Below are 70,361 nucleotides of genomic sequence, written 5' to 3'. Positions count from 1 at the left end.
CGGACAATTCTAGTGGCGTCGGCCACCGCCGTCGGCTAGTAGAAACCTTGTCGGAAAGCCTTCCCGACAAGGGCTCGAGGCGCTACGTGATGGCCGCAAGCCCCCGAGTGTATCTCTCGCAGGAGTTCCTGACCTTCGGCGATGGAGATGCATCGCTGGAGGATGCTTGAGGGGCTGCGGTGGTGGAGCTCCTTCTCATCTCCCAGCAAGACGAACGACTTGGCGCGCCGCGCCACCCGCCGAGCTTCGGCTCGGTCGGAGGGAAGCTCTCCTCGGTGGAGATATTGCAGGTACGGGGTCTGCCAGTTTTGATCAGGCGTGACCCCACTTCGCTCCCCCCCGACGTGCAACGTCTCGCCCTCGGGGGCCGAGGGTACCTCGGGCCGAACCAAGGGTGCCTCGGACTGTGCCGAGGGTACCTCGGGCTGAACCGAGGGTGCCTCGGGCCGAGCCGAGGGCGCCTCGGACTGTGCCGAAGGTACCTCGGGCTGGGCCGAGGGTGCCTCAGGCTCGGGCGTGTCGTCGATCTTGACGGAGGGCTGATGCAGATCTCGGGAGAAGACGTCCGGGGGAACCGTTGTTCGCCCCGAGGCTATTTTAGGCAGCTCGTCCGCAGTCTCGTTGTAGCGCCGAGCGATGTGGTTGAGCTCGAGCCCGTAGAACTTGTCTTCCAGGCGCCGAACCTCATCGCAGTAGGCCTCCATCTTCGGGTCGCGGCAGTGGGAGTTCTTCATGACCTGGTCGATGACGAGCTGCGAGTCACCGCGAGCGTCGAGGCGTCGGACCCCTAGCTCGATGGCGATCTGCAATCCGTTGACCAGAGCCTCATACTCAGCCACATTGTTGGATGCCGGGAAATGGAGGCGTAGCACGTAGCGTAGGTGCTTCCCGAGGGGCGAGACGAAGAGTAGGCTTGCGCCGGCTCCTGTCTTCATCAGCGACCCGTCGAAGAACATGGTCCAGAGCTCCGGTTGGATCGGAGCTGTCGGTAGCTGGGTGTCGACCCATTCGGCCACAAAGTCTGCCAGGACCTGGGACTTGATGGCCTTCCGAGGGGCGAACGAGATCGTCTCACCCATGATTTCCACCGCCCACTTTGCAATCCTACCCGAGGCTTCCCGGCACTGGATGATCTCCCCCAGGGGGAAGGATGACACCATAGTTACCGGATGAGACTCGAAGTAGTGTCGCAACTTCCGCCGTGTCAGGATCACCGCGTACAGCAGCTTCTGAACTTGTGGGTAGCGGATCTTGGTTTCGGACAGTACCTCGCTGACGAAGTAGACTGGCCTCTGAACGGGCTATGCATGCCCCTCTTCTTGCCTCTCGACCACAATCGCGGCGCTAACCACCTGAGTGGTCGCGGCGACGTAGACCAAGAGGGCTTCTCCGGCAGCTGGGGGCACCAAGATAGGCGCCTTCGTGAGGAGCGCCTTCAGGTTCTCGGGGGCTTCCTCGGCCTCAGGGGTCCAAGTGAAGCACTCGGCCTTCCTTAAGAGGCGGTACAAAGGTAGACCTCTTTTGCCGAGGCGTGAGATGAAGCGGCTCAGAGCCGTGAGACATCCCATGACCCTCTGTACGCCTTTCAAGTCCTTGATGGGCCCCATGCTGGTGATGGCTGCGATCTTCTCCGGGTTGGCTTCGATGCCCCGCTCGGAGACGATGAAACCCAAGAGCATGCCTCGGGGCACCCCGAAGACACACTTTTCGGGATTGAGCTTGACGCCTTTCGCCTTGAGGCATCGGAATGTCACTTCAAGGTCGGAAAGGAGGTCGGAGGCTTTCCTCGTCTTGACTACGATGTCATCGACGTAGGCCTCGACCGTCCGGCCAATGTGTTCGCCGAACACATGATTCATGCACCGCTGGTACGTCACGCCCGCATTCCTCAAGCCGAACGACATTGTGACATAGCAGTACATGCCGAAGGGTGTGATGAAAGAAGTCACGAGCTGGTCGGACTCTTTCATCCTGATTTGGTGATACCCTGAGTAGGCATCGAGGAAAGACAGGGTTTCGCACCTAGCAGTGGAATCCATGACTTGATCGATGCGAGGCAGAGGGTAGGGAACCTTCGGACATGCTTTGTTGAGACCAGTGTAGTCTACACACATCCGCCATTTCCCCCCTTTCTTTCTCACAAGCACAGGGTTGGCAAGCCATTCGGGATGGAATATCTCTTTGATGAACCCTGCCGCCATTAGCTTGTGGATCTCCTCGCCTATGGCTCTGCGCTTCTCCTCGTCGAATCGGCGCAGAGGCTGCTTGACGGGTCGGGCTCCGGCTCGGATGTCCAGCGAGTGCTTGGTGACATCCTGTCACACCCGGTTTTAAGGAACAAGCCGGGTGCATCTCATACATGCGCCAAAGAAGAAAACATATATAATAACAGAGTGTATAGAGATAAATGTCATAAAACATCAGAGTATTTATTACATAGCAGAAGACTTAATACAAAATAAAAGAATAAACATAAAACGAACTAAGGATCATCGGCGCAAATGTCAACTGAGAAACGCCACCTAGATCAGATCATACTCCTCGCCTTGTGGCTCCTCCTGAACCACCTGTTCTTCTCATGCGGGGGGGGGGGGGTGTGAGACAGCAAGAGTGAGCTCACATACGTTCATCGCTCAACAAGTTGTGGGGAATAATGTGGCATGAACTCACCAAAGGTGGGAGTTCATGAAGTGTAAGGCTGATCAATGATATAAGGCTGAAGCTGAGCATTGCTTTTAAGTTGGTCAAAATTTTATTAGCAATTACTAAGTGTAAGTAAATACCAAACCATAGTAAATATAAATAAAAGTAATAATAAAATAATCCCAAATGCAATGAAATGACAGATTAAGTTTAAGTTCCATAAATTAATCATGTGAGTGTCCGAGTCGCTCATGACCGTGAGCACAGCTAGTATACCAGTTTTACACTCTGCAGAGGTTGCACATCTTTACCCACAAGTCGTGTTACCCACTAAAGCTATTACCTTATGGTGGTACATGCTAAGATGCCCAACTATAATGTTTCAATCAATCAAAGAAGCAAATCAAGCATTTATCATCCGAACAATCAACCAACATTTTTTAATAGACAAAATAGTTTTATTTTTTGTCTTAGGTCTCTTATCTCTTAAGAAATCATAAGTGTAGGATTCCGAGGTTGAAATCCATCTTGTCTTAGAATAGAGAAGATAAGAATGATCAGAGTAGAACAGTAGAAGGTGAGATAGGATCAAGATAAGTGTAGAAAGAATCAGAGTAAGGTAAGTAGGTAAGGGTATTGTCCATTTCTATCTAGGTTTCGTCCTACAGTCAACATTTCCTCTGATACCACTTCTGTAACATCCGGCTTTAAGGAACAAAGCCAGGTGCATCTCATACATGTGCCAAAAAGACAACATATATAATAACAGAGTGTATAGAGATAAATGTCATAAAACATCAGAGTATTTATTACATAGCGGAAGACTTATTACAAAATAAAATAATAAATATAAAACGAACTAAGGTTCGTCGGCGCCAATGTCAACTGAGAAACGCCACCTAGATCAGATCATACTCCTCGCCTTGTGGCTCCTCCTGAACCACTTGTTCTTCTCCTGTGGGGGGTGTGAGACAGCAAGAGTGAGCTCACATACGTTCATTGCTCAACAAGTTGTGGAGAATAATGTGGCATGAACTCACCAAAGGTGGGAGTTCATGAAGTGTAAGGCTGATCAATGAAATAGAGGCCGAAGCTGAGCATTGCTTTTATAAGTTGGTCAAAATTTTATTAGCAATTACTAAGTGTAAGTAAATACCAAACCATAGTAAATATAAATAAAAGTAATAATAAACCCTAAACCCTAAACCCGGGTTGCCAGGTACTCTTCGCGCCGGCGAGGTCCGGTCGCTGGGATTCGTAGCGCCGCCGTGTGTGGTCAGCGGTGGAGGTGATGAACCCATGGCCGTTGATTTATGGCCGAACGGTTCTGATTAGAACATGACTTACCCCTTCGCTGCGTTGATCTGTGCCGTCGATCCCGTATCGTGTGCGTCGGATTAGATCAGGGTTATTTAAAATCGTGACCGTAGATCCGGGCAGTTGCGGCTCAGATCGGATACCGGTTTAAAATGATATGGATCTAATCTAGGACATAGATTTCCGATCGGACGGCTCTGGCCTGCCGATACCCCTTCGGCTTGCACGTTTTGCAAAAGAGCCCTTCCAGTATTGATAAATCAACCCTCCGTCCACACCAGGGACTTTCTGAGTCTTAGGAATATTTGCACCGTAGCCCCTGCTATTTTCTGTTATTGAGGCCCAGTCCATAGGGTTATTAAATCAGAGAAATGAATTAGAAAATGAGTTTTTAAAATAAAAACAATACCTAGAATTTGTATAATTCACAGAAAATGCATATGAACTCCAAATTAGTTCATTCTAGTTTCTAAATTTTCATAATATTATTGTCTAACCATTAGTGCCTCTGTTTTGGCATGAAATACCCATTTAAATTTATCTAATACTTAATCTTGTATTAAGTACATAAAAGCTTCAGAAATTCATATCTTAAAATCTGTAACTCCAAAATTAATATTTCCAGTTCCTATGATCTCATTTTAATGTGTAGATTTTTACTGTATATTTTATTTACGTGTTTGGTGTGATGTTAATTTATGCTATACTATGTATGTATTGTGTTGATGCGAGTAGACGAGCAAGCCACTGTGGAATCTGAGGTTCAACAAGTAGAAGTAGCTGAGCAGGAGCTTATTGAAGGCAAGTTGTGCCCTTGATCACTTCTTTTACCCATTCATGTTCTTATTAATCATAATGATCTACATAGGTTAATTTTGATGGGACCTAATAGGATACCCTAGATTTTGACTATCTTTATACCTTGTTACACCACTGGTTTTACTACTAAATTTTTGGGTAGTACATGCTATTGCTTTATGTGGATTTGGGTATAAAGATATTCATCACTCATTGTTATACTTTTTATTATCTATTTATTATTATTATTCATGATAAGATCATTATGTTAATGGGAACATGGAGAACCACCCGGGAAAACAGTGCTACCACAAGGGTTTATGGGACGCCCTTGGCTGATTAACTAGGAAAGCTAGTGGAGGGCTACCTTACCCGAAAGGGGCAAGGGCAGTAGGGGAGTGGTCAGTGTAGGGAGGTCCTTGGTTGATTTTGCTGCGATGGCGGTCAGGCAAGAACCCTGCACTGGAGCTTCCTATAAACTGTAGCGGGTAGTCTGAAGCTAGTGGAACTTTGTAAAGGCCTCGTAGTGGTACCCTGCCTCGCTTCCTTGGTAGAGGTGTATGGAGTCTGATCAACTCCGTGGCAAATGGGTAACACGACTTGTGGGTAAAGATGTGCAACCTCTGCAGAGTGTAAAACTGGTATACTAGCCGTGCTCACGGTCATGAGCGGCTCAGACACTCACATGATTAATTTATGGAACTTAAACTTAATCTGTCATTTCATTGCATGTGGGATTATTTTATTATTACTTTTATTTATATTTACTATGGTTTGGTATTTACTTACACTTAGTAATTGCTAATAAAATTTTGACCAACTTATAAAAGCAATGCTCAGCTTCAGCCTCTATTTCATTGATCAGCCTTACACTTCATGAACTCCCACCTTTGGTGAGTTCATGCCACATTATTCCCCACAACTTGTTGAGCGATGAACGTATGTGAGCTCACTCTTGCTGTCTCACACCCCCCCCGCATGAGAAGAACAGGTGGTTCAGGAGGAGCCACAAGGCGAGGAGTATGATCTGATCTAGGTGGCGTTTCTCAGTTGACATTGGCGCCGACGATCCTTAGTTCGTTTTATATTTATTATTTTATTTTGTAATAAGTCTTCCGCTATGTAATAAATACTCTGATGTTTTATGACATTTATCTCTATACACTCTGTTATTATATATGTTGTCTTCTTGGCGCATGTATGAGATGCACCTGGCTTTGTTCCTTAAAGTCGGGTGTTACACATCCCTCGGTATGCCGGGCATGTCCGAGGGACTCCACGCGAAGACGTCGGCGTTCGCGCGGAGAAAGTTGACGAGCACTGCTTCCTATTTGGGATCGAGCTCGGAGCTGATCCGGATCTACTTGGAGGCGTCGCCGCTGAGGTCGAGGGGGGCGGACTTAACCGTCTCCGCTGGCTCAATATTGCCGGCATGACGCTTCACGTCTGGCACCTCCTTAGAGAGGCTCTCCAGGTCGGCGATGAGGGCCTCGGACTCGGCGAGGGCCTCGGCGTACTCCACGCACTCCACGTCGCATTCGAACGCGTGTTTGTACGTGGGGCCGACGGTGATGACCCCGTTGGGGCCCGACATCTTGAGCTTCAGGTAGGTGTAGTTGGGGACGGCCATGAACTTCGCGTAGCATGGCCTCCCCAGCACCGTGTGGTAGGTTCCTCGGAACTCGACCACCTCGAACGTCAGGGTCTCCATTCGGAAGTTGGAGGGTGTTCCGAAGCAGACGAAAAGGTCGAGTTGTCCGAGGGGCTGGGCGCGCTTCCCGGGGATGATCCCATGGAAAGGCGCAGCGCCTGCCCGGACCGAGGACAGATCGACACGCAGGAGCCCGAGGGTCTCGGCGTAGATGATGTTGAGGCTGCTGCCTCCGTCCATGAGGACCTTGGTGAGCCTGACGTCGCCGATGACGGGGTCGACGACGAGTGGGTATTTCCCCGGGCTCGGCATGTGGTCGGGGTGGTCGGCTTGGCCGAAGGTGATGGGCTTGTCGGACCAGTCTAGGTAGACTGGTGCCGCCACCTTCACCGAACAGACCTCCCGACGCTCTTGCTTGCGGTGCCGAGCCGAGGCGTTCGCCGCTTGCCCACCGTAGATCATGAAGCAGTCGCGGACCTCGGGGAACTCTCCTGCCTGGTGATCTTCCTTCTTGTCGTCGTCGTGGGCCCTGCCACCCTCCGCGGGTGGCCCGGCCCTGTGGAAGTGGCGCCGAAGCATGACGCACTCCTCAAGGGTGTGCTTGACGGGCCCCTGGTGGTAGGGGCACGGCTCCTTGAGCATCTTGTCGAAGAGGTTGGCACCTCCGGGGGGTTTCCGAGGGTTCTTGTACTCGGCGGCGGCGACAAGGTCCGCGTCGGCGACGTCGCGTTTCGCTTGCGACTTCTTCTTGCCCTTCTTCTTGGCGCCGCGCTGAGTTGACGCCTCGGGGGCATCTTCCGAAGGGCGGCCCTGGGGCTGCTTGTCCTTCTGGAAGATAGCCTCGACCGCCTCCTGGCCGGAGGCGAACTTGGTGGCGATGTCCATCAGCTCGCTCGCCCTGGTGGGGGTCTTGCGACCCAGCTTGCTCACCAGGTCGCAGCAAGTGGTGCCGGCGAGGAACGCGCCGATGACATCCGAGTCGGTGATGTTGGGCAGCTCAGTGCGCTGCTTTGAGAATCGCCGGATGTAGTCTCGGAGAGACTCTCCCGGCTGCTGTCGGCAGCTTCGAAGGTCCTAGGAATTCCCAGAGCGCACGTACGTGCCCTGGAAATTTCCGGCGAAAGCTTGGACCAGGTCGTCCCAGTTGGAGATCTGCCCCGGAGGTAGGTGCTCCAACCAGGCGCGAGCGGTGTCGGAGAGGAACAGGGGGAGGTTGCGGATGATGAGGTTGTCATCGTCCGTTCCACCTAGTTGGCAGGCCAGACGGTAGTCCGCGAGCCACAGTTCCGGTCTCGTCTCCCCCGAGTACTTCGTGATAGTAGTCGGGGGTCGGAACCGGGTCGGGAACGGCGCCCGTCGTATGGCCCGGGTGAAGGCCTGCGGACCGGGTGGTTCGGGCGAGGGACTCCGATCCTCCCCGCTGTCGTAGCGTCCCCCACGCCTGGGGTGGTAGCCTCGGCGCACCCTCTCGTCGAGGTGGGCTCGACGGTCGCGGTGATGGTGCTCGTTGCCGAGGCGACCCGGGGCCGCAGGCGCTGTGTTGCGCGTGCGCCCGGTGTAGACCGAGGCTTCCCGCATGAATCGAGAAGTCGCGGCATGATGTTCCGAGGGGTACCCCTGCCTTCGGGAGGCGGAGCTCTCGGCCCGCCGGACCGCGGCGCCTTCCAGGAGATTCTTGAGCTCTCCCTGGATTCGCCGCCCCTTGGTGGTTGATGGCTCCGGCATCGCACGGAGGAGCATTGCTGCTGCAGCCAGGTTCTGGCCGACCCCACTGGATGCGGGTGGCGGCCTGACCCTGACATCGTCGGCGATGCGGTGCTGGAAGCCCTGGGGTAGATGACGTATTTCTCCGGCCGGAGGTTGGCCCGCCCATGCCTGCCCGACGTCCCGGCGGATCGGCTCAAGCGCTCCTGCTCCCTCATCGAGCCTGGCCTGCACCCCGCGGATTTGCTCGAGCTGTGGGTCATGGCCCCCCGCCTAAACGGGGACCACAACTAGCTCTCGTGGGATGTCAACGCGAGGCACCGGCCTAGGGAGATCACCGTCCTCCGGCATGCCGAGGTGGTTGCCTTCGGAGGGACCCCCTAGATCGACGTGGAAACATTCGCGGCTTGGGCCGCAGTCCTCGTCGCCGAGGCTACGGCTACCGTCGGAACAGTCGGAAAGGCAGTAGTCGCATGCGGTCATGAAGTCCCGCATGGCACTGGGGTTGCCAAGTCCAGAGAAATCCCAACAGAAGCTGGGCTCGTCGTCTTCCTCGAACCCAGAGGGCCCGTAGGTCGAGACGTCCGTCAGCCGGTCCCAAGGTGACCGCATACGAAACCCCAGAGGGTTTGGACTTGCCTCTACGAGAGCGCCCGCCAAAGCGAAGCCGCTAGGCGGGTCGAGGACGTGGAAACATTCGCGGCTTGGGCCGCAATCCTCGTCGCCGAGGCTACGACTACCGTCGGCACAGTCGGAAAGGCAGTAGTCGCATGCGGTCATGAAGTCCCGCATGACACTGGGGTTGCCAAGTCCAGAGAAATCCCAACAGAAGCTGGGCTCGTCGTCTTCCTCGGACCCAGAGGGCCCGTAGGTCGAGACGTCCGTCAGCCGGTCCCAAGGTGACCGCATACGAAACCCCAGAGGGTTTGGACTTGCCTCTACGAGAGCGCCTGCTAAAGCGAAGCCGCTAGGCGGGTCGAGGCTGAATCCGAAACCTTCCCCAAATAACTTACACTAACTGGTCATCTTCTTACAATGACCGAAGGGTGCAACATGAGCCTCATGCAATCTAAGCGAACTGAACTTATCATTGTACTTTTTAACATGGTATTAAAGTCAGATTTATATTCAATTTACTATGTAGAGTAATCAGTACAAGTGAGTTGAGCAAAGTGTTGGAGAACACTATGGAAACCTTATAATTTACCTATATAATCTAGGATAAATCCGGACACATACAAATCGGGTTTGCTCATCAATACTTAATGAACTTAGTCTTCACAAGAACAACACGATGTCTAATAAAATCATCATTCTCATATGTATGCAAACGTTGAGCTATTACAATAAGCTATTGAATCATACGAGTATGTAGGATGATAAACATTAGAACTAACCATAGTAGCGTTGTCGCCGTGATATGATATTAGGGGACGTAAAAAATTGGAAAAAAAGAGAGTTACTAGAGAGAGCGAAGGCATAGACCGGCAATATATATGAACCTTGGCAAGACCTAAAATTAGCACATGAGGACTTTAGAGAGGTTCAGCTCATAGTGTAAGCAATACTTTCGTGTCCCCTTGTCACTCATTGAGCCATGGATATAAATATGAAGAAGATTACAATATTTACAACATCTCCTAGAGTAACCAATATTTAACCTCCTAGTATGTTTAGATTGGGATCTCCTCAAAAGTTTTTGGACATAGCAAACACTGTATTCTCCAACAGTTCCCAATTATTTCGCTAAGATAACATGTGGATTGTTAGAGTTCAGCTTATCCGGCATGTTCCCTCTCCATGATCAGCGACGATGGCATGAACAGGTGGCCGAAACCGAAGACATTGATCACCGAATCCACACGCAGCATGGTCGAGTATGACTGGTCCATGCCCCTCGGGCGTGGCTCGACGTCTGCTGATGGCTGACGCTGGCATGCTCGAGCAGCGCTCTAGATCGCGGAACACCATGCGTTCGGACGCGCTCACACACGGGCTCTCCGCTGCCACTGCGGGCCGGGGTGAACGAGAGGGCCCGCAAGGACCCACGCCCACACGAGGGTTCATGCTGGAGTCCGAGGAGGACGAAGAAGACAAGGGGCCAGGAGTAGGTGCGCGCCCGTCGGCTTCTGGCTAGGGCTGGAAAAAAAGCTCGAGGCTCCCTAGCCGACTCACGCTCGATCAGGCTCGGCTCAACTCGCGAGCCTAAACGAGCTCGGGCTCGAGCCGAGCCTAATTCCGCGGCTCGCTACACTAACGAGCTGAGCCAAGCCGACTCAGTGAGGCTCGCGAGCCGACTCGAGGCTCGGCCCAAACTACTGCTGCTAGAGGCCCGATAAGAGCCCAAGAGCAAACCATATGAAATATCGTGTATGGGAGACTCTGTGATATTTTATCTATGATTGGATCTGCAAATATGAAACTGAAACAAACCCTCAATGTCTGAAGATGAAAACAAATCTGAATCTGCGAATATGAAACTGCACAATCTGAAATTATGAAACAAGACCTCAATGTCTTTTAAGTGACACCATTTGTATTTTGCACAATACTTTTTCGCGTCAATGGCAGTATGGCACTGATGTTCTTTGTGGTGTGGACGTGTGGTCTTTTACTCTTTTGAATGTGAGACAATGACACATTGGCATCGGCTGGTGGCTCCATGCATGCATACATCTGTTATGCTTATTATTTTGTTCCCTCTTATCATTTTGTTATTTTGTTCCCCCTTATCATTTTGTATGCTGAAGTGAAGTTATCGTTTGTTACTTTTGTTATGTGCAGCTATCACTTGTCAGTTGTCACTTTGTGGGTTTGTTTACTAGTGTCCAGTCATCTAGATATCTAGATTCAGTGACCAGTGTGTTGTTTTAGTCACAACTAAATGAACTATCACTTGTCACTTTTTGAGTTTGTTTACTAGTGTCCAGTCATCTAGATATCTAGATGACCGGTGTGTTGTTTTGGTCACAACAAAATGAACTATCACTTGTCAGTTGTCACTTTGTGAGTTTGTTTACCAGTGTCCAGTCATCTAGATATCTAGATCCAGTGACCAGTGTTTTGTTTGGTCACAACTAAATGAACTAGAGTGCGGGGACATACTTTTTTATTACATGGAACATATTGCGCTTCAAATTTATGACTGTAATTAGTACTCACGAGCCACGAGCCTATATCGAGGCTAGAGATGTCAATGGGGACCCGATACCCGCTAACACATGGGGAATTCCCCTATTAGGGTACGGGTATGGACGAAAATTGTCCCCATGGGTATGGATATGGGACAAAATCTCCACCCATTGGGTAAACGGGTATGGGTTTGGTAAGCAATAATCCATACCCGATTACCCATGGGTATTTCATATGTGTACACTTGTCGTGTTTGTATAAATTAGTTGAGGTCGAGCCGGCCACTAAGCCTAGCACGACAACGCACCAAGCTCCAGGTCCTAGCCAACAAGGCAACACGGCAACTAGTAGACTAGCAAAAAGACAAAACCCTAAAATAACCAGTCATATGCTACGCCCTGCCTAGACGACGGTGACAACCATGGATTCTCAGGCACCAACGAACTCATGGTTCATGGATGAGTGCTTGTTGATGTAGTGATGTCTGAAATCTAGATTGTTTGTGTCGGCGTTTCGAGACCGGGGGTCCCTAAGCCGATGAGTGAATGTCGTCGTGTGCCCCAGCCCAGATGGGTCGACGCGAGGCCGAGCGCGAAGGGGGAAGTGAGGTGGCCGGAGACAGGCGTGAGAGAGGTGGAAATCCCGCGGCCTTCGTGTTCGTCCCGCGCCCAGGTCGGGTGCGCTTGCAGTAGGGGGTTACAAGCGTCCACGCGGGAGTGGGAGCAAGCGGCTTCAAGCGAGCGCCTGTCTCGTCCTCGTCCCCGCGCAGCCAACCCCCTCTAAGAGGGCCCTGGTCCTTCCTTTTATAGGCGTAAGGAGAGGATCCAGGTGTACAATGGGGGGTATAGCAGAGTGCTACGTGTCTAGCGGAGGAGAGCTAGCGCCCTAAGTACATGCCGTCGTGGCAGCCGGAGAGATTTTGGCACCCAGCTGGTGTGATGTCGTGGCCGTCGGAGGAGTGCTGGAGCCTGGCGGAGGGACAACTGTCGGAGCTGTTGAGTCCTTGCTGACGTCCTCTTGCTTCCGTAAGGGGGCTGAGAGCAGCCGTCGTCACAGAGTATGTGGGGCGCCATCATTGCCTATCTGGCGGAGCGAGCCAGATGGGACACCGGTCTTGTTCCCCATGGCCCGAGTCAGTTCGGGGTAGGGTGATGATGGCGCCTCCTGTCGACGTGGCTGGTCTGCGCCCTAGGTTGGGCGATGTGGAAGCTCCTCCGAAGTCGAGGTCGAGTCTGTCTTCCGTGGCCGAGGTCGAGTCCGAGCCCCTGGTTCGGGCGAGGCGGAGACCGTCGGCTGAGGCCAGGGTGGAGTCCAAGCCCTAGGGTCGGGCGAAGCGGAGTTCGTCGTCTTCTAGGGCTGAGCCCGAGTCCGAGCCCTGGGTCGGGCGGAGCGGAGTTCGTCGTCTTCCGGGGCTTAGCCCGAGTCCGAGCCCTGGGTCGGGCGGAGCGGAGTTCGTCGTCTTCTGGGACTTAGCCCGAGTCCGAGCCCTGGGTCGGGCGGAGCGGAGTTCGCCGTCTTCCGGGGCTTAGCCCGAGTCCGAGCCCTGGGTCGGGCGGAGCGGAGTTCGCCGTCTTCCGGGGCTTAGCCCGAGTCCGAGCCCTGGGTCGGGCGGAGCGGAGTTCATCGTCTTCCGGGGCTTAGCCCGAGTCCGAGCCCTGGGTCGGGTGGAGTGGAGTTCGTCGTCTTCCGGGACTTAGCCCGAGTCCGAGCCCTGGGTCGGGTGGAGCGGAGTTCGCCGTCTTCCGGGGCTTAGCCCGAGTCCGAGCCCTGGGTCGGGCGAAGCGGAGCTTCCTATGGTGCCTGCGGCCGGGCCTGACTGTCTGTCAGCCTCACTCTGTCAAGTGGCACCGCAGTCGGAGCGGCGCAGGTGGCGCTGTCTTTCTGTCAGGCCGGTCAGTGGAGCGGCGAAGTGACGGCGGTCACTTCGGCTCTGTCGGCTGGGGAGCACGCGTCAGGATAAAGGTGTCAGGCCGCCTTTGCATTAAATGCTCCTGCGATTTGGTCGGTCGGTGCGGTGATTTGGTCAGGGTTGCTTCTTGGCGAAGACAGGGCCTCGGGCGAGCCGAAAATATGTTCGCCGCTAGAGGGGGGCCTCGGGCGAGACGGAAATCCTCCGGGGTCGGCTGCCCTTGTCCGAGGCTAGGCTCGGGGCGAGGCGTGATCGAGTCCCTCGAATGGACTTATCCCTGACCTAATCGCACCCATTAGGCCTTTGCAGCTTTATGCTGATGGGGGTTACCAGCTGAGAATTAGGAGCCTTGAGGGTACCCCTAATTATGGTCCCCGACAGTAGCCCCCGAGCCTCGAAGGGAGTGTTAGCACTCGCTTGGAGGCTTTCGTCGCACTTTTTTGCAAGGGGACCAGCCTTTCTCGGTTGCGTTTTGTTCCGGTGGATGCGCGCGAGCGCACCCGCCGGGTGTAGCCCCCGAGGCCTCGGAGGAGTGGTTTGGCTCCTCCGAGGTTTTAATGCCTCGCGTAATGATTTGGCTGGTCTGGTCGTTCCCTCATGCGAGCTAGTCGTAGCCCGGGTGTACGGTCGGGTCCCAAGTTCTCGGGCTGGTATGTTGACGCTGTCAACGGTTCGGCCAGAGCCGGGTTTGCGAGAGCAGCCCCCGAGCCTCTGCACAGGGCGAGAGGGCGATCAGGGACAGACTCGACTTTTTTACATACGCCCCTTGCGTCGCCTTTCCGCAAGGAGGAGGGGGGAGAGCGCCATGTTGCCCTCGATGGGCGTCAAACATGGTGTCTCCGGTGAGCTGCAGGCGGGTAATCCGAGTGGACGTCTGTGCCCCGTTCGTTAGGGGTCAGCTAGGGGCCCAGAGGCGCGCCCAAAAGTACCTGCGGGTGATCTGCCGGACCCGGTCCCCCTGGCGACGGGGTCCGAGGGCTCGATGCCTCCCTCTGATGGGATTCCGTTACAAGATCGTTCCCGCTAGTCTCGGAAATGTCCTAGGGTACCTTGGGAGCGCAGCCCGAGCCTTGGTTATGTATCGAACGTACCCATGGTCATCCCTCGCTCTGTGTGTGAGGCGGCTGTGAACCCTTCGGGGGCCAGCCTTCGAACCCCTGATCAGTAGTGGGCGCGGAGCCCGAGTAGCCTGAGGCGGCCGTTGAACCCTTTCGAGGGGCCGACCTTCGAACCTCTGACCAGTAGTGGGTGTAGAGCCCACACGATCTGAGGCGGCTGTCGAACCCTTCCGAGGGGCCAGCCTTCGAACCTCTGATCAGTAGGGAGGCTCGGAGCCTAGTTCCTTCACGGGGAAGGATCCTTTTCGGGGTATCCCCCTTTCCCGGTCCCTGTTGCAAGAGAGAGAAAGAGGAAAAAAGGAAAAGGATACGAAATCGAACGACGCGGCGTAGCTTTTTGGACGTGGTCATTATGGCGAAGGCGAAGCGTCGCCCGCTTCTCCTGCCAGAGGCGCCGCCTGTCCCGCCGTGGAGTTAATGCGACGAGGCGAGTGGTTCACGAGGCGGCCGTTGCGCGTGCGCGAGCCGTTCGAGGAACAAAACACGGGTGCGTTGTCTTCACGCCGTGAGAGAGGGTTCTCTCGTCGCCCCTGGATGGGACGTAGGCTGGGCTGACGACGTGACCGCTGCTCCTGCCCGCCTGCCACCGCCATTACTGTCGGCCCATTTTTGGCCGTATTGACCGTCGCGCCAGGCTGGCGCTGCTGGGTCGTGCGCTGGGTCACCTCGAGTCGCGGTATTGGTTCCGCAGTCGAGGAGGCGCGGTGGTGGCGCAAGTGGCGGTGCAGCTGCAGGCACGAAGCATTCGGCGCGCTGGTCGCATGACGCGTGGGCCTGGGTCTACATGCCGGGCGTGTTGGGAGTCGGAGAAGTGCGCCCATTTGGCGCGGTTGCATGCCGCCTGCATGGCTGCTCGCCCTCCCGCCCGTTGGTCTGGGCAAAAGTGGAGAGCCGCTTGCAACCGCTGGGCGGTTGCACGCACCGGGCGCGGCGGTTTGGCTTCTTCTGCTCTGAGCCGGCTTGCATGACGTGTGGGGCCCAGCCCCGCGCCGTAGGGGAGGACCTTGGAGTGTGTTGGAGAAGACTCAGCCCACGACGGCTGGGGACGCAAGTAGGGAGAGTCGCCTTTAAAAGGAGGGTGACCCCCTTGGAAGGCGACCATGTCTTCGCGCTCCCTTATGTATCGTGTCTTTCCACCTTCCAAGCCCCCGGATGGGGGATACCCACCGTCTTTCCGCCTCGTCGTTGGAGGAACGCAACTCCGCGGGAGTTGGTACCTTTCAGCCATCGTTCGACTTCAAGGATTTTCATCATGCAGCCCGGTTGCACCCCTCCACCGGCGGTCACCCAAGAGGCCAAGATGGTGACCTCCAGTTCGGCGGCGGGGGAAAGCAAACTGGGCCGCGGCCTCTGCCCCTCCCTCAGCCTCAAGGATTTTCATCACCAGGGCTGGGGAGGGGAGTGTGCCGAGTTGGGGTCGGCCCCTGCGTGGGCGGCGGCCCGCTCCTTCCCTCAGTGATCGGGGGGAAGGGCGGTTGTTGTCCGTGGCGCTGGCAGCTGCCGCGTGCCTGGCTCTCGGACGCGAGTGGCTTCGGAGCCGCTCTCGGTGTCGGTTTCTGCCACGGCAGCTGGAAGAGGTTCTTCCGCCGATGAGATAGCCAGGGCCGCCCACGGACCGACCTCCAACTCTACGACCTTCTGTCCGTCCTTGCCTCACGAGTTTGGGCATGGGCGGGGGCCTCCTGGCAGCAGCATCTGCCCTGAGGTCATCGCTGCCGCTGTTTGCCCCCCCGGAGCAGAAGTCGTCGTCGTCGCCGCTGCCGGAGCGGGTGACGGCGCGCCGTTCGTCGGTCTTCTGTTGCTCCGCAGGCCCCCCCATCGAGTGGGGTTGTTCGTACCTGCGGAGGTGGAACCGGAGTTTCGTTTGTAATGGCACTTTGAATGCTAGTGTTTTTGTTCATTGTGGTTGTCGAGGCCTGAACGTGTATGTAATTTCGGCACTGAGCCGTGTTTTTTCCTCATTTTCGAGCACTAAGACTCGCCTGTTGGTTGTCTGAACCGCTTCACCAAGCGTGAGTCGCCCCGTGTAAGGGTGACGAGTGAGGTATCCGTATCCCGGAGGCGTAGGAGTCCCTCGGCTCGGTCAGCCTTGTTGTCCGAGGCTTCTCTTGCTCAGTTAAAGGAATCCCTCGGCCGCTCTTTGATGAGCCGAGGCCAGGGGTAGCGGTGTCAGCGCGAACAGAGGCAGAGTTGGCTCGAGAGGAAGACCTGGTCGGCCGGAGCCTGGCCGGGTCGTCCGTTAGCGGGACCGACGCCGGAATTGACCAGCCGAGGCCTCGGGTCGGGCTGACGTCCTCGGAGGACAGCTGGCCGAGGCCCTGGGGTGACCGGCCGAGCCGCCTGCTCGGGCCGGATTCCCGGAGAAGACCCTGGCAGCGACGGCCCGGGCTTGGTGATGACGCCGTCCTTCAGAGTGGAGGTCTTCGGACCGCGTCGCCGTCCGAGGCTGGGTCAGACTTCGCCGAAGGTGTTGTCGACGCCGAGGGTGCTGCTGCTCCCTTCAAGCGTCAAGATCCGAGCCTGCAAGATCGGATCGTCTTGTAGCGTGTGTTTCCTACGGCCGCCGAGGCCAGAACACACCCTCGCCGTGTTGTGAAGCTGCGTCTCTTTTCCTCTTGCTTCGAGTACCCGGACTTTTTTTGTCTGTAACAGTATTGTTTGTGCGAGCGAGAGCTGCTTCTCACGGAAGGTGATGAGTGAGGTATCCGTATCCCGGAGGCGTAGGAATCCCTCGGCTCGGTCAGCCTTGCCGCTTACGCGCACTCTTACCCGTCCATGGGGTTCGGTCACTGACGCAGTCAAGAAGGCTCGAAGAATCGCTCCGGCAGAAGAGCTTCCGAACGTGAAGACTTGTTCGGTCCGCGGAATCACTTATCCGAACGTGAGTTACTTATCACAGAAGGTGATGAGTGAGGTATCCATATCCCAGAGGCGTAGGAGTCCCTCGGCTCGGTCAGCCTTGGCTGCTTACGTGTACTCCGTCGTTTTCAGGATCCACTTTCGAAGTAGTCAAAAAGCACGAAAGACATTCTGGCAGAAGGGATCTTTCGAGGAAAAAATTCGACGCAGAGGGGGTTCCCCCCTTTTAGCCCCCGAGGGAGGGTCGGGCTTTGCCGAGGCGAGGCCGACCCTTCCTTGATGACTAAACTTTGCGTGGGAGCGAGGTATATGAACAACTTGAAAACATCTTAAGGGTAGAAGCGACGTAGCTGTTGGATGTTCCAAGCGTTGCTGTAGACCTCGCCTTGACTGTTGGCCAGCTTGTACGTTCCGGGCTTCAGAACTTTGGCGATGACGAACGGCCCCTCCCAGGGGGGTGCGAGCTTGTGCCGCCCTTGGGCGTCTTGTCGCAGCCGAAGCACCAGGTCGCCCACCTGGAGGTCTCGGGACCGGACCCCTCGGGCGTGGTAGCGTCGCAGGGACTGCTGGTACCGCGCCGAGTGTAGTAAGGCCTTGTCCTGGGCCTCCTCCAGCTGGTCCAACGAGTCCTCTCGGCTAGCTTGGTTGCTTTGGTCTGTGTAGGCCCTCGTCCTCGGGGAACCGTATTCTAAGTCTGTGGGCAAGATGGCCTCGACCCCATAGACTAGAAAGAACGGCGTGAAGCCCGTGGCTCGGCTCGACGTTGTCCTCAGGCTCCAAACCACCGAGGGGAGTTCCTTCATCCATCGCTTGCCGAACTTGTTGAGGTCGTTGTATATCCGAGGCTTGAGCCCTTGTAGAATCATGTCGTTGGCACGCTCTACTTGCCCATTTGACATGGGGTGAGCTACGGCGGCCCAGTCCACCCGGATGTGGTGATCCTCGCAGAAGTCCAGGAACTTTCTGCCGGTGAACTGGGTGCCGTTGTCGGTGATGATGGAGTTCGGGACCCCGAATCGATGGATGATGTTGGTGAAGAATGCCACCGCCTGCTCGGACCTGATGCTGTTTAGGGGTCGGACCTCGATCCACTTGGAGAATTTGTCGATGGCGACCAACAGGTGCGTGTAGCCCCCGAGTGCCTTCTGCAAGGGGCCGACGAGGTCCAGACCCCACAAAGCAAAGGGCCAGGTGATGGGTATTGTCTGTAGAGCCTGAGCGGACAGGTGGGTCTGCCTTGCGTAGAACTGACACCCTTCGCAGGCGCGAACAATTCTAGTGGCGTCGGCCACCGCCGTGGGCCAGTAGAAGCCTTGTCGGAAGGCATTCCCGACAAGGGCTCGAGGCGCTGCGTGATGGCCGCAAGCCCCCGAGTGTATCTCTCGCAGGAGTTCCTGACCTTCGGCGATGGAGATGCATCGCTGGAGGATGCCGGAGGGGCTGCGGTGGTAGAGCTCCTTCTCATCTCCCAGCAGGACGAACGACTTGGCGCGCCGCGCCACCCGTCGAGCTTCGGCTCGATCGGAGGGTAGCTCTCCTCGGTGGAGATATTGCAGGTACGGGGTCCGCCAGTTTTGATCAGGCGTGACCCCGCTTTGCTCCCCCTCGACGCGCAGCGCCTCGCCATCGGGGGCCGAGGGTACCTCGGGCCGAACCGAGGGTGCCTCGGGCCGAGCCGAGGGTGCCTCGGATTGTGCCGAGGGTGCCTCAGGCTCGGGCGTGTCGTCGATCTTGACGGAGGGTTGATGCAGATCTCGGGAGAAGACGTCCGGGGGAACCGTTGTTCGCCCCGAGGCTATTTTATCTAGCTCGTCCGCAGTCTCGTTGTAGCGTCGAGCGATGTGGTTGAGCTCGAGCCCGTAGAACTTGACTTCCAGGCGCCGAACCTCATCGCAGTAGGCCTCCATCTTTGGGTCGCGGCAGTGGGAGTTCTTCATGACTTGGTCGATGACGAGCTGCGAGTCACCACGAGCGTCGAGACGTCGGACCCCTAGCTCGATGGCGATTCGCAACCCGTTGACCAGAGCCTCATACTCGGCCACATTGTTGGACGCTGGGAAATGGAGGCGTAGCACATAGCGTATGTGCCTGACGAGGGGCGAGATGAAGAGTAGGCCTGCTGAAAGGGAATTAGGCTTACACCTAGTTCCTATATAATTTTGGTGGTTGAATTGCCCAACACAAATCTTTGGACTAACTAGTTTGCCCAAGTATATAGATTTTACAGGTGTTAAAGGTTCACTTTCAGTCAATAAAAAGACCAAGTATTGGATTCAACAAAGGAGCAATGAGGCAACCGAAGGCACCTCTGGCTGAAGGCACCGGACTGTCCGGTGTGCACCGGACAGTGTCCGGTGCACCCAGAGGACATCAACTCAAACTCTTCGCCCTCGGGAATTCTTGGAAGCCGGCGCACTATAATTCACCGGACTGTCCGGTGTGCACCGGACATGTCCGGTGCTCCAAGGAAGCGCGGTCTTCGGAACTCGTCAGCCTCGGGTTCGCGCGGCAGCCGCTCCGCTAAAATTCACCGGACTGTCCGGTGTGCACCGGACTGTCCGGTGTGCCAACGGAGCAACGGCTCCCTGCGGCGCCAACGGCTCCCTGCGGTGTATTTAATGCGCGCGCAGCGCGCGCAGACGTCAGGCACGCCCATACCGGTGCACCGGACATCAAACAGTACATGTCCGGTGTGCACCGGACACCCAGGAGGGCCCACAAGTCAGAAGCTCCAACGGCTAGAATCCAACGGCAGTGATGACGTGGCAGAAGGCACCAGACTGTCCGGTGTGCACCGGACTGTCCGGTGCGCCATCGAACAGACAGGTTCCCAACGGCCACATTTGGTGGTTGGGGCTATAAATACCCCAACCACCCCACCATTCATTGCATCCAAGTTTTCCCACTTCTCAACCACTTACAAGAGCTAGGCATTCAATTCTAGACACATTCAAAGAGATCAAATCCTCTCCAATTCCACACAAAACCCTAGTGACTAGTGAGAGTGATTTGCCGTGTTCATTTGAGCTCTTGCGCTTGGATTGCTTCTTTTCTTTCTCACTTGTGATCAAAACTCCATTGTAATCAAGGCAAGAGGCACCAATTGTGTGGTGGCCCTTGCGGGGAAGTTTTATTCCCGGCTTTGATTTGAGAAGAGAAGCTCACTCGGTCCGAGGGACCGTTTGAGAGAGGGAAGGGTTGAAAGAGACCCGGCCTTTGTGGCCTCCTCAACGGGGAGTAGGTTTGAGAGAACCGAACCTCGGTAAAACAAATCCGTGTGTCACACTTCATTATTTGCTCGCGATTTGTTTTGCGCCCTCTCTTGCGGACTCGTTTATATTTCTAACGCTAACCCAGCTTGTAGTTGTGTTTATATTTGTAAGTTTCAGTTTCGCCCTATTCACCCCCCCTCTAGGCGACTATCAATTGGTATCAAAGCCCGGTGCTTCATTAGAGCCTAACCGCTCGAAGTGATGTCGGGAGATCACGCCAAGAAGGAGATGGAGATCGGCGAAAAGCCCACTACAAGCCACGGGAGCACTTCATCGGAAGAGTCCCGCACCAAAAGGAGGGAGAAGAAGAAGAGCTCCTCCAACAAAGGGAAGGAGAAGAAATCTTCTTCTCACCACAAAGAGAAGAAGGAAAAATCTTCTTCCCACAAGCCGCATCGGAAAGGCGACAAGCACAAGAGGATGTGGAAGGTGGTCTACTACGAGACCGACACTTCATCAACTTCTACCTCCGACTCCGATGCGTCCTCCGTCACTTCTAAGCGCCAAGAGCGCAAGAAGTATAGTAAGATCCCCCTACGCTACCCTCGCATTTCCAAACATACACCTTTACTTTCCGTCCCATTAGGCAAACCACCAACTTTTGATGGTGAAGATTACGCTAGGTGGAGCGATTTAATGCGATTTCATCTAACCTCGCTCCACAAAAGCATATGGGATGTTGTTGAGTTTGGCGCGCAGGTACCATCCGTAGGGGATGAGGACTATGATGAGGATGAGGTGGCCCAAATCGAGCACTTCAACTCTCAAGCAACAACAATACTCCTCGCCTCTCTAAGTAAAGAGGAGTATAACAAAGTACAAGGGTTGAAGAGCGCCAAGGAGATTTGGGATGTACTCAAAACCGCGCACGAGGGAGACGAGCTCACCAAGATCACCAAGCGGGAAACGATCGAGGGGGAGCTCGGTCGGTTCCGACTTCACAAAGGAGAGGAGCCACAACACATGTACAACCGGCTCAAGACTTTGGTGAACCAAGTGCGCAACCTCGGGAGCAAGAAGTGGAACGATCACGAAGTGGTAAATGTTATTTTAAGATCTCTCATTTTTCTTAATCCCACTCAAGTTCAATTGATTCGTGGTAATCCTAGATATACTAAAATGACCCCCGAGGAAGTTATCGGGCATTTTGTAAGTTTTGAGTGCATGATAGAAGGCTCGAGGAAAATCAACGAGCTTGGCGACTCATCCGAAGCCCAACCCGTTGCATTCAAGGCAACGGAGGAGAAGAAGGAGGAGGCTACACCAAGTCGACAACCAATCGACGCCTCCAAGCTCGACAATGAGGAAATGGCGCTCGTCATCAAGAGCTTCCGCCAAATCCTCAAACAAAGGAGGGGGAAAGACTACAAGTCCCGCTCCAAGAAGGTTTGCTACAAGTGTGGTAAGCCCGGTCATTTTATTGCTAAATGTCCTATATCTAGTGACAGTGACCGAGGCGACGACAAGAAGGGGAGAAGAAAGGAAAAGAAGAGGTACTACAAGAAGAAGGGCGGCGATGCCCATGTTTGTCGCGAGTGGGACTCCGACGAGAGCTCAAGCGACTCCTCCGACGACGAGGACGCCGCCAACATCGCCGTCACCAAGGGACTTCTCTTCCCCAACGTCGGCCACAAGTGCCTCATGGCAAAGGACGGCAAAAAGAAGGTTAAATCTAAATCCTCCACTAAATATGAATCCTCTAGTGATGACAATGCTAGTGATGAGGAAGATAATTTGCGTTCCCTTTTTGCCAACCTTAACATAGCTCAAAAAGAAAAATTGAATGAATTGGTTAGTGCTATTCATGAAAAGGATGACCTTTTGGATTCCCAAGAGGATTGTCTAATTAAAGAAAACAAAAAACATGTTAAGGTTAAAAAGGCTTATGCTCTTGAAATTGAAAAATGTGAAAAGTTATCTAGTGAGCTAAGCACTTGCCGTGAAATGATTGACAACCTTAGACATGAAAATGCTAGTTTAAATGCTAAGGTTGATTCTCATGTTTGTGATGTTTCAATTTCCACTCCTAGAGATAATAATGATGATTTGCTTGCTAGGATTGAAGAATTGAACATTTCTCTTGCTAGCCTTAGAGTAGAAAATGAAAAGTTGATTACTAAGGCTAAAGAACTAGAGGTTTGCAATGTTACAATTTCTGACCTTAGAACTAAAAATGATATGTTGCATGCTAAGGTTGTAGAATTAAAATCTTGCAAACCCTCTACATCTATTGTTGAGCATGTATCTATTTGTACTAGATGTAGAAATATTGATATTGATGCTATTCATGATCACATGATTTTAATTAAGCAACAAAATGATCATATAGCTAAACTAAATGCTAAAATTGCCGAGCACAACTTAGAAAATGAGAAATTTAAATTTGCTCGTAGCATGCTTTATAATGGGAGACGTCCTGGCATCAAGGATGGCATTGGCTTCCAAAGGGGAGACAATGTCAAACTTAATGCCCCTGCTAAGAACTTGTCTAACTTTGTTAAGGGCAAAGCTCACATGCCTCAGGATAACGAGGGTTACATTTTATACCCTGTCGGCTATCCTGAGAGCAAAATTAGGAAGATTCATTCTAGGAAGTCTCACTCTGGCCCTAATCATGCTTTTATGTATAAGGGTGAGACATCTAGTTCTAGGCAACCAACCCATGCTAAGTTGCCTAAGAAGAAAATTCCTAATGCATCAAATGATCATGCCATTTCATTTAAAACTTTTGATGCATCTTATGTGCTTACTAGCAAATCCGGCAAGGTAGTCGCCAAGTTTGTTGGGGGCAAACACAAGGGCTCCAAGACTTGTGTTTGGGTACCCAAAGTTCTTGTTTCTAATGCCAAAGGACCCAAAACCGTTTGGGTACCTAAAGTCAAGAACTAAAATTGTTTTGTAGGTTTATGCATCCGGGGGCTCAAGTTGGATACTCGACAGCGGGTGCACAAACCACATGACCGGGGAGAAAAGGATGTTCTCCTCATATGAGAAAAACCAAGATCCCCAACGAGCTATCACATTCGGGGATGGAAATCAAGGTTTGGTCAAAGGACTTGGTAAAATTGCTATATCTCCTGACCATTCTATTTCCAATGTTTTTCTTGTTGATTCTTTAGATTACAACTTGCTTTCTGTTTCCCAATTATGTCAAATGGGCTACAACTGTCTTTTTACTGATGTAGGTGTCACTGTCTTTAGAAGAAGTGATGATTCAATAGCATTTAAGGGTGTGTTAGAGGGTCAGCTATACTTAGTAGATTTTGATAGAGCTGAACTTGACACATGCTTAATTGCTAAGACTAACATGGGTTGGCTCTGGCACCGCCGACTAGCCCATGTCGGGATGAAGAATCTTCATAAGCTTCTAAAGGGAGAGCACATTTTAGGATTAACAAATGTTCATTTTGAGAAAGACAGGATTTGTAGCGCATGCCAGGCAGGGAAGCAAGTTGGAGTCCAACATCCACACAAGAACATCATGACGACCGACAGACCGCTTGAGCTACTCCACATGGATCTATTCGGCCCGATTGCTTACATAAGCATCGGCGGGAGTAAGTATTGTCTTGTTATTGTGGATGATTATTCTCGCTTCACTTGGGTATTCTTTTTACAGGAAAAATCTCAAACCCAAGAGACCTTAAAGGGATTCTTGAGACGGGCTCAAAATGAGTTCGGCTTAAGGATCAAGAAGATAAGAAGCGACAACGGGACGGAGTTCAAGAACTCACAAATTGAAGGCTTCCTTGAGGAGGAGGGCATCAAGCATGAGTTCTCCTCTCCCTACACGCCACAACAAAATGGTGTAGTGGAGAGAAAGAATCGAACTCTATTGGACATGGCAAGAACCATGCTTGATGAGTACAAGACACCGGACCGGTTTTGGGCCGAAGCGGTCAACACCGCTTGCTACGCCATCAACTGGTTATATCTACACCGAATCCTCAAGAAGACATCATATGAACTCCTAACCGGTAAAAAGCCCAACATTTCATATTTTAGAGTTTTTGGTAGCAAATGCTTTATTCTTGTCAAAAGAGGTAGAAAATCTAAATTTGCTCCTAAAACTGTAGAAGGCTTTTTACTTGGTTATGACTCAAACACAAGGGCATATAGGGTCTTTAACAAGTCCACTGGACTAGTTGAAGTCTCATGTGACGTTGTGTTTGATGAAACTAACGGCTCTCAAGTAGAGCAAGTTGATCTTGATGAAATAGGTGAAGAACAGGCTCCATGCATCGCGCTAAGGAACATGTCCATTGGGGATGTGTGTCCTAAGGAATCCAAAGAGCCTACAAATGCACAAGATCAACCATCCTCCTCCATACAAGCATCTCCACCAACACAAAATGAGGATGAAGCTCAAGTTGATGAAGAAGAAGATCAATCAAATGAGCCACCTCAAGATGACGGCAATAATCAAGGGGGAGATACAAATGAGGAAGACAAGGAGGATGAAGAGCAAAGACCGCCACACCCAAGAGTCCACCAAGCAATCCAACGAGATCACCCCGTCGACACCATCCTCGGCGACATTTATAAGGGGGTAACTACTCGATCTCGGATTGCACATTTTTGTGAGCATTACTCTTTTGTTTCCTCTATTGAGCCACACAGGGTGGAGGAAGCACTTCAAGATTCGGATTGGGTGATGGCGATGCAAGAGGAGCTCAACAACTTCACTAGAAATGAGGTATGGCATTTAGTTCCACGTCCTAACCAAAATGTTGTAGGAACCAAATGGGTCTTCCGCAACAAGCAAGATGAGCATGGTGTGGTGACAAGGAACAAAGCTCGACTCGTGGCCAAAGGGTATTCACAAGTCGAAGGTTTGGATTTCGGTGAAACCTATGCACCCGTAGCTAGGCTTGAGTCAATTCGCATATTATTGGCCTATGCTACTTACCATGGCTTTAAGCTCTATCAAATGGACGTGAAAAGTGCCTTCCTCAACGGACCGATCAAGGAAGAGGTCTATGTTGAGCAACCTCCCGGCTTTGAAGACAGTGAGTACCCTAACCATGTCTATAGGCTCTCTAAGGCGCTTTATGGGCTCAAGCAAGCCCCAAGAGCATGGTATGAATGCCTTAGAGATTTCCTTATTGCTAATGGCTTCAAAGTCGGCAAGGCCGATCCTACACTCTTTACTAAAACTCTTGAAAGTGACTTGTTTGTATGCCAAATTTATGTTGATGATATTATATTTGGGTCTACTAACGAGTCTACATGTGAAGAGTTTAGTAGGATCATGACACAGAAATTCGAGATGTCTATGATGGGGGAGTTGAAGTATTTTCTAGGATTTCAAGTGAAGCAACTCCAAGAGGGCACCTTCATCAGCCAAACAAAGTACACTCAAGACATCCTAAGCAAGTTTGGAATGAAGGATGCCAAGCCCATCAAAACACCCATGGGAACAAATGGGCATCTCGACCTCGACACGGGAGGTAAGTCCGTGGATCAAAAGGTATACCGGTCGATGATTGGTTCATTGCTTTATTTATGTGCATCTCGACCGGACATTATGCTTTCCGTTTGCATGTGTGCAAGATTCCAATCCGACCCTAAGGAATCCCACCTTACGGCCGTAAAACGAATCTTGAGATATTTGGCTTATACACCTAAGTTTGGGCTTTGGTACCCTCGGGGATCCACGTTTGATTTGATTGGTTATTCGGATGCCGATTGGGCGGGGTGTAAAATTAATAGGAAGAGCACATCAGGGACTTGCCAGTTTTTGGGAAGATCCTTGGTGTCATGGGCTTCAAAGAAGCAAAATTCAGTCGCTCTTTCCACCGCCGAAACCGAGTACATTGCCGCAGGACATTGTTGCGCGCAATTGCTCTGGATGAGGCAAACCCTGCGGGACTATGGTTACAAATTAACCAAAGTCCCTTTGCTATGTGATAATGAGAGTGCAATCAAAATGGCCGACAATCCCGTCGAGCATAGCCGCACTAAGCACATAGCCATTCGGTATCATTTTCTTAGGGATCACCAACAAAAGGGGGATATCGAGATCTCTTACATCAATACTAAAGATCAATTAGCCGATATCTTTACCAAGCCACTTGATGAACAATCTTTTACCCGACTTAGGCATGAGCTCAATATTCTTGATTCTAGAAATTTCTTTTGCTAGCTTGCACACATAGCTCACAAATGTACCTTTGATCGTGTCTCTTTTATATGCTATGACTAATGTGTTTTCAAGTCCATTTCAAAACAAGTCATAGGTATATTGAAAGGGAATTGGAGTCTTCGGCGAAGACAAAGGCTTCCACTCCGTAACTCATCCTTCGCCATCACTCCAACCATCTCTCTATTCTTTGGGGGAGAAATGAGCATCAAAGAAAAGGACTTCGTCTTTGGTATAATCTTAACTCATTTACTTATGACCAAAGGGGAAGAAATTACTTCGAGGGCTCTAATGATTCCGTTTTTGGCGATTCATGCCAAAAAGGGGGAGAAATGACCCCAAAGCAAAAGGACCGCACCACCACCAAATTCAAAAACTTAGTGCTTTCCAAAAGTATTTATCAATGGGTATCCTATTGTGTTCAAAAGGGGGAGAAAGTAGTATTTCAAAAATAGTATATAAAAACCCTCTTGAACACTAAGAGGTGGATCTCTTTTAGGGGGAGTTTTGTTTAGTCAAAGGAAAAGCATTTGAAACAGGGGGAGAAAATTTCAAATCTTGAAAATGCTTTTGCAAACTCTTATTCATTTACCTTTGACTATTTGCAAAAGATCTTTGAAATGGATTTACAAAAGGATTTGCAAAAACAAAACATGTGGTGCAAACGTGGTCCAAAATGTTAAATAAGAAAGAAACATTCCATGCATATCTTGTAAGAAATTTTATTGGCTCAATTCCAAGCAACCTTTACACTTACATTATGCAAACTAGTTCAATTATGCATCTCTATATTTGCTTTGGTTTGTGTTGGCATCAATCACCAAAAAGGGGGAGATTGAAAGGGAATTAGGCTTACACCTAGTTCCTATATAATTTTGGTGGTTGAATTGCCCAACACAAATCTTTGGACTAACTAGTTTGCCCAAGTATATAGATTTTACAGGTGTTAAAGGTTCACTTTCAGTCAATAAAAAGACCAAGTATTGGATTCAACAAAGGAGCGATGAGGCAACCGAAGGCACCTCTGGCTGAAGGCACCGGACTGTCCGGTGTGCACCGGACAGTGTCCGGTGCACCCAGAGGACATCAACTCAAACTCTTCGCCCTCGGGAATTCTTGGAAGCCGGCGCACTATAATTCACCGGACTGTCCGGTGTGCACCGGACATGTCCGGTGCTCCAAGGAAGCGCGGTCTTCGGAACTCGTCAGCCTCGGGTTCGCGCGGCAGCCGCTCCGCTAAAATTCACCGGACTGTCCGGTGTGCACCGAACTGTCCGGTGTGCCAACGGAGCAACGGCTCCCTGCGGCGCCAACGGCTCCCTGCGGTGTATTTAATGCGCGCGCAGCGCGCGCAGACGTCAGGCACGCCCATACCAGTGCACCGGACATCAAACAGTACATGTCCGGTGTGCACCGGACACCCAGGAGGGCCCACAAGTCAGAAGCTCCAACGGCTAGAATCCAACGGCAGTGATGACGTGGCAGGAGGCACCGGACTGTCCGGTGTGCACCGGACTGTCCGGTGCGCCATCGAACAGACAGGTTCCCAACGGCCACATTTGGTGGTTGGGGCTATAAATACCCCAACCACCCCACCATTCATTGCATCCAAGTTTTCCCACTTCTCAACCACTTACAAGAGCTAGGCATTCAATTCTAGACACATTCAAAGAGATCAAATCCTCTCCAATTCCACACAAAACCCTAGTGACTAGTGAGAGTGATTTGCCGTGTTCATTTGAGCTCTTGCGCTTGGATTGCTTCTTTTCTTTCTCACTTGTGATCAAAACTCCATTGTAATCAAGGCAAGAGGCACCAATTGTGTGGTGGCCCTTGCGGGGAAGTTTTATTCCCGGCTTTGATTTGAGAAGAGAAGCTCACTCGGTCCGAGGGACCGTTTGAGAGAGGGAAGGGTTGAAAGAGACCCGGCCTTTGTGGCCTCCTCAACGGGGAGTAGGTTTGAGAGAACCGAACCTCGGTAAAACAAATCCGTGTGTCACACTTCATTATTTGCTCGCGATTTGTTTTGCGCCCTCTCTTGCGGACTCGTTTATATTTCTAACGCTAACCCAGCTTGTAGTTGTGTTTATATTTGTAAGTTTCAGTTTCGCCCTATTCACCCCCCCTCTAGGCGACTATCACCTGCGCCGGCCCATGTCTTCATCAACGACCCGTCGAAGAACATGGTCTAGAGCTCCAGTTGGATCGGCGCCGTTGGTAGCTGGGTGTCGACCCATTCGGCCACGAAGTCTGCCAGGACCTGGGACTTGATGGCCTTCACAGGGGCGAACGAGATTGCTTCGCCCATGATTTCCACTGCCCACTTTGCGATCCTACCCGAGGCCTCTCGGCACTGGATGATCTCCCCCAGGGGGAAGGACGACACCACAGTTACCGGATGAGACTCGAAGTAGTGTCGCAGCTTCCGTCGTGTCAGGATCACCGCATACAGCAGCTTCTGGACTTGTGGATAGCGGATCTTGGTTTCGGACAGTACCTCGCTGACGAAGTAGACTGGCCTCTGAACGGGCAATGCATGCCCCTCTTCTTGCCTCTCGACCACAATCGCGGCGCTAACCACCTGAGTGGTCGCGGCGACGTAGACCAAGAGGGCTTCTCCAGCAGCTGGGGGCACCAAGATAGGCGCCTTCGTGAGGAGCGCCTTCAGGTTCCCGAGGGCTTCCTCGGCCTCAGGGGGTCCAAGTGAAGCACTCGACCTTCCTTAAGAGGCGGTACAGAGGTAGACCTCTTTCGCCGAGGCGTGAGATGAAGCGGCTCAGAGCCGCGAGACATCCCATGACCCTCTGTATGCCTTTCAAGTCCTTGATGGGCCCCATGTTGGTGATGGCTGCGATCTTCTCCGGGTTGGCTTCGATGCCCCGCTCGGAGACGATGAACCCCAAGAGCATGCCTCGGGGCACCCCGAAGACACACTTCTCGGGATTGAGCTTGACGCCTTTCGCCTTGAGACATTGGAATGTCACTTCAAGGTCGGAAAGGAGGTCGGAGGCTTTCCTCGTCTTGACTACGATGTCATCGACGTAGGCCTCAACCGTGTGGCCAATGTGTTCGCCGAACACATGGTTCATGCACCGCTAGTACGTCGCACCCGCATTCCTCAAACCGAACGGCATGGTGACATAGCAGTACATGCCGAAGGGTGTGATGAAAGAAGTCGCGAGCTGGTCGGACTCTTTTATCCTGATTTGGTGATACCCTGAGTAGGCATCGAGGAAAGACAGGGTTTCGCACCCAGCAGTGGAATCCACGATTTGATCGATGCGAGGCAGAGGGTAAGGAACCTTCGGACATGCTTTGTTCAGACCAGTGTAGTCTACACACATCCGCCATTTCCCCCCTTTCTTTCTCACAAGCACAGGGTTGGCAAGCCATTCGGGATGGAATAACTCTTTGATGAACCCTGCCGCCAATAGCTTGTGGATCTCCTCGCCTATGGCTCTGCGCTTCTCCTCGTCGAACCGGCGCAGAGGCTGCTTGACGGGTCGGGCTCTGGCTCGGATGTCCAGCGAGTGCTCGGCGACATCCCTCGGTATGCCGGGCATGTCCGAGGGACTCCACGCGAAGACGTCGGCGTTCGCGCGGAGAAAGTCGACGAGCACTGCTTCCTATTTGGGATCGAGCCCGGAGCCGATCCGGATCTGCTTGGAGGCGTCGCCGCTGAGGTCGAGGGGGACGGCCTTAGCCGTCTCCGCTGGCTCAAAGTTGCCGGCATGAAGCTTCACGTCTGGCACCTCCTTAGAGAGGCTCTCCAGGTCGGCGATGAGGGCCTCGGACTCGGCGAGGGCCTCGGCGTACTCCATGCACTCCACGTCGCATTCGAACGCGTGTTTGTACGTGGGGCCGACGGCGATGACCCCGTTGGGGCCCGGCATCTTGAGCTTCAGGTAGGTGTAGTTGGGGACGACCATGAACTTCGCGTAGCATGGTCTTCCCAGTACCGTGTGGTAGGTTCCTCGGAACCCGACCACCTCAAACGTCAGGGTCTCCCTTCGGAAGTTGGAGGGTGTTCCGAAGCAGACGGGAAGGTCGAGTTGTCCGAGGGGCTGGACGCGCTTCCCGGGAATGATCCCATGGAAGGGCGCAGCGCCTGCCCGGACAGAGGACAGATCGACACGCAGGAGCCCGAGGGTCTCGGCGTAGATGATGTTGAGGCTGCTGCCTCCGTCCATGAGGACCTTGGTGAGCCTGACGTCGCCGATGACGGGGTCGACGACGAGCGGGTATTTCCCCGGGCTCGGCACATGGTCGGGGTGGTCGGCTTGGTCGAAAGTGATGGGCTTGTCGGACCAGTCTAGGTAGACTGGCGCCGCCACCTTCACCGAACAGACCTCCCGGCGCTCTTGCTTGCGGTGCCGAGCCGAGGCATCCGCCGCTTGCCCACCGTAGATCATGAAGCAGTCGCGGACCTCGGGGAACTCTCCTGCTTGGTGATCTTCCTTCTTGTCGTCGTCGCGGGCCTTGCCACCCTCCGCGGGTGGTCCGGCCCTGTGGAAGTGGCGCCGAAGCATGACGCACTCCTCAAGGGTGTGCTTGACGGGCCCCTGGTGATAGGGGCACGGCTCCTTGAGCATCTTGTCGAAGAGGTTGGCACCTCCGGGGGGTTTCCGAGGGTTCTTGTACTCGGCGGCGGCGACAAGGTCCGCGTCGGCGACGTCGCGTTTCGCTTGCGACTTCTTCTTGCCCTTCTTCTTGGCGCCGCGCTGAGTTGACGCCTCGGGGGCATCTTCCGATGGGCGACCCTAGGGCTGCTTGTCCTTCCGGAAGATAGCCTCGACCGCCTCCTGGCCGGAGGCGAACTTGGTGGCGATGTCCATCGGCTCGCTCGCCCTGGTGGGGGTCTTGTGACCCAGCTTGCTCACTAGGTCGCGGCAGGTGGTGCCAGCGAGGAACGCGCCGATGACATCCGAGTCGGTGATGTTGGGCAGCTCGGTGCGCTGCTTCGAAAATCGCCGGATGTAGTCCCGGAGAGACTCTCCCGGCTACTGTCGGAAGCTTCGGAGGTCCCAGGAATTCCCGGGGCGCACGTACGTGCCCTGGAAATTGCCGGCGAAAGCTTGGACTAGGTCATCCCAGTTGGAGATCTGCCCCGGAGGCAGGTGCTCCAACCAGGCGCGGGCGGTGTCGGAGAGAAACAGGGGGAGGTTACGGATGATGAGGTTGTCATCGTCCGTTCCACCTAGTTGGCAGGCCAAACGGTAGTCCGCGAGCCACAGTTCCGGTCTCGTCTCCCCCGAGTACGTTGTGATAGTAGTCGGGGGTCGGAACCGGGTCGGGAACAGCGCTCGTCGTATGGCCCGATTGAAGGCCTGCGAACCGGGTGGTTCGGGCGAAGGACTCCGATCCTCCCCGCTGTCGTAGCGTCCCCCACGCCTGGGGTGGTAGCCTCGGCGCACTCTCTCGTCGAGGCGGGCTCGACGGTCGCGGTGATGGTGCTCGTTGCCGAGGCGACCCGGGGCCGCAGGCGCTGTGTTGCGCGTGCGCCCGGTGTAGACCGAGGCTTCCCGCATGAATCGGGAAGTCGCGGCATGAGGTTCCGAGGGGTACCCCTGCCTTCGGGAGGCGGAGCTCTTGGCCCGTCGGACCGCGACGCCTTCCAGGAGATTCTTGAGCTCTCCCTGGATTCGTCGCCCCTCGGTGGTTGATGGCTCCGGCATCGCGCGGAGGAGCATTGCTGCTGCAGCCAGGTTCTGGCCGACCCCACTGGATGCGGGTGGCAGCCTGAACCTGACGTCGTCGGCGATGCGGTGCTGGAAGCCCTGGGGTAGATGACGTATTTCTCCGGCCGGAGGTTGGCCCGCCCATGCCTGCCCGACGTCCCGGCGGACCGGCTCAAGCGCTCCTGCTCCCTCGTCGAGCCTGGCCTGCACCCCGCGAATTTGCTCGAGCTGTGGGTCATGACCCCCCGCCTGAACGGGGACCACAACTAGCTCACGTGGGATGTCAACGCGAGGCACCGGCCTAGGGAGATCACCGTCCTCCGGCATGCCGAGATGGTTGCCTTCGGAGGGACCCCCTAGATCGACGTGGAAACATTCGCGGCTTGGGCCGCAACCCTCGTCGCCGAGGCTACGGCTACCATCGGAACAGTCGGAAAGGCAGTAGTCGCATGCGGTCATGAAGTCCCGCATGGCACTGGGGTTGTCAAGTCCGGAGAAATCCCAACAGAAGTTGGGCTCGTCGTCTTCCTCGGACCCAGAGGGCCCGTAGGTCGAGACGTCCGTCAGCCGGTCCCAAGGTGACCGCATACGAAACCCAGAGGGTTTGGGCTCGCCTCTACGAGAGCGCCCGCCAAAGCGAAACCGCTAGGCGGGTTGAGGCTGAATCCAAATGATGTGGGATGGGAATTGGTCGGTACCTCTTGGTCGACGGGTGGTGATGAAGTCACGTCGGGGACTGACTGCACCGTCGTCTCAGGTACGAGGGTGACGTCCAGCAAGCTTTTCACGAGCGTGCTGGCGTCGTCCGCTTGCTCGGGATTGGCGTGTCGTGGGGAGACGGCACCCGTCTTCGTCTCAAGCGCGAGGTCGATGCACGGTGCGCCCCCTGTTAGGGTGCCGGCGCTGTCGACTCGCTCGACAGCCGACGAGGCGCTGCCTCCTGCTTGGCCTTGGTTGCCTCGCCTTCCCCTCCATCGGCGGGGAAGAGGGCGGGATGAGCTCGAAGGTTGTTCTTCCACCATGCGGGGAAGACGTCGTCGATTCCGTCGCCGGCGGGCGGGCTGTCGGCTGCCATTGCCGCTGTCGCCCGGCGGTGGAATGAGTATCATGTTGTAGCTGCCGTCGAGGGACATGAACTCAAGACTCCCGAAACGGAGCACCGTCCCGGGTTGGAGAGGTTGCTGGAGACTGCCCATCTGGAGCTTGACGGGAAGCTATTCGTCAACACGCAGCAGGCCCCTACCTGGCGCGCCAACTGTCGGCGTTTCGAGACCGGGGGGTCCCTAACCGACGAGTGAATGTCTCCGTGTGCCCCAGCCCAGATGGGTCGACGCGAGGCCGAGTGTGAAGGGGGAAAGTGAGGTGGCCGGAGACAGGCGTGAGAGAGGTGGAAATCCCACGGCCTTCGTGTTCGTCCCGCGCCCAGGTCGGGTGCGCTTGCAGTAGGGGGTTACAAGCGTCCACGCGGGAGTGGGAGCGAGCGGCTTCAAGCGAGCGCCTGTCTCGTCCTCGTCCCCGCGCGGCCAACCCCCTCTAAGAGGGCCCTGGTCCTTCCTTTTATAGGCGTAAGGAGAGGATCCAGGTGTACAATGGGGGGTATAGCAGAGTGCTACGTGTCTAGCGGAGGAGAGCTAGCGCCCTAAGTACATGTCGTCGTGGCAGCCGGAGAGATTTTGGCACCCAGCTGGTGTGATGTCGTGGCCGTCAGAGGAGTGCTGGAGCCTGGCGGAGGGACAGCTGTCGGAGCTGTTGAGTCCTTGCTGACGTCCTCTTGCTTCCGTAAGGGGGCTGAGAGCAGCCGTCGTCACAGAGTATGCGGGGCACCATCATTGCCTATCTGGCGGAGCGAGCCAGATGGGACGCCGGTCTTGTTCCCCATGACCCGAGTCAGTTCGGGGTAGGGTGATGATGGCGCCTCCTGTCGACGTGGTTGGTCTGCGCCCTAGGTTGGGCGATGTGGAAGCTCCTCCGAAGCCGAGGTCGAGTCTGTCTTCCGTGGCCGAGGTCGAGTTCGAGCCCCTGGTTCGGGCGAGGCGGAGACCGTCGGCTGAGGCCAGGGCGGAGTCCGAGCCCTGGGGTCGGGCGAAGTGGAGTTCGTCGTCTTCTGGGGCTGAGCCCGAGTCCGAGCCCTGGGTCGGGCGGAGCGGAGTTCGTCGTCTTCCGGGGCTTAGCCCGAGTCCGAGCCCTGGGTCGGGCGGAGCGGAGTTCGCCGTCTTCCGGGGCTTAGCCCGAGTCCGAGCCCTGGGTCGGGCGGAGCGGAGTTTGTCGTCTTCCGGGGCTTAGCCCGAGTCCGAGCCCTGGGTCGGGCGGAGCGGAGTTCGTCGTCTTCCGGGACTTAGCCCGAGTCTGAGCCCTGGGTCGGGTGGAGCGGAGTTCGCCGTCTTCCGGGGCTTAGCCCGAGTCCGAGCCCTGGGTCGGGCGAAGCGGAGCTTCCTATGGTGCCTGCGGCCGGGCCTGACTGCCTGTCAGCCTCACTCTGTCAAGTGGCACCGCAGTCGGAGCTGCGCAAGTGGCGCTGTCTTTCTGTCAGGCCAGTCAGTGGAGCGGCGAAGTGACGACGGTCACTTCGGCTCTGTCGGCTGGGGGGCGCGCGTCAGGATAAAGGTGTCAGGCCGCCTTTGCATTAAATGCTCCTGCGATTTGGTCGGTCGGTGCGGCGATTTGGTCAGGGTTGCTTTTTGGCGAAGATATGGCCTCGGGCGAGCCGGAAATATGTTCGCCGCTGGAGGGGGGCCTCGGGCGAGACGGAAATCCTCCGGGGTCGGCTGCCCTTGTCCGAGGCTAGGCTCGGGCGAGGCGTGATCGAGTCCCTCGAATGGACTGATCACTGACCTAATCGCACCCATCAGGCCTTTGCAGCTTTATGCTGATGGGGTTACCAGCTGAGAATTAGGAGCCTTGAAGGTACCCCTAATTATGGTCTCCGACAGTTTGTGCTACATGTTAGTATCTAATTATCCCTTAGGGCTTATTCGTTTCACCATTAATCAATGTGGATTGAGTGGTATTGAGTCGGTTTAAATCCATAGCAAGTTAAAATTCATACCAACATTCCAATACACTCCAATCCATATGGAATTGGAATAACCGAACGAGGCCTTAATTGGGGATCGGGACCCATTGAGGACCCGAAACCCGAATGGGGATGTGTATGAGATGAATTTTATACCCATGATAGGTATGGAGATAGGTACGAGGATGAATTAAACATGATGATGATAAGTATGAGTATGGAGATAGGTACGAGGATGAATTAAACATGATGATGATAAGTATGAGATGCTATAATCCGGTGAGAAATTCCTCGTTGACATTTCTAATCGAGGCGAGCCTCATTACCTTTGAGGCATCGTTTCCAGCCCACTCCTGGCCTCCTGTCACTGTCAGGGAGCTCTTGTAGCGGAGTAGCTCCCGTCGAACTCGTCCTCGCCGCCGGAGTACGCCATCCCCGCCACTGTCAGGGAGCTCTTGTAGCGGAGCAGTCTGGCCAGCCTCCGATGCGCGTCGCCCTCTTCTGCGGCGCAAGAGCCGGTACCATCGAGTCATCGACTCCATTGCTTTCATCTCCCTCTGCTTGCCATGGGCCATGGCCTTCGCGCCCAACTTCAGCTCGTCATCGTCGTAGCAGGGCACCGTGGCGATGGCTCGGGGCCACAAAGACGCGAATAGCGGATGAACAAGGACCCTCCAGGTTTACCGGCTCCTGGAGTGAAACGCTATTTTACCGGATGTCATACAGTTTGTCGAACCATTGCGGATGCGGACGATAAAAAAGTCTATATATAGGGTACCGGACGTTTTACAAGCCTCCTAGCAGCGAACTGAAACACCCAACTACGACCTGAACGCTGTACAATGGCATCTGGTGCGCGGATCAGTCGTTCTAGTCCCAGCTCCCGCTCAGCAGCGGCTTCACGTCGGCCACCTCGCCGAACATCTTCACCAGGTCGGAGCACCCCAGCGCGCCCTGCGGAGTCTCCACACCCTCACCTTCGCCGTCCTCCACTTCCCCCTCCAGCTGCAGCCCGAGCTCGTCCTCCACATCGTCCGACGCCGCGATCAGCAGCAGCTCGCACCCCTCGTAGTTGAGCAGGTCCGGCGGGTCGGCCGGCGCGTACCGCCGACCCCCGAACGCGTCCTGCAGGTGCGCGGGGAACGCGGCCCGGCGCTTGCTCTGCAGCCCGCGGAACCCGCCGTCGCGGCCGCCGGAGGGCGGGTCGGGGTTCTTGACCTGCACGAGGAACGACGCCTCCGGCTCCACGTTCATCGCCTCCTGCGGCTCCATGGCGCCGCGGGTGGATGGGAGCTCCAGCTTGTACACGAGGTGGGTGTGCGGGCGCGGGCTCCGCCGCCGCCCGCCGGAGCCGGACTCGGACTCGTGCTTCACGATGCGGTACACGCCCTCGCCCAGCGCCCGCGCCGCCGCCCTGTGCCGCTTACCCCGCGTCGCCGTGCTGTACTCCTCTGCAACGGATGAAAACGAGCGAAGCCAAACAATCAGATCTTGCTTCCCAGCTCCGCACTGTCGGCACTCGGCAGTCACTACACCGTATACTGATGTACCTTCCTTGAGCGCGTCCTTGATGTCGTCGACCTTGGTGGTGACGAGCTCGACGTAACCCCAGTACGGGCGGCTGTGCTTCGCTGGGTCCGGCAGGCTCTTCCTCCCCATCACGACCAGCCGGAGCAACGGCTGGTCCTCGATGTTCACCTCCTGCGCAGTCACGTAACGCAAATATGAGTTTTCCACATATGAATACGACGAAGTAAAAAAAAACAATGCAGCTTCGCATATATACGCATGCGCACCTCCTTGCCGTGGCCGCCATCCGCGCCTTTCTCCTCGCTTTCTTCCTGGGCGCCGTCTCCCTGCCGGCGGCGCTTGCGGCCTTCCTTGCCGGAGTCCGGCGCCTGCTTCTCCTCGACGGTGCGGCCGCCGCCGCCGGCGGACTCAGGGCGCAGGACGATGTACATGCGCTGCACGTCGTCGGGACCGTGCGCCTCGTCCTTGCCCACCTTGGGTCGGTAGAAGAAGAAGATCTCGCCCTTCTCCTGGATCTCCACCTCGGGGTCCGGTCGCGTCTTCACCTCCTTGCCCTGCCCCATGGCGGCGCGCGGTCAGCGGATGGATCGGAGTTTTGAGAACGATCGAACAAGTTGCTTGCTTTGCTCGTGCAAGCGAGGACGTATTCGGACGAGCGATGGCGACGGAAGCGAAGGTGAGACTGAGAATGGCGAGAGGCGAGTGGGCGGTGGCGGCGCTGTGTGTGAATCGGCGCCGGTAAAAAGCAGGCGAGCGGGCGGACGGGGTGTGCTCCACGAGCTTAGGCTATCCGCAACCGTTACCCCTAAATATTTCCCTCTATATCACTTTTCCCTCCTATTTCCCCCCCTATTTTTTCATCCCCGCAGCTGTTCCCCCTAAATACTCCCATATACCCCATTACCACTATAAAATATCATTTTCTATACCAACTATCAATTTTTTATCTACTAACAATTACTCGTGGACCCACAGCACAGTGTTTAGGGTGATGAACAGTGACACGCTAGATCTGGGGAGAGAGAAGGGGACCGACACGTAGGGGCGCTATAGGGGACACCGCTGCGGTCATAGGGTGCCCCTACACGCCGCATGCAAGGGGAGGGGAGGTGCAGCGTGCACCGCTGCGCTGCGGCTAGTCTTACACGTGCACACGTACGTGGCCCCCGGCGCCGGCTAGAAGCGTCCCTATGTTCCACCTCGTATCTGACGGTCGGTACGACGATGGGAGGCGGGACACGTGGTGCCGGCCGTCTACAGACTGCAGTGCTCGGCATATGTGGACGTGACTACGCGAGCACGTGCCAAGGCGGGAGGTCATGTCCATTCGAGACGCGCGCGTGTTGTGGCTGCCATCGCCGCTGCCGCGGACGGTGGCGCGACGGCGCAGACGATCGAGCCAGCGGCGTGCTTTGGCCGCACCGCTCGCTGCGCGCTTCCATGCACACCGAGGAGATCGAGGTGCTGCTGTGCTGACTCGCCAGCTGCGTGGCCCGTTACTGTCATGGCGTTCTCGAACATAGGAAAGCAGCAATTCAGCATAAATGCTTGATTGAGCGCTGGAACAGATGAACAAGAGTGGGCTGATTACTTTGGTTGGAGAATGTCAGCAGGAAGAAACTTGCTAAATCTTCGTGCCCATGCTACCGCTGAAGTCATGATCTCTGCTCGTAGTTTGGTCGTCATCACAAGCACTTCTCTCGTTTCAGTCTTTGACAGGTGTTTCTTTCCCTTGTGCTGATGTGCAGTACTTATATATCATTACTTTATTTATGTAAGAGGATAACGCGGGTGCCACCATCCTCTCTACCTGGACCTAGCCTACACACACCCCGTCACATCTCACCCCACAGGCAGTATCTCCGATACGGTCTGCACACAAACACCAAGTCCATGCAAGAATCCACCATATCCACAAGCCCATGGAGGAGCTCCCAGTACCAGTAGACCACCCAATTGGGGAAACCGCCGGCCGGCCTCTTCACGACGCTGGTCGCTGCAAGCGCAACACGCCCATGCACGTCCCCGCACCCCACCTCCTCCCCGCGCCGCCCAAGCCCCACTACCATGCCGCGCTCCGCTTCACCGTGGCCGCTTCCGCGGCGCCGGCGAGCCCCCGCAAAGCCGTCATTGTAGGCGGCGGGCTCGCGGGCCTTGCCGCGGCGACTCACCTGACGTCGCTCTCCGTGCCGTTCACGCTCGTCGAGGCCTCCGACCGCCTCGGCGGCCGCGTCGCCACCGACGTGGTGGACGGGTACCGCCTGGACAGGGGTTTCCAGATCTTCCTCACCGCGTACCCGGAGTGCCGTCGCCTCCTCGACTTCCCGGAGCTCAGGCTCCGGCCATTCTACCCCGGCGCGCTCGTCTTCGTCGGCGCCGGGGAGCCGTTCTACCTGCTCTCCGACCCGTTCCGCCTCCCGCTGCGTTCCCTCTCCGCGGTGTTCTCCCCCGTGGGCACCCTCACCGACAAGGTCCTCGTCGGGCTCACGCGCCTCCGGGCGGCCGCCACCCCGGACGACGTCATCCTCTCGGCGCCGGAGACGACCACGGGGGAGCACTTGGCGCGGCTCGGCTTCTCGCCCTCCATCGTGGAGCGGTTCCTGCGGCCGTTCCTCGCAGGAATATTCTTCGACCCTGCGCTCGACACGTCGTCCCGCCTCTTCGAGCTCGTGTTCAAGCGCCTCGCCCTGGGCGACAACGCCCTGCCGGAGGACGGCATCGGCGCCATCGCGGCGCAGCTCGCGGCTCGCCTGCCAGCGGGCTCCGTCCGCCTCAACACCCGCGCCGTCGGCATCGACCAGTCCGGTGTGACGCTGGATACCGGCGAAACCGTCGCCGGCGGACTCGGCGTCATCGTCGCTGTCGAGCAGCCTCAGGCCGAGAAGCTTCTGCCGCAGCTACCAGCTCAAGGAAAGGCCAAGAAATCGGAGAGGAGCACCGTGTGCCTCTACTTCTCCACCGACCGGGCGCCGGTCCAGGACCCCATCCTGCTGCTCAACGGGTCGGGCAAGGGGATAGTGAACAACATGTTCTTCGTCACCAACGTGGCGCCGTCGTACGCACCGGCGGGTAAGGTGCTGGTGTCCGTGTCCCTCGTTGGCTCGTTCGCCGACAGGGAGGACGCCGATCTGGCCGACGAAGTGGTCCGGGAGCTTGGCGGGTGGTTCGGCGACGGAGAGGTCGCGTCGTGGACACACTTGTCGACGTATCGCATCGGGTTCGCGCAGCCGGACCAGACGCCGCCCACGACACCGGCGGGGAGGGACCCGAGAGTGGGTGACGGATTGTACGTCTGCGGTGACCACTGGTGCTCTGCCACGTTCGACGGCGCGCTGGTGTCGGGAAGGAGGGCGGCCGAAGCTCTGGCCAAGGACAGGGGACTATGAGCTTCCTAGCATGGGGCTGTGTTTGAGTTGGGTCCGTGCTGCACTGCAGAGTGCAGACTGCAAAGAAAATCCATCTCGCATGACGAACGAGTTTTTTTTTTGAGAGAGACAAGTACATGTACATCTCCATCAACGACTAAAATTCAGCTTGTAATTTCCTCTGTAAATCTGATTTATATTTACTCATTGAATTCCTATGTTATGTGCAGCATGGTACCATTTTAGTGGTCTGCCGATATTTGTTTGATTGCAATACGTTACCGACTTGAACTATAAATAAATTTGTTTTGAACAATGCCATGCCCATTACCTGAGCAGCGACCTGTTAGGGTTTGTTTGAGAGTAAGGGTAATGGAGGAGATTGAAGGGGGCTATAATTCTCCACTATTTAATTTTAAATAGTGAATGATTCTAGCCCCATCAATGCCTTTCATTACGCTTGTTCCCAAACAAGCCCTAAGATCCCGTTTGTTTCCTTTTATTTCGAGGAATTGGAATCTTACTAATGGAATATATTATTTTTTTAGAATACGACATTTCACCGCTTTCCAAAGTTATCATACAAGCTTACCTCAAATTTATAGGGTGAGAGATGGAAATTGATTCTATAGATTTACATGCTATTTTTCCGATGTACAACTTATAACATATTATTCTACTTGCGCCTGTATAACATAAATATAATATATAACTATCTCTCCCATATGATTTAGAATAATATACAAATATATTACATATATAAATATATAAACTTAATTAATTTTATCTAAATTATAATTATTAAAATAGAATTCAATTCCAACGGACCCTAAGAAAAAAAGAGGAAATGTCATCGCTATAGCTGATCAACCAATTAAACTGGGCGCGGACGTGGCGCAAGTTAGCCCACACAACCTATCGCAACTTCTTACACGCAGGTCCCACAAAGTCATAACGAGTTCCGGACCGGAACTTCTAAAGAACAGATACGAAAGCCTAAAGGCCCCATACAGCCCAGAAGGCCCAACCCCGAATCGCTCACAGTCACATCTGATCCGCTCCGGCTCCGACGACGAATGGGCTCTATGGAAGCGTCGACCGCGCCGGAGAACGGCTCCGCCGCCGGTGGCGGAGCCGGCAACGGGGCGGGCGCCGCGTCGAACGGAGGAGGTGTTGAGAGGAGGCTGAGGTCCTCGGCTGCGCCCGCGTCGTGGGCAGCCCAGCTTCCCCTGGAGGTGGGCACACGCGTGATGTGCCGGTGGCGCGACCAGAAGCTCCACCCTGTCAAGGTCATCGAGCGCCGCAAGGGCTCCGCTTCCTCTTCCCCCGCTGACTACGAGTACTACGTCCATTACACCGAGTGTAAGAGCCTCTCTGCCTCGCGTCTTGTTGTCAGGATGCTTGCTGTCAGTCTAGGGTTAGGTTTCGTGCTCTTCGGCTTTGGGGAATTTTGGCCTTGTCATGCAACTGGCTGATTGGGTGTAGAATACATGTAATTGGAAAGGTTTTTGTGATGATTTGAGCTTTCTGTTTCATACCTCTGCAAATTTCAGCAATGATCGTTCTGCTGGTTGATAATTTAGTATAGTCACAAACTCTTCCGACAATTTTAGTCGGAGCTAAGGCCGGCCTCTGTATTAACTGCAGCCTGTTCTGATAATTGTGGACTGACATATCTTAAATGATATGGGCTCGCAGTCAATAGAAGACTTGACGAGTGGGTTAAGCTTGAGCAGCTTGATCTTGCTACTGTCGAGACCGATGTTGATGAGAAAGTCGAAGATAAGGTAAAGGGAATTGCACTTATGTTGCCATACGTACTAATAATAGCCATACCATTTCTTCACATTTGGTCAGTGGTAGCACCATTTGATTGCCAACATTTTTGTGAAGCAATGTCTAACTTTTGTTGACAACACCGCTTTTGCAAAATGAATGCTTAATGTGATTATCTTTTGATATTTATCCAGGCAACAAGCTTAAAGATGACACGGCACCAGAAGCGTAAAATTGATGAAACACATGTGGAGGTATGCTGCATATTGTTATTGCTCATCGCACATTTACTATTTTCACATAAATGTTATGTGAAGGTTTATTATGTCAGTGCTAGTTGAAGCATTAGCTCCTTGTGCGTTCACTGCACAAAATATTTCTAGCTCATTTGACCTCAATTGTTTTGGTAGCAAGGACACGAGGAGCTTGATGCAGCCAGCTTGCGGGAACATGAAGAATTCACAAAAGTGAAAAATATTGCAAAGATTGAACTTGGGAGATATGAGATAGATACATGGTATTTCTCTCCTTTTCCACCAGAGTACAATGACTGCCCGAAGCTGTTTTTCTGTGAATTTTGCCTCAACTTCATGAAGCGCAAAGAACAGCTTCAGAGGCACATGGTGAGCTATACTTGTTTGTGCTTTATACCTTGCCTATTTGTTAGATACATGCTGCTACTATGATATTAAAAAATGTATTAGTTAGATCCCTTGTTTGTCTAAACGCATCCATCATCAATTTCTGTTTAGTTTTAACCTAGGTGCTGGACTGGCTACCTAGGAAGCAGGAACTAGACTATCAAGACAGCAACTAGAAGTTCTAGATGGTATTGTACTGTATCAGCAAGCATCCCTATACTGAAGCAAACAAATAACCATAAGAAATTAGTCATACAGCATGCAGTTTGGCATGTCTTGTTATCAATCATAGTCCATAAGTAATCATACAGTACTTACTTTTAGCCAACTACACACAACAAGGCCGCACACTCACAGACACCCTAAAAATAGTGGATGGTTTCTTTGAAGTGGTTCTTAATGTCATTTTCGTTGTTTTTACAGAAGAAGTGCGATCTTAAGCACCCTCCAGGTGATGAAATCTATAGAAGTGGAACTCTTTCGATGTTCGAGGTAAGTTTTGTATCCATCTTAGGAGTTTCTAGCAAAATGTGAAATAAGTTCATGCATTCATTTTGTTAGCAAGTGCTTTACTGATTCTGGAAAATTATGGTACCATAATGTTTTGTTCAGTTGTAATTGGTCAATTAAAGGATCTTTTCAAATCCATGGCTGCAATGTTTAGTAATGTGATCATATACACATTGTTCAAGAACATCTAGAAGTTAAGAGCGACAGTTGCTGGCATTCAGCAGTTTTCTTATGAATGATGAAATTCTGTTGTCAAGCTGCTTGATTTTACTCTGGAGGATAGTAATTGGAATAACGCCTGTACAATGACAGGTTGATGGGAAGAAGAACAAGGTTTATGGACAGAATCTTTGTTATCTGGCCAAGCTATTTCTTGATCACAAGACATTGTACTATGATGTTGATTTATTCTTGTTTTATGTTCTCTGCGAATGTGATGACCGGGGATGTCATATGGTGGGATATTTCTCTAAGGTAAAGCTCACGACCATATCAATCTATGATATATTTTGTTAAGCTGCTTCAAGATATGTTTTGCGACTGTGGAGTGGATCATTTAATGCTAGAGAACATATACCTGCATTCTGTTGAATGCCTTTTCTCTTTGCAGGAAAAACACTCTGAAGAATCTTATAATTTGGCTTGCATTCTCACTCTTCCCCCATACCAAAGAAAAGGATATGGGAAGTTCCTGATTGCTTTCTGTAAGCGTGGCCTCTGATGTTGAATATTTCATTATATGGTCACAAATTATTACTCTAGGCATTTTGTTCACTGAAGAACTGTTTTTGTTGTTGTAGCATATGAACTTTCCAAGAAGGAAGGTAAAGTTGGGACACCGGAGCGCCCTCTTTCTGATCTTGGCCTGCTCAGCTATAGAGGTTATTGGACTAGAGTGCTTCTGGAAATTCTAAAGAAACATAAGGGTAACATATCTATAAAGGTAACACCCTTCTATCTAGATATACTTTTTTTTTAAAAAGGACAGATCCAGTGCTAGAGGCTACCACATGAGTGGGGTCCAACTTCCAAGGTTATTAAAACGATAAAACATTGAAACACTCATGGGTGAAGTTTTGGCTTTTAAACGTTTAAACGAAGTTTAAACATAGTTTTAAACAACATAGGAAAAATACCAATATATCATAATTTCAGACAATATCGTGAAGTTAAATACCAAAACTTCACCCATGAGCCAGATTGGACCCAAAAGTAACTAACAGACTGGGCCCAAAAGTAGCTAATGGTCTAAAACTTGTTAAACACTGTGTTTTATAGTTTAGAACACAAAAATGGTTTCAACCTCTAATTAGAGTTTTGACGTTTAAACATAGTTTTATTAACACTGGTGAGGTCTAGGGAAGGGATAAACCGAGATAAGCCTTCTTCCCGCAAATGCGGAGAGGCTACTTCGAACCTGTGACATTGTGACTAAGAGATTACACTCACCACTGCACTAGGCCTGCCTTTCTACACACCTTTTTTTGGTGTACAAATTTCAAAAGCTGATTAAGGTATGATACAACAGTTCTAGAAAGAAAGTTTCTCTTGGCCATAATTCCTTGATCTACCCTACCTAACCTTTGGTCTATGACAAAAAGACTTACCTCTGTGTTTCATAGATAACACTTTCAACAAGGGCATAAGGCCCTGTTTGTTTCCGCATGGGCTTATATTTTTGAGCGAGATAAGCGAAACAAACCAGCCAAACGGGTTGTGCAAGACTCGCTTATTGGGAACACCAGTTGTCTGCTTATCTCTGTTACACTGCTTATCAAAACGCGCTGCCCACCCGCGATTCCAAATAATTGAGCTTGCTCTTTTCCTGCCCTCCCCCCTACTTCTGCAGTACCGCTCTGGGGCCTCAGATCGGGGCAGTTCCCCATCGTCGCCTTGCGTCCACCGCTATCATGCAGCCCCTCCTAGATGCCTCGGCACGGCTCTGTGCCCACTGCTTGTGACTGCACCCGTCGACCTTGGTGGCCCACTGGTTGGAGTCCACGCCGCGCCGCCACCTACCTCCGTCCAGGACGCATGCCTCTGTTGATCCCGTGCTGGTGACCGCGCCGTCTCCCTCTGATCATGACATGCTGGATTAGCGAGGAAACTGCAGGAGAGAATGTGGATGGCTTGTGGTGCTTGTAGGGGTGGTAATGGATCACGATCCCAATGTTTCTTCACAATAACTTAAGGCCCTTAAATAATTTTAGTTCAAAAATGAATATAAATAGAGTCCGATCTTAATCCGATTCGATCCTTAAATTTTATAGTGTAAAATCTAGAGCCCATTACCACCCCTAGGTGCTTGTGGCTGTTGTTGGCTACACGAATTTGGTGACAAAGGAAGAGCTGGGGTAGCTGCTCCTCCGATTTGTTCGAGGTATACAGGTCATTTTACATCTAGTATAGATAATCTACCAGAAATAACCAGGATTGCCAAACGCCCAGCTTATTCAGACAAGGATTCTCTAGATCACGGCTTATCAGATAATCCTGCTCAGCTTATAAGCGAGTCCCAGAAGCTCAAACAAGCAGGGCCTAAGCTGGTCGATTTTTCTCTGCTGCAATTATGTGTTAGTCAAGCATCCCCTAAATAAGGACGTTTAGTAGTATTCTAGAACTTAGTGTATGCTATAAGGGTCTTTTTGGATGAGAAAGATCACGTCAGGAATGTTTGGGTTTTTTACAGTTCCAAGATTCTCTTTCCAAACATATCTTAAAATGCCAGGTTGCCAATGGAGTCATCTGTGCGTTCCTCCATATGGTTATCTTGTATAAAAACTGGCTTTTCACCTTATCCATCCTGCACGTCTTGCCTGGGCCCTGAAACTTTTGGGTGCATGTGAAGCGACTAACTTGGTAGTACATATCATCATCTGGATTTTTCTGGATACTTATGGGTTTGTAGTTGTCAGCACAGTGTACTGTGTCGCTGCCATAGCGCAATTCAGGGAGGCAGTACATACGGGCGGTAGATTACCTGGCTTTAGCTCTTCAATCAGTAGATTTTTTACAAAAAAAAGCTAGATGGAGCAGTTAGTCAATGTTTTTTGTTCGACTCCTAGGAGAATCATGTTTGTTACTAAAACCATTATAACATCATTGGAGAGTCGAAACTTGTGAATAGTATCATGTATCATAGGCAGCTGTAACTTTTTTAACATCAGATGTGCAAGGTTTGCAGCGAACAATATGCTAGATTCAGATTCTTCAAGCCGAGTAAAAAGAAGTGTGCTAAATAGCTTTAATTCTATAACTGTAATACCCAGTGTATGTTGGCAGAGCCACGTGCACCCAGTGAAATATGCAGAAACGTCCGCCATGTAAGGACATTTGATCCATGTGCTCTCTGGGTCTTCTGGCTGTGCCTTTCTGTCCTTGTTGCTGCAGCTCTTGAAAGCATTTGGACATATGCAAAGCAGATCATCTGATGAGAGTACATGGAACACTTGTATTCTGAACGTCAATTGTTGTTGCCTTCTTGTCCCTGACCTGTACCACAGTGTTTGTTGGAGGAGTGCACATGGTCGTAGCAGACCCCCTACCCTAGGAGTTCACTTTTCTTTTTCATGAAGGCGTATACATAATTATAGCGTGCTTCTCGAACAAGGATAAGTGTGTCTGTATCAAGGAGTAATCATCAGTTTGAACCAGATGGTTTGTACATGCATTGCCAACTGTTTGTAACAAGCTTCTTGTACTTGCACGCAGGAACTCAGCGACATGACGGCAATAAAAGCCGATGACATCTTGAGCACGCTGCAGAGCCTGGACCTAATCCAGTATCGCAAAGGGCAGCACGTCATCTGCGCGGACCCGAAGGTCCTCGACCGCCACCTGAAGGCGGCGGGTCGGGGAGGCCTGGACGTGGACGTTAGCAAGCTGATCTGGACTCCCTACAAGGAGCAAGGCTAAAAGCGCAGCTGCTCCCAGCCCCAGATTAGAGTCCCTGTACATAACGTTTGGTACTAGGATCTCCCCTCAGCTCTCACTTCACTCGTGTACCGTGAAAACTGTACACTGTAACAACCACATTGCTGTGTTTGTGCTGTCTGCCGCGATAGTCTCCGAAATCGAAAGAAACATCACCCAACTCTTTACTCTTGGCTCGCAACTCCCCCTTTCACATCCTACCTTTGATAGCCAAATCAGGGCTTGGAGTGGAACCAGCAGCGAAGCGAGACTGGTCTCCGTCCCCATAATTGAAAGGGAAACAGCTGTGCGGCTGATCTGCTGACTGTGACGCCTGAGTGTCCATTGCCAGATACGGATGGTTGCAAATTCTAATTGCTCCGTCCCTAACCTTCGAAAATAAATGTGCATCTCAATTATCGAAAAATAAATTTTTTGTATATAACTAAATATGTATTAAAAACTACTAATGTCTATGATGTGTATAAATAATATTATATTAGGTACAATATAAATTATTTAGAAATAAAATATTAATATTCTTTTTATATTTTGGGGGCAAATTATGATACAACAGTTGACGAAAGGGTCTCTAGCCTAGTGGTTAAGGACTTCCGAGTAGCACCTTCAAGTCCTGGGTTCGATTCCCCTCGGGAGCGAATTTTCAGGCTTGGTTAAAAAAATCTCCTCGCTGTGCTCCATCCGTTCTCGGGTTACGCAGAGCGGACAGTTGACGTCGACCCGTTAGTAATGGAGCCAGGGTTTGAGCATTTTCTCGATCGGGACCATTGTTTCGATCTTTTCTTAATATAATACCGGGAGAGCGGTCTTTTTTTTTCCAATGGTACAACAGTTGAAGACACCGTATGTGCTAGAGAAAACCCATCGGGCCAGCACCGAGGCATTGACGCGACAGATGGAGAAAGCGACGCGGGGCCGGACGGAGCCCCGACCTGGCGCGCGCAGTGCAGTGCAGTGCAATGAAGCTGCATGCATGTCGCGGCGAGCGCGAGCGAGGGGACCAAAAGAAAGCGGCGGAGATGCGTCGCGCTCGCGCGTGGCGGTGGCGCGGCTGTATAACTGTGTAACCCGCGGGGATTAAGGCTCCGTTTGGATCCGATTAGGATTCTGAATCGGCTCTCGCTGCGTGCCTGGCTTTCTGGAAAAGCAAATTTCCTGCCATAGCCGGAGGCAGGCGGCCGGCGGCGTGAGGACTGAGTCTACTACTACTCTCCCCAGAACCGAACCGAACCGGGCCTCACTTTATCCTTCTGGCATGCCTGGCCCCCACCTTTTCCTTCATCAGCCCATTCTTCTTCCCTTGTGGACAGACACAGGCACAACGGACTGTCAGACCCTGGGCCCGCCCTAAAGAAAGAAAGAAAAAGGGAAGCGTTGCCTGGTCATCGGTGTTCCTGCCGATCGAGTAAAGAGAAGATCAAACAAACCTGCAGGTATGAATATGATGCGCACGCTTTGCCTGGTTCATCACAGGTTTAAGTTTAGCTGCGACACGTACGACGAATTACCTTTTTATCAGATGATTCGGACCGAAGCAAAGCTCACTCCGACCGGACCGCCCCTCGGTGTGGCGGCAGCAGCTTTTGCTGATTGCCCCGCCGCTTAATCCGCGCCCTCTGGGTCTGGTGGAGTAGTACTAGACACAATGATCACCATTCTCTGGGCTTTAATTCAATCCAATTCCCTAACCCTAACTCACCGACCACCTTGCCCAGGATATTTATTTGCCGGTCGTTTTGAGTTTGGTTGGGGGCTACGTACTACATCGCACACTGGATTTCGGCACCGCGTGAAAACGTCACGCGATTGCCGACTCCCCCGTTCCCGGCCAAATCGGCTGAACGCCAATCAAGCGTTCCAGAAACTTCCTCGGCAGTTCGTGCGCGTGACGTGGGGATTGGTTTGAGTGGGCTCTCTGTGCTAACTGCTAAACAAAGCACCACCACTACTACTACTAGAATTAAACCAGGGCGGCAGGCCCTGCCCTGCCCTGCCCTGCGTCGGTCGTCCAGCTCAGGTCTCTCTTATCTCTCGTTCTTCTCAATCCTAGTACTTACTACTATTCTACAACCGCGGAATCAAGGGAGGAAAATTAGGAGGAGTGTTTGACCTCCAACCGATCGTCCTGCTGATTAGGCTCCATGTTCCTTTTCCGCGTCGTCCCTCCCTGCTAATGATTTCTTTCTCGCCGTCCCCGTTCGCAGTGCTGCTGCCTGCGCACCGCTCGGCACCCGCTCACTCGTGTCCTTGTCACGACAGCTCCCCCCGGGCGTCGATGGATACGGGGACACGCGGTCATGGTTCATCGCCTGATCTCGCTATTTCTTCCGCTCATCGATCGTCCTTGCCTTAAATACACCCCCTAGAAAAAAAACACGCTTTTAGGAAATGCCAAATTAAAGCGGAGGATCCAGTTTGCGTTGACTACCTTTTTAGTATTTATTGGTTGATTTATGTGGTGTTTGATTTCTAGAGACTAATTATTAGTATGTGTGGCGGCTGCGTTAGACCTTGATCGGTTGCACATGGATTTAAGGAGTTTAAATCCATTACCATTGAAAATTGAATAGAACGCGATTTAATCCTCTCCAGTCTCTCTCAAATCCACTTGTAACCGAACAATCATCTCAACGGGAAAAGGAGGAGATTGAATGAGTTAAAATTCATTTACTGTTTAAAATTGAATAGCTAGAATATTTTAGTCCAATTATCTCAATTCACCTTGCTCCTAAACAACTAAAAACTCTTTTTTTTCTATTCAAAATTTAATAATATGAGGATTTTAGGCTCTCCGGTCTCCTTTATTTATCTTGCTCCCTGTGTGTTTCCCAGAGAAATAAAAATGTCTCCCTTGATCTACATATATCTGGCTCGTACAGAAGTCTTCGGTGGCTCGACTCGGACATACGGACAGTCCCCTTAATCTAGGGTGCGTTTAGTTGGAGAGTAAAATATAATAAGGTAGTTCCATTTTCGTCCTGAATCTAGAGTGTGTTTAGTTCAAGTGTAAAATATAATAGAGTAGTTCCATTTCCGTATTTGAGAATGAAGCCGTTCTATTCTATATTTGGCAAGAAGAACAGAGCCACTCTATTTTTTGTTTGGTTGAAAAGCATTTTTTGTTTGGTTAAAGAGCCGTATGAGTGTAGAGGGGGGAGAGCGCTCACATCCGGTCGTTTTTTTGAGCGATAGCGTTCTAACTATTTATAGTAAATTTTTCATATGGACATTTAGAAGCCACCCCGCTCTTATTTTATTGCAAACCAAACATCCAAAACAATGAAATAGGGCTACTATATTCTCTCCCACTCCTTAACTAAACACACTCTAAGGCCCCAAATGTCTCTCTGAAACAAGCCTCCGCGGGCTGCTGACTAAGGAACCAAACACGCTAATAGGCTATGCTCCAATTTTTATCACGTCAACACGTCCTCATCACCAAATATGTGAATTTCATAAGCGTTGATCCTCCAGTTCGGCTATGGATTTCCTTGTGAACAGCTGGCCTGTTGAGTGGTCTGAACTCTGAAGAAAGCATATGAGAGAGAGAGAGAGAGAGAGAGAGGTGTGACGAAAAGGAAAGCAAGGGACCGGGCAGGGGCAGAGAGGCACAGGCAGCTCACCTGAGCTGGAGGAGGAGAGGGGTCAAAAACTGAAAACAGCATGTGGGGGCTCCTGCTTTCCTACCGGTACCCAGTGCATACACACATCATTTTGGCAGATTCTTTTGCCTCCCCTTTCTTTCACTAAGATGGATGCTAGGATGTGTGAGAGTAATCCGCCAGGGAACAAATCAATCCAGATATAGTACTAACAATATAAGAGCATGCTTAAACGCAAAGTATTTCAAAATCATGGTTTTTTAGAACACTGTAGCTTACGAAATTCCACGACACAACCCATAGTGTTATTTACAACACTCCAATCAATGTTTATTTCGAGACAAAGTATCTCAAACCGTGGTATTCAATGTACATGTGCTATAATCTACTCGCACACAAAACTTTGGGTTGGAGTGGATTTTTAAGTACTCCAAAAATACTATAATAACTACTAAACCACGGTATTTGAACACAAAGCTTTTACAAGGTAGCCAAACACCTCTTAGCAAAAAAAACCATAGTATTCTTTAATACGATGGTGTTATCTCAAAACTCTAAAAATATTTTGCTTCAGAACACCTCTAATTGGATACAAGATCTTATGTCTGTGAACAATACATTATATGGTATTTTATGGGTTTGTATCTTTTGTAACACTTGTGCAAAGTCCTAATTATCCTAAAACTATAAGTAACAACCGTTTAACCATTTGAGAATATTTTGGTCTATTTTTTGTCTTTATCTGAGAGCACCTAGAGGGGGGGTGAATAGGTGATCCTGTAAAACTTCAAAACTTAAGCCATAAAAACTTGGTTAAGTGTTAGCGCAATAACCGCCAAGTGGCTAGAGAGTAATCTTCAACAATAACCAATCAAGAGATCAATCACAGAGATGACACGGTGGTTATCCCGTGGTTCGGCCAAGACCAACGCTTGCCTACTCCGCGTTGTGGCGTCCCAACGGACGAGGGTTGCAATCAACCCCTCTCAAGCGGTCCAAAGACCCACTTGAATACCACGGTGTTTTGCTTGCTTTTTCTCAATCCCGTTTGCGAGGAATCTCCACAACTTGGAGCCTCTCGCCCTTACACTTGAAATTCACAAAGAAGCACAGAGCAAGGGAGGGATTAGCAACGCACTCAAGACAAGAAATCACAGCAACACCACGCACACAAGTCGCAACGAGAGCTCACAACACAACTCAATGAGTTCACCACTCAACAAGAGCTCTAATTGCTACCGCAAAGAATCAAAGGCGCGGAATCGATGTCTTGGTGCTTAGGAATGTTGTAGGAATGCTTGGTGTACTCCTCCATGCGCCTAGGGTCCCTTTTATAGCCCCAAGGCAACTAGGAGTCGTTGAGAGCAATCTAGGAAGGATGATCTTGCCTTCTGTCGACTGGCGCACCGGACAGTCCGGTGCACACCGGACACTGTCCGGTGCCCGATTTCCTTCCAAAAATGGCGCAGTCGACCGTTGGCAGTCTGAGAGCCGTTGGCGCACCGGACATGTCCGGTGCACACCGGACAGTCCGGTGCCCCCTTCTAGCCGTTGGCTTGGCCACGTGTCCCGCGTAGATCGCGCGGCCGACCGTTGGCCCTGTCGACCGTTGGCTCACCGGACAGTCCAGTGCACACCGGACAGTCCGGTGAATTATAGCCGTACGTCGCCGATGAATTCCCGAGAGCGACGAGTTCGCCTGTGAACGGCCCACCGGACAGTCCGGTGCACCACTGGACAGTCCAGTGAATTATAGCCGTACACCTCCGTCGAAGTCCCGAGAGCAGCCACTTTGTTTGAGCCAGCCTGGCGCACCGGACACTGTCCGATGCACCACCGGACAGTACGGTGCTCCAGACTGAGCAAAGTCTTGGCTGCTCGAGCCAATGCATTTCCAATTGGATTTTTCCTGTTTCCAGCACTTAGACACAATACATTAGTCCATAAAACAATGTACTAAGTCTGAGAAACATACCTTTATCCTTGATTTGTACTTTGTCCACCTTTTTACACTTAGGCACTTGTGTTGGGCACTAAACCACCAAAATACTTAGAAATGGCCTAAGGGCACATTTCCCTTTCAATCTCCCCCTTTTTGGTGATTTATGCCAACACAATATAAAGCAAGTAGAACAAATACAAAATCAATTCAAATAAGAACTCAAATTGTTTTGATTCAAATTTGACATATATGGATCACTCTTTGCCACCACTTGGTTTGTTTTTGCAAATCAAACTCAAATTTCTATCTCTAAGTCAAACACATATGTTAAGACATAAAGAGAGTCGTTCCAAGAGAAATTGATTCAAGATTTCAAAAACTCCCCTTTTTCCCATAATCAATATTTCTCCCCACAAGAAGCCAACTTTTGACAAGAGAGACAATAAAAGAGTTTTGACAAACCAAAAGCTCTAATCTACTATTTTCAAAATTTCTCAAAAATCTCTCAAGTGGTAGTTGATCCATTTATCGCTTTGGCCTTTATTTTCTCCCCCTTTGGCATCAAGCACCAAAACGGGATCAATCTTGGCCCTTTAACCCCATTGCCTCACCAAAATCTTCAAATAAGAGTACAAAGGCAATAAGAGTACATGAGATGAACTTGGAATTAGTTACCCTCTCATCGGAGTGCAGTGGAAGTCTTGCATGGTCCAAGTCCACCTTTTCCCTTTCAATCCTCCTTCGAGACTAAAACAACCAAACTCAAGTACATGGTTAGTCTCAAAGGGTCAAGTTGTAACACAGCTCCCCCTAAATATGTGCATCACTTGCAAAAAGGACTTGTGAGGTCCAGGGAGTGTTTGTACAACTTGAGCACCACAATAAGCAACAAAATGCAGAATGAACATGATCAAGGCATAAACACATGTATGCTACAATTCAATCCAAGTTCCGCAAATCTAAGATATTGAGCTCACTACGCAGCCTGCAAAAGGTCTTCTCATCTAGAGGCTTGGTAAAAATATCGGCTAGCTGGTTCTCGGTGCTAACATGAAACACTTCGATATCTCCCTTTTGCTGGTGGTCTCTCAAAAAGTGATGTCGGATGTCAATGTGCTTTGTGCGGCTGTGCTCAACAGGATTTTCCGCTATTCGGATAGCACTCTCATTATCACATAGGAGTGGGACTTTGCTCAGATTGTAGCCAAAGTCCCTGAGGGTTTGCCTCATCCAAAGTAGTTGCACGCAACACTGTCCTGCAGCAACATACTCGGCCTCGGCGGTGGATAGGGCAACGGAAGTTTGTTTCTTAGAGTTCCATGACACCAGGGACCTTCCTAAGAATTGGCACGTCCCCGATGTACTCTTCCTATCGACCTTACATCCAGCATAATCGGAATCTGAGTACCCAATCAAGTCAAAGTTAGACCCCTTTGGATACCAGATCCCGAAGCAAGGCGTAGCGACTAAATATCGAAGAATTCGCTTCACAGCCACTAAGTGACATTCCTTAGGATCGGATTGAAATCTAGCACACATGCATACGCTAAGCATAATATCCGGTCTACTAGCACATAAATAAAGCAAAGAACCTATCATGGACCGGTATGCTTTTTGATCAACGGACTTACCTCCTTTGTTGAGGTCGGTGTGTCCGTCGGTTCCCATCGGCGTCTTTGCGGGCTTGGCGTCCTTCATCCCAAACCGCTTTAGCAAGTCTTGCGTGTACTTCGTTTGGGAGATGAAAGTGCCGTCCTTGAGTTGCTTCACTTGGAACCAAAGGAAGTAGTTCAACTCGCCCATCATCGACATCTCGAATTTCTGCGTCATAACCCTGCTAAACTCTTCACAAGACTTTTGGTTAGTAGAACCAAATATTATGTCATCGACATAAATTTGGCACACAAAAAGATCACCATCGCAAGTCTTATTAAAAAGAGTTGGATCGGCTTTCCCAACCTTGAAAGCATTAGCAATTAAAAAGTCTCTAAGACATTCATACCATGCTCTTGGGGCTTGCTTAAGTCCATAGAGCGCCTTAGAAAGCTTACACACGTGGTCGGGGTACCGTTCATCCTCGAAGCCAGGGGGTTGCTCCACGTACACCTCCTCTTTGATCGGCCCGTTGAGGAAAGCGCTCTTCACATCCATTTGGTACAACCTGAAAGAATGGTGAGCGGCATATGCTAGCAGGATACGAATTGATTCTAGCCTAGCCACAGGAGCAAAAGTCTCCTCAAAGTCCAAACCTGCGACTTGGGCATAACCTTTTGCCACAAGTCGAGCCTTGTTCCTCGTCACCACCCCGTGCTCGTCCTGTTTGTTGCGGAACACCCACTTGGTTCCCACAACATTTTGCTTGGGACGAGGCACCAGTGTCCAAACTTCATTGCGCTTGAAATTGTTGAGTTCCTCCTGCATGGCCAACACCCAGTCCGGATCTAGCAAGGCCTCTTCTACCCTGAAAGGCTCAATAGAAGAGACAAAGGAGTAATGTTCACAGAAATTAACTAATCTTGAACGAGTAGTTACTCCCTTGCTAATATCACCCAATATTTGGTCGACGGGATGATCCCTTTGGATCGTCGCTCGAACTTGGGTTGGAGGTGCCTGAGGTGCTTCTTCCTCTTCAACTTGATCATCCTATGCTCCCCCTTGATCATGCGCCTCCACTTGAGGTACCTGTTCGTCATCTTGGGTTGGGGGATGCACCATAGTTGAGGAAGACGGTTGATCTTGCTCCAATTGTTCCTGAGGCCGTACATCTCCAATCGCCATGGTGCGTATCGCGGTCGTTGGAACGTCTTCTTCATCTACATCATCAAGATTAACAACTTGCTCTCTTGGAGAGCCATTAGTCTCATCAAATACAACGTCGCTAGAGACTTCAACCAAACCCGATGATTTGTTGAAGACCCTATACGCCTTTGTATTTGAATCATAACCTAATAAAAACCCTTCTACAGCTTTGGGAGCAAATTTAGAGGTTCTACCTTTCTTCACAAGAATATAACACTTGCTCCCAAATACACGAAAATAAGACACATTGGGTTTGTTACCAGTTAGCAGCTCGTATGAAGTCTTCTTGAGGAGGCGGTGAAGGTAGACCCTGTTGATGGCGTGGCAAGCCGTGTTCACGGCTTCCGACCAAAAGCGCTCGGGGGTGTTGAATTCTCCAAGCATAGTCCTCGCCATATCTATGAGCGTCCTGTTCTTCCTCTCTACCACACCATTTTGCTGAGGTGTGTAGGGAGCGGAGAACTCGTGCTTGATCCCCTCCTCCTCAAGGAACTCCTCCACTTGAAGATTCTTGAATTCGGACCCATTGTCGCTTCTTATCTTCTTCACCTTGAGCTCAAACTCATTTTGAGCTCTCCTTAGGAAGCGCTTGAGGGTCCCTTAGGTTTCAGACTTATCCTGCAAAAAGAACACCCAAGTGAAGCGGGAAAAGTCATCAACAATAACTAGACCATACTTACTTCCTCCTATGCTCAGATAGACGACGGGTCCGAAGAGGTCCATATGCAGCAGCTCCAGAGGTCTTGAAGTGGTCATCACATTCTTGCTGTGATGTGCTCCTCCCACTTGTTTACCTGCTTGACAAGCTGCACAAGGTCTATCTTTTTCAAATTGCACGTTAGTCAAACATATCACGTGTTCTCCCTTTAGAAGCTTGTGAAGGTTCTTCATCCCCACATGTGCTAAGCGGCGATGCCACAACCAGCCCATGCAAGTCTTAGCCATTAAGCATGCATCTAGACCGGCCTCTTCTTTTGCAAAATTAACTAAATAAAGTTTGTCGTCTAGTACACCCTTAAAAGCTAGTGAACCATCACATCTTCTAAAGACAGTCACATCTACATTTGTAAATAGACAATTATATCCCATATTACATAATTGACTGACAGATAGTAAATTATATCCAAGAGACTCAACTAAAAACACATTAGAGATAGAGTGCTCATTTGATATTGCAATCTTGCCTAAACCTTTCACCTTGCCTTGGTTCCCATCACCGAATATGATTGAATCTTGGGAATCCTTATTCTTGACGTAGGAGGTGAACATCTTCTTCTCCCCCGTCATATGGTTTGTGCATCCGCTATCGATAATCCAGCTTGAACCCCCGGATGCATAAACCTGCAAGGCAAATTTAGGCTTGGGTCTTAGGTACCCAACTCTTGTTGGGTCCTACAAGGTTAGTCACAATTTCCTTAGGGACCCAAATGCAAGTTTTATCACCCTTGCATTTTGCCCCTAATTTCCTAGCAACTATCTTCCTATCCTTTCTACAAATAGCAAAGGAAGCATTTAAAGCATGATAAATTGTAGAGGGACCATTCATAACTTTTCTAGGAACATGAACAATATTCTTTCTAGGCACATGATGAATATTTTTCTTAGGCATATTTCTACCATGCATATAGGAAGAACTGGAAGCATACATGGCATAAGAATCATAGGCATGTGAATCAAAAGCATTACAGCTCCTATGAGACTGTCTTCTATCATTGTACATAAAAGCATGATTCTTTTTAGTATTACTTGCCATAGGGGCCTTCCCTTTCTCCTTGGCGGAGATGGGAGCCTTATGGCTTGTTAAGTTCTTGGCTTCCCTTTTGAAGCCAAGCCCATCCTTAATTGAGGGGTGTCTACCAATCGTGTAGGCATCCCTAGCAAATTTTAGTTTATCAAAATCACTTTTGCTAGCCTTAAGTTGGGCATTAAGACTAGCCATTTCATCATTTAATTTTGCAATAGAAGCTATGTGTTCACTACAAGCATCAATATCAAAATCTTTACATCTATTGCAAACAACAACATTTTCTACACAAGTTGTAGATTTACTAGCTATTTCTAACTTAGCATTCAAATCATCATTAATTCTCCTTAAGCTAGAGATTGTCTCATGGCAAGAAGATAATTCACAAGAAAGCATTTCATTTCTCTTAACTTCTAAGGCATGAGATTTTTGTGCTTCTACAAATTTGTCATGTTCTTCATACAACAAGTCCTCTTGTTTTTCTAAAAGCCTATCCTTATCATTCAAGGCATCAATCAATTCATTAATTTTATCTACCTTGGTTCTATCTAGGCCCTTAAATAAACATGAATAATCTATTTCATCCTCATCACTAGATTCGTCCTCACTTGAAGAAGCATAAGTAGAGTTTCGAGTACATACCTTCTTCTACCTTGCCATAAGGCATGTGTGACGCTCGTTGGGGAAGAGGGATGACTTGTTGAAGGCGGTGGTGGCGAGTCCTTCATTGTCGGAGTCGGACGAGGAGCAATCCGAATCCCACTCCTTGCCAAGATGTGCCTCGCCCTTTGCCTTCTTATAGTTCTTCTTCTTCTCCCTCTTGTTCTCTTGATCCTGATCACTATCATTGTCGGGACAGTTAGCAATAAAATGACCAAGCTTACCACATTTGAAGCATGAGCGCTTCCCCTTTGTCTTGGTCTTGCTCGGCTGCCCCTTGCGACCCTTTAGCGCCGTCTTGAATCTTTTGATGATGAGGGCCATTTCTTCATCATTAAGTCTGGCCACCTCAATTTGTGCCACCTTGCTAGGTAGCGCCTCCTTGCTTCTTGTTGCCTTGAGAGCAAGGGGTTGAGGCTCGTTGATTGGACCATTTAATGCGTCGTCCACGTACCTTGCCTCCTTGATCATCATTCGTTCGCTTACGAATTTTCCAAGGACTTCTTCGGGCGACATTTTGGTGTACCTGGGATTCTCACGAATATTATTCACCAAATGAGGATCAAGAACGGTAAAGGACCTTAGCATCAGTCGGACGACGTCGTGGTCCGTCCATCGCGTGCTTCCGTAGCTCCTTATTTTGTTGATAAGGGACTTGAGCTGGTTGTATGTTTGGGTTGGCTCCTCGCCTCTTATCATCGCGAATCGTCCAAGCTCGCCTTCCACCAACTCCATCTTGGTGAGCAAGGTGACGTTGTTCCCCTCATGAGAGATTTTGAGGGTGTCCCATATTTGCTTGGCGTTATCCAAGCCGCTCACTTTGTGGTATTCATCCCTGCACAATGAAGCTAGAAGAACAGTAGTAACTTGTGCATTCTTATGAATTTGCTCATTAATGAACATGGGACTATTCGTACTATCGAAGTGCATTCCACTCTCTACAATCTCCCATATACTAGGATGGAGAGATAAAAGGTGACTACGCATTTTGTGGCTCCAAAATCCGTAGTCCTCCCCATCAAAGTGTGGAGGCTTGCCGAGAGGAATGGATAATAAATGAGCATTTGTACTTTGAGGAATACGAGAGTAATCAAAAGAAAAGTTCGAATTGACCGGTTTCCTTCTCTCGTAGTCGTTGTGGTCGTCGTCCTTTTGGGAAGAAGTAGACTCATCGCTGTCGTCATAGTAGACAATTTCCTTGATGCGCCTTGTCTTCTTCTTCTTCCCGTCTTTCCGTCTATGGCCCGAGCCGGAGTCTGTGGGTTTGTCATCCTTCGGCTCGTTGTCGAAGGATTCCTTCTCTTTGTCGTTGATCACGATTCCCTTCCCCTTAGGATCCATCTCTTCGGGCGGTTAGTGAAAGGGAAATGTGCCCTTGGGCCATTTCTAAGTATTTTGGTGATTAAGTGCAAACACAGGTGCCAAAATGTGAAAATATGCCCATGGATGAACAAAGTGCGAATCACAACTGAAGGTATGTTTCTAAGCCTTAGTACATTGGTTTTGTGTACTAATATCTTGTCCAAGTGTTAGAAACAGGAAGAAGAAGAAAAGAAAGGAAGTGGAGAGTGGCTGTGTAAAGCCAAAGGCTGCTTCGGGCTGGGGCACCGGACTGTCCGGTGTGCACCGGACAGTGTCCGGTGCGCCAGACCAGCGCAGCGCAAACCAGCCGCTCTCGGGTTTGTCTCCGGCGACTTCGGCTAAAATTCACCGGACTGTCCGGTGTGCACCGGACTGTCCGGTGAGCCAACGGTCGGCCGGGCCAACGGTCGGCCGCGCGATCGGCGCGCGACACGTGGCCGAGCCAACGGTCGGAAGGAAGCACCGGACTGTCCGGTGTGCACCGGACTGTCCGGTGCGCCAGATCTGCAACGGTCGGCAACGGTCGGCTTCGCCATTTAAGGAAATAAATCGGGCACCGGACAGTGTCCGGTGTGCACCGGACTGTCTGGTGCGCCCGACGACAGAAGGCAAGGATAGCCTTCCAGATGTGTTCTCAACGGCTCCTAGCTGCCTTGGGGCTATAAAAGGGACCCCTAGGCGCATGGAGGAGAACACCAAGCATTCCTTGAGCACTCTTGATCACTCACACATCAATCTCGCGCACTTGTTCGACATTCTAGTGATTTGAGCTCCGTTCTAGTGTGTTAGTCTTTTGAGCTCAAGTCTGGGTTTTGTGTGTGCGTATTTGCTGTGATCTTTGTGTCGTGTGTGAGTTGCTAATCCCTCCCTTGCTCTGTGATTCTCTGTGAACATCTTTTGTAAGGGCGAGAGGCTCCAAGTTGTGGAGATTCCTCGCAAACGGGATTGAGAAAAGAAAAGCAAGAACACTGTGGTATTCAAGTTGATCATTGGATCACTTGAGAGGAGTTGAGTGCAACTCTCGTCCGTTGGGACGCCACAACGTGGAGTAGGCAAGTTTTGTACTTGGCCGAACCACGGGATAACCACCGTGTCATCTCTGTGATTGATTTCTTGTGGTTATTGTGTTTTGACTCCTCTCTAGCCACTTGGCCATAATTGTGCTAACACTTAACAAGCTTTTGTGGCTTAAGTTTTGAAGTTTTACAGGATCACCTATTCACCCCCCCCTCTAGGTGCTCTCAATTGGTATCAGAGCCGTTCTCTTCAAGAAAGGGACTAACCGCCCGAAGAGATGGATCCTAAGGGGAAGGGAATTGTGATCAACGACAAGGAGAAGGAGTCCTTCGTCAACGAGCCAAGGGATGACAAGTCCAATGACTCGGGCTCGGGCCACAAGCGAAAAGATGGGAAGAAGAAGAAGACAAGACGCATCAAGGAGATCGTCTACTACGACAGCGATGAGTCCTCTTCTTCCCAAAAGGACGACGACCACGACAAACAAAAGACGGTTAACTCAAACTTTTCTTTTGATTATTCGCGCATTCCATATAGCTCAAATGCTCATTTGCTCCCCATTCCACTTGGCAAGCCTCCTCACTTTGATGGAGAGGACTACGGATTTTGGAGTCACAAAATGCGTACTCACCTATTTTCTCTCCATCCAAGCATTTGGGAGATTGTGGAAAGTGGAATGAAATTTGATAGCTCGGATAACCCTTCATTCATTAATGAGCAAATCCATAAGAATGCACAAGCTACCACCGTTCTTCTAGCTTCATTGTGCAGGGATGAATATAACAAAGTGAGCGGCTTGGATAACGCCAAGCAGATCTTGGACATCCTCAAGATCTCTCATGAAGGGAATGACGTTACCTTGCTCACCAAAACGGAGTTGGTGGAAGGCGAGCTTGGACGGTTCGCGATGATAAGGGGCGAGGAGCCAACTCAGACATACAACCGGCTCAAGACCCTTATCAACAAAATAAGGAGCTACGGAAGCACGCGATGGACGGACCACGACGTCGTCCGACTAATGCTCAGGTCCTTTACCGTTCTTGATCCTCATTTGGTGAATAATATTCGTGAGAATCCCAGGTACACCAAAATGTCGCCCGAAGAAGTCCTAGGAAAATTCGTCAGCGGGCGAATGATGATCAAGGAGGCAAGGTATGTGGACGACGCCTTGAATGGACCGATCAACGAGCCGCAACCTTTTGCTCTCAAAGCCACAAGGAACAAGGAGGCGCTACCCAGCAAGGTGGCGCAAATTGAGGCGGCCGGTCTTAATGATGAAGAAATGGCCCTCATTATCAAGAGATTCAAGATGGTGCTAAAGGGTCGCAATGGACAGCCGAGCAAGACTAAGACCAAGGGGAAGCGATCATGCTTCAAATGCGGTAAGCTTGGTCATTTTATTGCTAACTGTCCTGATAATGAAAGTGACCAGGAAAAGGGGAACAAAAGGGAGAAGAAGAAGCACTACAAAAAGGCCAAGGGCGAGGCGCATATAGGCAAGGAGTGGGATTCGGATTGCTCCTCCTCCGACTCCGACAATGAGGGACTCGCCGCCACCGCCTTCAACAAATCGGCCCTCTTCCCCAACGAACGTCACACGTGTCTCATGGCTAAGGAGAAGAAAGTAAGTACTCGAAACTCTACTTATGCTTCTTCTAGTGGTGCTGATTCTAGTGACGATGATGAAATAGACTATTCTAGTTTATTTAAAGGTCTAGATAGAATTACGATTGGCAAAATTAATGAATTAATTGATGCATTGAATGAGAAGGATAAACTCTTAGAGAAACAAGAGGATTTATTGTATGAAGAGCATGATAAATTTTTAGAAGCTCAAAAATCTCACGCTCTAGAAGTTAAAATAAATGAAATGCTTACTTGTGAATTATCTTCATGCCATGAGACAATTTCAAAATTAAAGAGCATTAACGATGAGTTGAATGCTAAGATAGAAATAGCTAGTAAATCAACAACTCGTGTAGAAAATGTTGTTATTTGCAATAGATGTAAAGACTTTGATATTGATGCTTGTAGTGAACACATAGCTTCTATTGCAAAGTTAAATAATGAAGTGGCTAGTCTTAATGCCCAACTTAAGACTAGCAAAAGTGAATTTGATAAGTTAAAATTTGCAAGGGATGCTTATACAATAGGAAGACATCCCTCAATTAAGGATGGGCTTGGCTTCAAGAGGGAAGCCAAGAACTTAACAACCCATAAGACTCCCATCTCCATCAAGGAGAAAGGGAAGGCTCCTATGGCTAATAGTGTTAAGAACAATCATGCTTTCATGTACTATGATAGGAGATATTCTAGAAATGCTTTTAGAGGTCATGATGTTTTTGATTCACATGCTTATGACTCTTATGCTATGACTGCTTCTAGTTCTCATGTTATGCATGGTAGAAATGGGCTTAGAAGAAATGTTGTTCATCAAATGCCTAGGAGAAATGTTGTTAGGAAAGTAGTGAATGAACCTTCTACAATTTATTGTGCTTTAAATGCTTCCTTTGCTATTTGTAGAAAGGATAGGAAAATAGTTGCTAGGAAGTTAGGGGCAAAATGCAAGGGAGACAAAACTTGCATTTGGGTCCCTAAGGATATTTGCACTAACCTTGTAGGACCCAACATGAGTTGGGTACCTAAGACCCAAGCCTAAATTTGCCTTGCAGGTTTATGCATCCGGGGGTTCAAGCTGGATTATTGATAGCGGATGCACAAACCATATGACGGGGGAGAAGAAGATGTTCACCTCCTACGTCAAGAATAAGGATTCCCAAGATTCAATCATATTCGGTGATGGGAATCAAGGCAAGGTAAAAGGGTTAGGTAAAATTGCAATTTCTAATGAGCACTCTATCTCTAATGTGTTTTTAGTAGAGTCACTAGGATATAATTTACTATCTGTTAGTCAATTGTGCAATATGGGATATAACTGTCTGTTTACAAATGTAGATGTGTCTGTCTTTAGAAGAAGTGATGGTTCACTAGCTTTTAAGGGTATATTAGACGGCAAACTTTATTTAGTTGATTTTGCAAAAGAAGAGGCCGGTCTAGATGCATGCTTAATGGCTAAGACTTGCATGGGCTGGCTGTGGCATCGCCGCTTAGCACATGTGGGGATGAAGAACCTTCACAAGCTTCTAAAGGGAGAACATGTGATAGGTTTGACTAACGTGCATTTCGAAAAAGATAGACCTTGTGCAGCTTGTCAAGCAGGTAAACAAGTGGGAGGAGCGCATCACAGCAAGAATGTGATGACCACTTCAAGACCTCTGGAGCTGCTGCATATGGACCTCTTCGGACCCGTCGCCTATCTAAGCATAGGAGGGAGTAAGTATGGTCTAGTTATTGTTGATGACTTTTCCCGCTTCACTTGGGTGTTCTTTTTGCAGGATAAGTCTGAAACCCAAGGGACCCTCAAGCGCTTCCTCAGGAGAGCTCAAAATGAGTTTGAGCTCAAAGTGAAGAAGATAAGAAGCGACAACGGATCCGAGTTCAAGAACCTTCAAGTGGAGGAGTTCCTTGAAGAGGAAGGGATCAAGCACGAGTTCTCCGCTCCCTACACACCACAGCAAAATGGTGTGGTAGAGAGGAAGAACAGGACGCTCATCGATATGGCGAGGACGATGCTAGGAGAGTTCAAGACCCCCGAGTGCTTTTGGACGGAAGCCGTTAACACTGCTTGCCACGCCATCAACAGGGTCTACCTTCATCGCCTCCTCAAGAAGACGTCGTATGAGCTACTAACCGGTAACAAACCCAATGTATCGTACTTTCGTGTATTTGGGAGTAAATGCTACATTCTAGTGAAGAAGGGTAGAAATTCTAAGTTTGCTCCCAAAGCTGTAGAAGGGTTTTTATTAGGGTATGACTCAAATACAAAGGCGTATAGAGTCTTCAACAAATCATCGGGTTTGGTTGAAGTCTCTAGCGACGTTGTATTTGATGAGACTAATGGCTCTCCAAGAGAGCAAGTTGTTGATTGTGATGATGTAGATGAAGAAGATGTTCCGACGGCCGCTATACGCACCATGGCGATTGGAGAAGTGCGGCCACAGGAACGAGATGAACGAGATCAACCTTCTTCCTCAACTATGGTGCAACTCCCAACCAAAGATGACGAACAGGTACCTCAAGTGGAGGCGCTTGATCAAGGGGGAGCACAAGGTGATCAAGTGATGGAGGAAGAAGCGCTACCGGCACCTCCAACCCAAGTTCGAGCGATGATTCAAAGGGATCATCCCGTCGATCAAATTCTGGGTGACATTAGCAAGGGAGTAACTACTCGATCTCGACTAGTTAATTTTTGTGAGCATTACTCCTTTGTCTCTTCTATTGAGCCTTTCAGGGTAGAGGAGGCCTTGCTTGATCCGGACTGGGTGTTGGCCATGCAAGAGGAGCTAAACAACTTCAAGCGCAATGAAGTTTGGACACTGGTGCCTCGTCCGAAGCAAAATGTTGTGGGAACCAAGTGGGTGTTCCGCAACAAACAGGACGAGCACGGGGTGGTGACGAGGAACAAGGCTCGACTTGTGGCAAAAGGTTATGCCCAAGTCGCAGGTTTGGACTTTGAGGAGACTTTTTCTCCTGTGGCTAGGCTAGAGTCCATTCGTATTTTGCTAGCATATGCCGCTCACCATTCTTTCAGGTTGTACCAAATGGATGTGAAGAGCGCTTTCCTCAATGGGCCAATCAAGGAGGAGGTGTACGTAGAGCAACCCCCTGGCTTTGAGGATGAACGGTACCCCGACCATGTGTGTAAGCTCTCTAAGGCGCTCTATGGACTTAAGCAAGCCCCAAGAGCATGGTATGAATGCCTTAGAGATTTCTTAATTGTTAATGCTTTCAAGGTTGGGAAAGCCGATCCAACTCTTTTTACAAAGACATGTGATGGTGATTTGTTTGTGTGCCAAATTTATGTCGACGACATAATATTTGGTTCTACTAACCAAAAGTCTTGTGAAGAGTTTAGCAGGGTGATGACACAGAAATTCGAGATGTCAATGATGGGCGAGTTGAACTACTTCCTTGGGTTCCAAGTGAAGCAACTCAAGGACGGCACCTTCATCTCCCAAACGAAGTACACGCAAGATCTGCTAAAGCGGTTTGGGATGAAGGACGCCAAGCCCGCAAAGACTCCGATGGGGACCGACGGACACACCGACCTCAACAAAGGAGGTAAGTCCGTTGATCAAAAAGCATACCGGTCAATGATAGGTTCTTTGCTTTATTTATGTGCTAGTAGACCGGACATTATGCTTAGCGTATGCATGTGTGCTAGATTTCAATCTGATCCTAAGGAGTGTCACTTAGTGGCGGTGAAGCGAATTCTTAGATATTTGGTTGCTACGCCTTGCTTCGGGCTCTGGTATCCAAAGGGGTCTACCTTTGACTTAGTTGGATACTCAAACTCCGACTATGCTGGATGTAAGGTCGATAGGAAGAGTACATCGGGGACGTGCCAATTCTTAGGAAGGTCCCTGGTGTCATGGAACTCTAAGAAACAAACCTCTGTTGCCCTATCCACCGCTGAGGCCGAGTACGTTGACGCGGGTCAGTGTTGCGCGCAACTACTTTGGATGAGGCAAACCCTCCGGGACTTTGGCTACAATCTGAGCAAAGTCCCACTCCTATGTGACAATGAGAGTGCTATCCGCATGGCGGAGAATCCTGTTGAGCACAGCCGCACAAAGCACATAGACATCCGGCATCACTTTTTGAGGGACCACCAGCAAAAGGGAGATATCGAAGTGTTTCATGTTAGCACCGAGAACCAGCTAGCCGATATCTTCACTAAGCCTCTAGATGAGAAGACCTTTTGCAGGTTGCGTAGTGAGCTAAATGTCATAGATTCGCGGAACCTGGATTGAATTGTAGCATACATGTATTTATGCTTTTGATCATGTTCCTTTTTGCATTTTGTTGCTTATTATGGTGCTCAAGTTGTACAAACACTCCCTGGACCTCACAAGTCCGTTGCAAAGTGATGCACATGTTTAGGGGGAGATGTGTTACAACTTGACCCTTTGAGACTAACCATGTGCTTGAGTTTGATAATTTAGTCTCGAAGGAGGATTGAAAGGGAAATGGTGGACTTGGACCATGAAAGACTTCCACTGCACTCCGATGAGAGGGTAACTAATTCCAAGTTCATCTCATGAAATCTTATTGCCATTTGCTCTTAATTGAAGACTTTGGTGAGGCAATGGGGTTAAAAAGGCCAAGATTAATCCCGTTTTGGTGCTTGATGCCAAAGGGGGAGAAAATAAAGGCCAAAGTGATAAATGGATCAGCTACCACTTGAGAGATTTTGAAAATAGTAGAATAGAGTTTTTGTGAGTTTTTGTTTTGTCAAAAGCTTTTATTGTCTCTTATTGTCTCTCTTGTCAAAAGTTGGCTTCTTGTGGGGAGAAGTATTAATTATGGGAAATAGGGGGAGTTTTTGAAATCTTTGATCAATCTCTTTTGGAATGACTCTCTTTATGCTTCAACATGTGTGTTTGACTTAGAGATAGAGATTTGAGTTTGATTTGCAAAAACAAACCAAGTGGTGGCAAAGGATGATCCATATATGCCAAAATTGAATCAAAATCAATTTGAGTTTTATTTGAAGTGATTTTGCACTTGTTCTAGTTACTTTATGTTGTGTTGGCATAAATCACCAAAAAGGGGGAGATTGAAAGGGAAATGTGCCCTTGGGCCATTTCTAAGTATTTTGGTGATTAAGTGCAAACACAGGTGCCAAAATGTGAAAATATGCCCATGGATGAACAAAGTGCGAATCACAACTGAAGGTATGTTTCTAAGCCTTAGTACATTGGTTTTGTGTACTAATATCTTGTCCAAGTGTTAGAAACAGGAAGAAGAAGAAAAGAAAGGAAGTGGAGAGTGGCTGTGTAAAGCCAAAGGCTGCTTCGGGCTGGGGCACCGGACTGTCCGGTGTGCACCGGACAGTGTCCGGTGTGCACCGGACAGTGTCCGGTGCGCCAGACCAGCGCAGCGCAAACCAGCCGCTCTCGGGTTTGTCTCCGGCGACTTCGGCTAAAATTCACCGGACTGTCCGGTGTGCACCGGACTGTCCGGTGAGCCAACGGTCGGCCGCGCGATCGGCGCGCGACACGTGGCCGAGCCAACGGTCGGAAGGAAGCACCGGACTGTCCGGTGTGCACCGGACTGTCCGGTGCGCCAGATCTGCAACGGTCGGCAACGGTCGGCTTCGCCATTTAAGGAAATAAATCGGGCACCGGACAGTGTCCGGTGTGCACCGGACTGTCCGGTGCGCCCGACGACAGAAGGCAAGGATAGCCTTCCAGATGTGTTCTCAACGGCTCCTAGCTGCCTTGGGGCTATAAAAGGGACCCCTAGGCGCATGGAGGAGAACACCAAGCATTCCTTGAGCACTCTTGATCACTCACACATCAATCTCGCGCACTTGTTCGACATTCTAGTGATTTGAGCTCCGTTCTAGTGTGTTAGTCTTTTGAGCTCAAGTCTGGGTTTTGTGTGTGCGTATTTGCTGTGATCTTTGTGTCGTGTGTGAGTTGCTAATCCCTCCCTTGCTCTGTGATTCTCTGTGAACATCTTTTGTAAGGGCGAGAGGCTCTAAGTTGTGGAGATTCCTCGCAAACGGGATTGAGAAAAGAAAAGCAAGAACACTGTGGTATTCAAGTTGATCATTGGATCACTTGAGAGGAGTTGAGTGCAACTCTCGTCCGTTGGGACGCCACAACGTGGAGTAGGCAAGTTTTGTACTTGGCCGAACCACGGGATAACCACCGTGTCATCTCTGTGATTGATTTCTTGTGGTTATTGTGTTTTGACTCCTCTCTAGCCACTTGGCCATAATTGTGCTAACACTTAACAAGCTTTTGTGGCTTAAGTTTTGAAGTTTTACAGGATCACCTATTCACCCCCCCCCTCTAGGTGCTCTCAGTTAGTCCATTTGTGAAGAAAACGACTCTGATACCAATTGAGAGCACCTAGAGGGGGGGGTGAATAGGTGATCCTGTAAAACTTCAAAACTTAAGCCACAAAAACTTGGTTAAGTGTTAGCGCAATAACCGCCAAGTGGCTAGAGAGTAATCTTCAACAATAACCAATCAAGAGATCAATCACAGAGATGGCACGGTGGTTATCCCGTGGTTCGGCCAAGACCAACGCTTGTCTACTCCACGTTGTGTCGGTGTTTTGGGTCCGACCGCACACCCGGGGTTGCCCCTCAAGGTGTTTTTAGGAGTAGGACGGTGTCGACGACTGTAGCAAAATGGTTCGTGCCGATCGCACGAGGGACAATGGACAAGATTTACAGGTTCGGGCCGCTTAGAAACGCGTAACACCCTACGTCCTGGTGAGTATATGAGCGTGGGTACAAGAGGATTCTCTGGATAGAGGGCGCAGAGAGTTTTTGTGGGTGGCTAAGTGGAGCAGAGTCGATCCATCTGAAGGGGTGCCCCCTAGGCCTTATATACTCGGCCGTGGAGCATTACATGTGATACGATAACAACAAGTAGCTGAAAGATAGTGAACTTCTTGAGCTTATCCTTACATAACCTCCGCCGACTTATCCTCGCATGGCTCCGTTGCATGGGGGCTTCAGCGCGGGAAAGTCGGGTCTCTGTTTGTGATTCATTCGTTCGACGTTGTGGGCCGCCTGTGTTCGCACTAATCAGTCCCACGTCTTCTTTATTGGTTGTCTTTCCCTAGGCCCACGAAAGAATGACCTTACGAATTATTGGGCCCTTGGGCTTTTCGTGAGGCCTTTTACTTCTTTAGTGGACCCAGGGGATATCTATCCCCCACAAGCCCCCGATCTTTGAGTTAATTTAGAGGTAATCAACTCAAAGATCCAAGGTCCAGAAAATGACTTCCTGCTGCCTCCTCTGGCTCTGATCACTCGTTCGACCAAAGTTTGGTTTTGTGCTTGTGCCTTAGAGGTCGGCATTTTGGATTGTAAGACTCTGGACTTCATTGGGTGCACCGGAGGTGCACCCAATGGGTGTAGCCCCCGACCTTTGAGTAGATTTTAGAAAATAATCTGCTCGAAGGTCTTCTTCCAAAGGTTATCTCCATTCGCGCTCCTGTGTCTCGGTTGAGGATTGGTCTTTTCAATTTTGCTCTACGCCTTAGAAGTCGGCGCTATGTTGATTTAGAATGATAATCCATGGGGTGCACCGAAGGTGCACCCAATGGGTGTAGCCCCCGACCTTCAAATGGATTTTTCGAAGATAATCCATTCGAAGGTCTTCCTTCCGCTTGTGGAAACTGGCATGAAGCTATTTTGCATTATGCTTTTGAGGTCAACATTATGTCATCAATATTTTGCTGCAAAGGTCAGCGTGTATTTTGTCTTTTAGCAGCCGAGTTTTGCAATCCATCCATATCTTGCTAGGTAGTGCAATTTATTTGCTTCTGCGATTGATTGGACGTTTGACGGACGTTCTCTGTCTAGTCTTCACGTCGCTTCTGTCGGCCATATCTTGTACTTTGCTGACTATATTTGGCTTTCCTCTGATCCTTACTGATATCTCATTTTTGTCTTGAGGTATTCACTGCGTGCTCTGCACAGATGTGACCGTTTGAAAAATATACTGATAATTCCTGGGCGTCCCCCCCAATGGGTGTGGTCAAGGGACGGCTTGGTACGCTGAGTGTTTTAGCCGGTTGCCTCTGAGTAGTAATGCGATGGGACGGCTAGTGTAATCATATCTTTTGCACTGTTGACTGGAGTCCCAATGGGTGTAGTGTTGCATGAAACGGCGTCCGCCGTCTGACGTGTCTTCGGGTGGGTGGAAGTGCTTATTGAATGCCTTGCGACTGTTCAGTGACCGCGGTTAGAAGTGAGCGGTTGCCTTTCCCTTCTATAAATGACCCCTTTGCTTCTCTGGTTTCTTCACATCTCTTCGCTGCTCCTTACTGCCTCTTCCCTTTCTTCTCTCCCAAAGCTTCAACCATGGGCAAGAACAACAAGCGTAAGCGTGAGCCGACTCCTCCATCGGAGGAGTTTGGTGACTCGGAATACTCGGAGGAGGAGTTCTCCTCCGAGTCCGAGGGGTCTCCGGCTCCCGTCTCTCCCCCGGCGTCGTCCGATGACTCGGACGACTCCCAGGGGATAGCCGCGGAGGTCTGGACGTATATCCGGGCCGTCGAGCGCGCCGGGCTCGAAGGCTCGGATGAGTCGGAGTGCTCCTCGGATGAGGAGGACTCGGACGGCGGCGACGAGGGTGAAGACGACGACGACGACG

At 50.8% G+C, this 70,361-nt stretch overlaps 3 protein-coding genes across 3 annotated transcripts; 2 read left to right on the top strand and 1 right to left on the bottom strand.

Moving 5' to 3' along the window:
- Positions 1–35,979: 35,979 nt before the first annotated feature.
- Positions 35,980–37,538, bottom strand: LOC103633444 (uncharacterized). The gene is made up of 3 exons (XM_008655145.4): positions 37,033–37,538; positions 36,787–36,937; positions 35,980–36,687 (listed from the first exon to the last, which is right to left on the bottom strand). The coding sequence occupies exons 1-3, from the start codon at positions 37,327–37,329 to the stop codon at positions 36,107–36,109; spliced, it is 1,029 nt and encodes a 342-aa protein (XP_008653367.1). The 5' UTR covers positions 37,330–37,538; the 3' UTR covers positions 35,980–36,106.
- Positions 37,539–38,226: 688 nt separating this feature from the next.
- LOC103633443 (coproporphyrinogen III oxidase) lies at positions 38,227–40,371 on the top strand. Its single transcript, XM_008655144.4, has one exon. The coding sequence runs from the start codon at positions 38,689–38,691 to the stop codon at positions 40,150–40,152; it is 1,464 nt and encodes a 487-aa protein (XP_008653366.1). The 5' UTR covers positions 38,227–38,688; the 3' UTR covers positions 40,153–40,371.
- A 780-nt stretch (positions 40,372–41,151) lies between these two features.
- LOC100383928 (protein phosphatase homolog2) lies at positions 41,152–47,138 on the top strand. Its single transcript, NM_001176547.1, has 9 exons — positions 41,152–41,493; positions 41,830–41,918; positions 42,102–42,161; positions 42,318–42,530; positions 42,972–43,040; positions 43,371–43,532; positions 43,669–43,762; positions 43,859–44,001; positions 46,770–47,138. The coding sequence occupies exons 1-9, from the start codon at positions 41,208–41,210 to the stop codon at positions 46,971–46,973; spliced, it is 1,320 nt and encodes a 439-aa protein (NP_001170018.1). The 5' UTR covers positions 41,152–41,207; the 3' UTR covers positions 46,974–47,138.
- Positions 47,139–70,361: the final 23,223 nt, after the last annotated feature.

The sequence above is a fragment of the Zea mays genome, chromosome 7 (genome assembly GCF_902167145.1).
Source record: "Zea mays cultivar B73 chromosome 7, Zm-B73-REFERENCE-NAM-5.0, whole genome shotgun sequence".
NCBI classification, from domain to species: domain Eukaryota; kingdom Viridiplantae; phylum Streptophyta; class Magnoliopsida; order Poales; family Poaceae; genus Zea; species Zea mays.
This window is presented reverse-complemented; position numbering and strand designations above follow the sequence as displayed.

What these genes read in the sequence shown, in the direction of transcription:
- LOC103633444 (XM_008655145.4), bottom strand. Translation starts at nt 37,329, where the DNA reads ATGGGGCAGGGCAAGGAGGTGAAGACGCGACCGGACCCCGAGGTGGAG. An exon ending in ATGGCGGCCACGGCAAGGAG is followed by an intron (nt 36,938 to 37,032) that starts GTGCGCATGCGT and finishes GTGACTGCGCAG; the next exon opens with GAGGTGAACATCGAGGACCA. An exon ending in CAAGGACGCGCTCAAGGAAG is followed by an intron (nt 36,688 to 36,786) that starts GTACATCAGTAT and finishes CATCCGTTGCAG; the next exon opens with AGGAGTACAGCACGGCGACG.
- LOC100383928 (NM_001176547.1), top strand. Translation starts at nt 41,208, where the DNA reads ATGGGCTCTATGGAAGCGTCGACCGCGCCGGAGAACGGCTCCGCCGCC. An exon ending in ATGAGAAAGTCGAAGATAAG is followed by an intron (nt 41,919 to 42,101) that starts GTAAAGGGAATT and finishes ATATTTATCCAG; the next exon opens with GCAACAAGCTTAAAGATGAC. An exon ending in AACAGCTTCAGAGGCACATG is followed by an intron (nt 42,531 to 42,971) that starts GTGAGCTATACT and finishes TTGTTTTTACAG; the next exon opens with AAGAAGTGCGATCTTAAGCA.
- LOC103633443 (XM_008655144.4), top strand. Translation starts at nt 38,689, where the DNA reads ATGGAGGAGCTCCCAGTACCAGTAGACCACCCAATTGGGGAAACCGCC.